We start from the raw sequence: 68,130 nt of genomic DNA on the forward strand, positions 1-68,130 counted from the left end.
TGTGCTCCTGGGAAGGATCCAGAGGAGGGGATGAATGAGGCCCTGGGGCGCGAGAAGCAGCTGCAGGTGAGACCAGCACTTCCCCTAAGGGAGGGGAGGGATGAGGCACCACATCCTGCGGCTGGTGCGTTTGGCCCTGGAGCTGCGAGGATTCTATTCTGATTGCTCCTCCTCTCTTTGCAGCAGAGTTATCAGAGCAGAGAGATAGGGCTGTGGCTGCAGAGGTCCAGGGAGAAGGCTGGAAATAGCCATTGCTGAGAATAAGTGAGAGGACTGACGATGGAGCAGCAACAAGGAAGGCCCGCCTGAAGATGGTACTTGCAGGTGAAGAATGCCAGTGTTGAAATGCAATCACAGAAATACACAAATAACAAAGTCGAAATGAAAAATGCCTACTTTGGAGACTTCATTAGTTCCCTAGGGCTGCGTAACAAATTGCCAGTAACTGGGTGGCTTGAAGAACAGATACTTTTTCTATCACCATTCTGGAGACTGGAGTTGGAACTCAAGGTGGCAGCAGGGCTGGTTCCTTTCATGCGTTCTGGGGGAGGCTGTGTCCCAGACCTCTCTCCAGCCTCTGGTGGCTGCCAGCAGAGCTTAGCATCCCTTGACCGGAGACACATCAATCTCTGCCTCCCTCTTCACATAGGGTTCTCCTCTCTGGGTCTCTGAGTCACTCTCCCCTCACTTGCCTTTTCAAAAGGATGCCAATCACTGGATTAGGGCCCACCCTCATCTTAACTTGGTGGCATCTGCAAAGACCCTATTTCTAAAGTCACATTTACAGGCTCCAGGGCTAAGACATCAAAGTATCATTTAGAAGGACACAATTCCACACATGAGAGGGATACAGATGATATATCATGAGAGTGCAGAGGAGAAAAACATGATTATTCCCAACGAGGCCATCAGAGAAATCTCAGAAGAGTTCTGAACAGAAGGTGGGATTGGTGGCTGGGCGTGGTGGCTCATGCCTGTAATCCCAACACTTTGGGAGGCTGAGGCAGGCAGATCGCCTGAGGTTGGGAGTTCGAGAAGGTGAGATTGGGACATCTGAGGCCGTCTACAATCCTAGCACATTTTTGACACACAGGTGAGCATCATTCTTTAATGCCTATTAAGTGGGCACACAAATAAATAGGAATCTGGGCAGGACAAACTACCCTGCCTGCCTCAAATCCTCATTCGTCTCTTACTCTGTGACTTTGGCAAGTTGCTGAATTTCCTGGTGCCTCAGTGCTTCTATTCATGAAATAGGTATTCATGAATAGGTCCTCATGAAAAGAACATTCTCTCGGGGGGAACTTCATAATGAATCTGCTATCAGTTGTGTGTCTTGGTAACTTAGATACAAGGAGTATGTCAAACACACCAAGAAAAGGGGGTGTCTCCACTTCTTTCTGTCACAGTGGAGAGCTGGCATTCACAACAGTGAAAGGGTGTGTTGAATTTCCAGGTCATTGTGCAGCTCCTAACCATGAAGACGCCTACATTTCTCACATTATAAACAATCTTCCCTACCAGGACAGTGAGTTGGTAAGAAACCAGGTGCCAAGCTGTCCACCAATCAAAGTGGGCATCTTCATGAGTGTGATGCACTTCTTCGTATCTAAGCCAGGAAGCCCTAAAAGTGAGGATGGAAGGCACACATAGAAGCAAACCCTCAGGGAAGGCTACTTGGAAGCCCTGAAAAGTGAGGATGGAAGGCACACATAGAAGCAAACCCTCAGGGAAGGTTACCGGCTATCAAGGAAATCCTCTTCCTTATGCCTCATTGTAATGACTCATTGCTGAAGATGACATCTGTGCATTACACAAAATGCGCAATTAAATTACTGAGGCACACACTGTTCACTGCCTGCCCCAAAAACATTCTTAGGCTGTCTGTGCTACTATAACCAAATACATGATAGCTATAATTTATAAACAGAAATAGAAATGTATTGCTCACAGTTCTGGAGGCTGGGAAGTCCAAGGTCAAGGTACTAGCAGGCTCAGTGTCTGGTGATGAGAGGAGGGGTGAGCTGGGCTTCCTGGGTCGAGCAGGGGCTCAGAAAGCTGTGAAACTCACTCATTTCCTGCATCAGGACTTCGTTCATTCCTGGATGAATAATATTGAAGATATATGCTTAAAATATTCCTAACACCCGGATTTGTGCATGTGTTTTCTTCCCCAAGAAAGCTATAAACAGCGAAAATTTTGCTGTAAGTTTCCCTGTGTCCTTTCTCCCTCTCTCCCTTCCTCTTCCCCCCGGAAACTAAAGTAAAAGGAATGTTAATTGCCCTTTTTTCTGTGACCAGTGGACCTTATCTATACTCCTAATTCCAGTTCCTTGTAAACATACTTTGTAAAGTCCTGTGAGATCCCGTCTCCTTTGCCATGCCACTGCAAGGTCATAAAATAGATAAAACCTAAGTTGCAATTCCGGTTTTCCTCAAGATCTGAAACATGTCATAAATGGTTAATTGTCTTTGTTTCTCACTCTGGTAACATCTTCTTTAAGGCGTATTTCCTGCCTTAAAGAGTTTAAAAGGCATTCATATGATCTAACTCTGGCTACCCGTTCAGGACCCCTTCCACACCATGGAAGCTTTGTACTTTCACTCTGCTCATAAAGCCTACAGCTTTTTCTCTCTATCGGTCTGTGTCTCTATCACTTGCCGTGGTCAGCCGCCACTCCAATTCTTTGGTGTGGCTAGGCAAGAACCTTAGACGTTACAGTGAGGGCTGCACCATCCATCGCATCTCCCCATGGCGGCATCCTCATGTGGTGGAAGAGAGAAAATCCACTTTCTCAATCCTTGTCCTCATCCCATCCATCAGGGATCTGCCTCATGACTTCATCACCTCCTAAAGGCCCCACCTCTTAATACTATTATGTTGGCAATTAAGTTCTAACATATGAATTTCAGAGGGGACACATTCAAACCATAGCTCATTTCCACCTCCTCCTTTAGCAATTGAACCCCAATGTGGTTCATCCACCAGACAGGGGTCTCTTAATGGGAGAAAAGGTGGGATCATCCCCAGACGAAGCAGAAACAGGTAAGCAGTTCTAGCCAAGGAGACATTCTAGGAGGAAAGTCTCTGAAATCATATTTTCCTCTCCATAAAAGAGCTTGTCAAGAGAGACCCTTCTCCGACCAGCTAATTGTCATTTGCTTCTTTTCCTGTGGTCTGATTTCAGGAAGATCATTGATTTGATTGTCAAGTCACTTCAAGAATAGCAATTTCAACCTGAAATGTAGAAGTAGCGGAGACACAGCAGAAAGGCATCTGCTAATCTGCAGAAAGACATCTGCAGAAAGACACAGCAGAAAGGCATCCTCAGAGGACCAAGGCTAGGTGGTTCTCCCCATCCTGACCCAGCAAACTCCACCGTGTGTGCATCCATTAGAAAAGCCAGGGCCTATTGGCTGCAGGGTGAATGTCAGAAATAGGCTCTTGCTGTTAAAGTAAAGGCATTTACCTCTTCAGAGGTCTTCTTCAAAACCTCCTGCTATCTTCTTTCCCCAACCACACTGTTTCCCTCTCTCCCATCCCCCCACAATGGCCTTTCCTTCAGCCGAGGCCTTTGACTCCCCTCCCCCTCATTCCTCCTCTCAACAAGAGATACCCCTGAGGCCACTGTCCTTGGTTGGGAGTGATAAAAAAGAAAAAAAGAAACCTACTATTCCTGTAAAACTTGAGCTAAGAAAAATGACTGAACTGTTAACAATCACATAACTACCTGATAAGGTGGTCCTAAATTACAAAACATCCAAAACATTGGCATCTGTTCTAATTTACTGGAAACTGGGAGATTATTCATTAAACTTTAAACTAAGCTATTTCTATGCCTTTTGGAAAGCAAGCATTTACTGCCTGAAATTTAAGATGCTCAACACGTGCATCTCTAGGCCAACCTACATGTGAAATTACAAATTTATGCAAACTTGGGTTGCAATTATTGACTTTGTAGACTGATTCATATTCTAATTTATTTCCCGAGGGTTTGTGATTCCTATAGCAATTAAAAATACAGATTTTATTTACCTGCACAATGAGGCAACATAGCCTATATATAAGCTGATGAACAAGACCATATTAAAATTTCTTATGTAGATGAAGCAACATCTTTATTCAAAAAAACTATAAATCGCTGATAAGATTATATTTAGGTCTATGTTTAAATGATGGAAATAAAAACTTTCCAGTAACCAATGCTACCAAATCAAATACTTTTGTAATTATAAAAGGGAATTTGGCACAATAGTTGAGCTCTTTTCAAGGTGGATTTTTATGCATATGAGTACAAAATTGTTAGCCCTTCTTTTAATCCCATGAAACACCCATTACCTTCCAGAACATACTGGCTCCCCTGTATTCCCTCCCCACCCCACTCTGGTGAGTGTTTCTGTTTCTGTTGTGTGTGAGCGCAGGAGTCATAACTACCTGCCAATTTTCAAATCCAGGGGCCCTTTCACACCCACTAGCTCAGTTCTCCTCTCTGAAGCCTTTGTCACTGCTGGGCACCATCCTCCACAAGGGATTCAAGGCTCCTTGCCTTCTCCCTCTTCTCCCTCTCTCATCCTCCCTTTCCTGCATAAGAACAGCTCACCACACCATATTCCCCATAGCCAACTTTGATCTTTTTCTTTCTCCCTGAACATTTGTCCTCCTGTGTGTCCACAGCTTCCACCATTACCAAGCAAGGCTGTAGCTCTGGACCTCTGCCCCAGCTCAGACCATGCTCCTTCTTCCCCTGGGAACACCCGCCCAGCTCTCCCACACTCAGCATAGCCAAAACCATTCATTATGTCCCCAGAAAACTTGAAACTTGTTCTTCCTAGAGATTCCTCACTATGATTACCGAACCTATCAACTGAATGGGTCTATCATATGTGCAACACACACACACACACACACACACACACACAAAATAAAGACTTCCCTCCCTAAAAAGAGATTGGCAAATGTTTTTCTATAAAAGGCCAGATAGTCCATATGTTAAGCTTTGCAACCACACAGTCTCTCGACATTATATCTTGAAAACAGTATACAAAAGGTAATGAACATAGCTGAGTTCCAGTAACACTTTATAAAAACAGGCAACAGGTCAGATTTGGCCAACGGGCCATAGTTTACTAAGTCATGCCCTAAAATATACCAGTGCTTAACAGTGGTTTATCTGTCAATGTCAGGATTCCAGGTAGTTTTGATCCTCTTCTTTATAATTGTTCTGTATGTTCCAAGTGTGCTATAATGAACATGTACATAATATTTATAATCAGAAACAGGATTCAAGCTAATGTTGGAAATTAATGGCTGATATCGTGATCAGCTGTACTGATTCAAGTTACTCCTCCATACAGAGAGCCATCCTTGAAAAACCCAAAAACTGTTGCTAAATAGCCAGTAAGTAAACAGTTAATATTTGGCTTGTTTGAAGCTCCAATGGAAAGATTTTTTTCTTTCACACCTTTTCTGTAATCAGTGCAGGCACTTGCGTGCACGCGTGCGCGCGCGCGCACACACACACACACACACAGTGATTTTCTTGGGGAAGTGGATGAAATTCCTTTTTCCATTACATTTTCCTCAAATGACTTCCTTGTCTCACTGGCAGTATATAAGTCAAAGAAAAATTTTCTATTACTTCTTACAGTACAAACTTAGTGAGAATGGAAAAATGGGCTGAACTGAAATGTTTCTTCTCCTCCCACTTCGGTTTCTTGCACAAAGTGTGATGAAATCCTGCAGACAGGCAGAACTGGGCACGCAGTAATACATGAGTTCCGGAGAGTCAGATCCCCCCTCCAGCATTCTGCTCACATGTAGATAAAAGGCAATTTACTCTTTGTGTTGGATTTCTTGCTTTCACTTTCAACAAACTGATCCCTGCAATATCATTGTTTTCACATAAGAAGTTTAAGCAAATCCTTTCCAAAATAATGGGCATTTTCATTCAGAGAATTAAAATTCCAAAGGGGCTCAGGAGCCAGTTCCTAAGGGTCCCTTGAGGGGCGCCACTCCCTCCTCCTTGCTGCCAACTGTGCATCTGTGTCAGTGCAGAATCGCTCTGGGCCAGGTTTCTCTGCTCTACCAACCTTTCCTGATGGGCTCTGAGCACATCACCTGCAGCAGGTTAGGAAATCCTGAATTTGGCTGAATATCTAGAGCCCACCAACCACGTTCAGTGTCACTGAACACTGGCCTGTGCTTTTTTGGACCACTTCATCTTTAACCACAATTGTCTGGTTCATTGCTCTAGATCAAGGTCTCTCAACTTGGGCACCACTGAGTTTCGGGGCCAGAGAAAAACTGTCTTTTATTGGGGGTGGGGGTTGTGCTGTACATTGCAGGGTGTTTAGCAGCATCCCCCGGTTCCACCCTGGCTGCCAGCAGCAGGCCCCCAGTTGTGACAATCAAAAATGTCTTCAGTATTACCAAGTGTTCCCCCACTGAGATCACTAAGTGTGTTGGTCATGCCTACAAACCTGAGGGTATGACAGCTCTTGTATTTAGGAAGTGTATTTCGTAAGGTCTTAGGGAATCAACTGTTTCCCTGGGAGGGGTCAGTACAGCCTGAGCCATCGGCTTCCTTGGGAGTTCACCCAGTGGTAGGTGAGCGCGTGCAGAAACGCTGGGTCATGGTGCACCTGTGAAGATGACCATTCGTCCACCAGAGACTGAACTGGAGTGGCGATGAGGATCTTCACCATCCCTGTCCTCTCACAGTCAACCCCTTGACTCTGATGGTTCAAATTCGTAAGATCCCTGAGGCCAAACCAAGAGTAAACTGTGGTAAATGGGAAACCTGGGGCCGAGGCTGAACGGCTCAGGGTCTGTGAATTGTTTAAGTCGTTGCTAACATTTAAATATTAGAAAAGGTCACTTGAAAATCCAGTCTGGCCACTCTTGCCATGCATTCATACATAGGAACAATGAACTGGAGCTGGGTGGCTGCTGCCCTTCACCTCGGGCATGCCCTTTGCCACAGCCCCCACCCTGCCTGCAGCCCCCCAAGGCAGGCTCCTCTCCTGCTTCGCTCATTTCCATCGGCTGCCCGGGGACACTGAGGTTGCAGTCCTGGTCTATGGCCTCATTTCACCATTTCTAATGCTGTAATACACATTCTCTTTTGCTCAAATAAGAAAATAAGCAGATTGCCCAGTGGAATTCAAGCTGCAAAAGAAATTTAGAAGAAATATTTGTGTTGAGGACATAAAACTACCTTACCCAACTGCCCAACTCCCAAACATGCTCAAAATATAAAATCCAGTTTAATGGTCCAGTGGCCAGTGAGTGTCCTGCTGAGGCCAGAACGGCAGGGAGGCCAGGAGACCCTGGTCATAGATTTACTTGGTGCTGACTGGCATGTGACCCAGGGCATGTCCTCTGTCTGCCCTGAGCTTAGCTTCCTCCTCTATCAAATAAAAGGGCTAGAATATAGGGACCCCAAGGTTTTTTTTTAGATCGAAAAAAAATCCAGTGATTCTCTAAATCATGGATCAACAAGCTTTTCCTATAAAGGGCCAAAAGGGAAACATTTGAGGCTTTGCCAGCATCACAACTACTCAGCTCGACTACCGGAGTGAAAAGCAGCTGCGAACAATATGCAAATGAACGAGCACGGCCCTGTTCCGAGACTTTATTCGCAAAAGCCAGGGGCCAGCTGGATTTGGCGCTCAGGCCACAGTCTGTGGACCCCCGCTCTGAGTTAAAATGTTCACAAATTTACACGTGATGAAATGACATGTCATTTCTTTGTATATCCATAATAATTAAAAAGAAAAAAGAATTTTAAGGGAAAAAATGGCATAAAACCATACACACACTGTATCAATGTTAGTTTCCTGGTTTTGACATTGCAGTGTAGTTATGTAAAATGTAATCATCAGGGAAACTGAGTAAATGGCACAGGTGCTTTTCCGCAACTTCCTGTGAATTTATATTCACGTACCTCACACACACTCACACATCAACCCAACACACCCACACACACACACACACCATGCTCCCCCCTCATTCAGCCCTCCCCAGGGAGCCCATCCTCTCCCCCGGTTGAGGGTTGGAGGAGTAGCGGGTTGGGGGTTGCAAAGGGAAAAGGAAGTATAGGTCATGGGGGACCCCTGGCCTCCCTTAACCCGCTCGCCCCCACCGATCTGGTTTTCTAAGCTGCCCTATCACAAGCCAACTCACTTTCATGCAGCTGCTATGTAGGCAAATTGTACATAGAATTCATTCTTTCTAACTTCATTCATGCTAAACACCGCACACACCGGGTGCTTTATTTCATCTTCCTGCCTTTACCACCACAGGTGAGATGCGCCAAGCAGTCATTCTTTGCAACAGAAGGGTTTCCTTGAATAATGCGTCACACCTGTTTCATCTTTCAATTTAATATGTTAACTTAAGAACCCACTTGCAAATTGTCAAAGATAATGCAAATTAAACCAGTATTTGTTAATTTCAAGTTACCTGGGAAGCTTGTTAAAAAGAAAGCTCGGAGCTTTGCCCCTAGACTCTCAGCATCATAATCTTTAGGATCAAAAGAGTGAAACCACGTTTTTAGAAAACATTCCAGGGAATTCTTAGCACTCAGCAGAGGTTGAGCAGCCCAGCCTTCAACCCCAATTCCGATGATTGCACGTCACATCCATTGCGATGCCCGGAAGCTCGTCCCTCCCTAGCTTCCAGCTGTCCTGGGTCAGCAGATTTGCCCTTTCTCAGCCTGGCTCCCTCCTTCTCTAAAGGGACTGGCAACCCTGGTCAGTTCTGCTTCTTAGCTCCTCTGGAACCTTAGCCAGACACAGCCACCAACTTGAGGGCTTCCAGATTCCAGAACAGTTGGAAGGAACAGCCCCAATGTCATCTCCATTCTGTCTCCACATTCCTCTTTTGGAGGAAACCTGGACCTCCCTGCTCACACGCCCCTGGTTCCCCCCACTGCTGCCTCCTCCCCTGAGGCCCAGGTAGCCACGGCACAGTTGGCCAGCCTTGGGGAGCATTTCATTCCAGCTCTTTCCCAGGGATAAGCAATTTCTGGCTGCTTCTGCCATTCACTCTGCAACTTTGTGCAACACTCCTCACTGCATGGACACGCATGATGTTCTGAGTTCAGACTGTGTATTAATCAGGGTTCTCCACAGAAACAGAATCAGTAAGATATATAACATATGTGGGAGAGAGAGAGTTTGAGAGAGAGATTTTTTACGGGAATTGGCTCACGTGATTATGGGGGTCCAGAAGTCAGACTGTCTGCAATCTACAAGCCAGAAAACCAGGAAAGCTGGTGATGTGATTCAGTCTCTGAGTCCAAAGGCCTGAGAAGTGAGGTAGGGAAAAGGGAGGGAGCCAGGAGGTCTGATACCAGAGGGCAGGAGAAGATGGATGTTCTAGCTCAAGCAGAGAATGAATTCCCCCTTTCTCAGCCTTTTCGTTCCACTTGGGCCCTCTGTGAATTGCACAATGCCTGCCCACATGGGGGAGGGGAGTCTTCATTTGGCTACAGATTCCAACGCTAATCGCTTCCAGAAATACCCCTGCAGACACATCCAGAATACTGTCTTACCAGCTATCTGGGCATTCTTTGTCCCAGTTAGGTTAACATATAAAATGAACCACTGCGACTGCCTCTTAAAAATCTACACAACTGTCTTTAGAAAATAGCACTTAAACAAACTGTCATATTTTAAACACCAGCTATGAACAGCGTGCTAGACAAGATATATACATATTTCTTAGTTTTGTTTTGTTTTGTTTTTGAGACAGTCTCACTCTGTCACCCAGGCTGGAGTACAATGGCGTGATCTCGGCTCACTGCAAACTCTGCCTCCTGGGTTCAAGTGATTCTCCTGCCTCAGCATCCCAAGTAGCTGGGATTACAGGCACCTGACACCATGCCTGGCTAATTTTGTATTTTTAGTAGAGACAGGGTTTCACCATGTTGGTCAGGCTGGTCTCGAACTCCTGACCTCAGGCGATCTACCCACCTCAACCTCCCAAAGTGCTGAGATTACAGGCATGAGCCACGGTGCCCAGCCAAGATCAATATCTTTAAAACCATTAACTTTCCTATACATCTGAAAGAACCAATTAGAAATGCATAGAAAAATCTCATGTGTAATAAAAAAACTATAATAAACCGAGAAAGAAGCTTCACAATAAATGTTCAAGATTACAGAGAAAACTATAAAACCTTACTGACAAACACGTTTACAAGACCAGACTATGTTGTGGGAGTTATTGTATTCACAAATGAAAAGATTCAGCAGTGCAAAGATTTTAATGGAACTAGACAAGGTGAGTCTCAGAGTAATATGGAAGAGGAACTGTGTAACAACAGTCAGAACCTGTAAAGGAAAAGAATAAAGAGGGATGGTTGTGCACCCTACCAGACTTCCTAAAAGGTACAGAGACGTGCTGATTCAGGAAGGGGTGACACCATCCGTGGAGGAGATAAAGCCTAGAAACTCATTTATTTGTTCATTCAAGAATAAATAACAATTGTTGCCAGGCACGGTGGCTCACGCCTGTAATCCCAGTACTTTGGGAGGCCGAGGCGGGTGGATCACAAGGTCAGGAGATCGAGACCATCTAAATATACAAAAAAATTAGCTGGGCATGGTGGCAGGTGCCTATAGTCCCAGCTATTCAGCAAGCTGAGGCAGGAGAATGGTGTAAACACAGGAGGCGGAGCTTGCAGTGAGCTGAGATCACGCCACTGCACTCCAGCCCGGGGGACAGAGCGAGACTCCATCTCAAAAAAAAAAATTGTTAAACCGACCAGCTATGTTTTTGGCATTGGAAGTTTGGCATTGGCAAGTTAAATCCCTACTAGTACAGCATTCACCACAAAATATGTTTCACCTCAATTAAAGTCCTAAATACAAAAATAAAAAGAAAAAAAAAAGAAAAAAAAAAGCCAATAAGGGAAAAAACATAAAAGAGAATGTTGGGGTAGAAAAGACATTCTAAATATGGTACAGGCTGGGTGTGGTGGCTCACGCCTGTAATCCCAGTACTTTGGAGGCCAAGGTGGGTGGATCACTTGAGGTCAGGAGTTCGAGACCAGCCTGACCAACATGGTGAAACCCTGTCTCTATGAAAAATAGAAAAAAAATTAGCCGGGCATGGTGGTAAATGCCTGTAATCCCAGCTACTTGGGAGGCTGAGGCAGGAGAATTGGTTGAACTCGGGAGGTGGAGGTTGCAGTGAGCCTAGATCTCGCCATGGCACTCCAGCCTGGGGAACAAGAGCGAACCTCCATCTGAAAATAAAATAAAATAAAATAAAAATAAGTAAAATAATATATAAAGGAGGAGAAGGCATCTCAATTTGTCTACTTGGAAATTTAAATAACAAACAAAGCTTTAAGACATGGGACTAATCCGAGATAGTATGTGTGATTCCTATCACAGGCAAGAGGCTAATTTCCATAGTAAATAAAGAACAGCAACAAATCCACACGGCAGATGTTCTTTCACCGCACCCAGGACTCCTGTGTTGGTGTAAACAGCTTGTGTCCATCCTATGGGGGCAGGTGTTTGGGCATTCGAAGATCCAATGCCCTCGTGGTTGCCAAATATTTTGGACATTTTCTCTCAACATCAATAAGAAGAATAGACAAACAGACAAAGACACTGAATAGGTAACTCATACCAAATGAAATTCAAATGACTAATAAACATGGAAGACATTTAGGTAATAATTAAGAAAATCAAACCTAAAACTAAATGAGATGCCCTGTCTCAGCTATCAGCATGGCTGGTAAGTATGGTGATGGTGTGGGAAATGTCTATTTGACGTTGCCTCCTGGAGTGTGGAATGTGCCCAGCCCCTGAATGACTGTTCAGCGTGTGTATTACACTCAACATGCATTCCCTTTGTCTTTGTCCCTTTTCTGTAATTTATAACAGAATACCTGAAACTGGGATATTCATAAGAAAATACATTTATTTCTTGCAGTTCTGAAGGCTGAAGCGTTCAAGGTCAAGGAGCCACATCTGGTGAGGAGCCTTCTTGCTGACGGAGAACTCTCTGCAGAGTCCTGAGCTGGCCCAGGAGACCACATGGCGAGGGGCTGGGTGTACAAGCTCAAGTTCTCTTCTTCTTATAACTCCATGATAATCTATTAGTTCATTAACCCATTAATCCATGAATGAATTATTCCAATCACCTCTTAAAGGCCCCACCTCTCAATACTGACACTGTGGAAACTAAATTTCGACAGGAGTTTGGGAGAGGATGAATATTCAAACCATAGCACCTTTTGACTCATAAATCTCACTCTTGGCCAGGCATAGTGGCTCATGCCTGTAATCACAGCACTTTGGGAGGCTGAGGCAGGAGGACTGTTTGAGGCCAGGAGTTTGAGACCAGCCTGGGCAACATAGCAAGATGCCATCTCTATAAAAAATAAAAAAAGAATAGCTGGGCATGGTGGTGTATGCCTGTGGTCCCAGCTACTGGGAAGGCTGAGGTGGGCGGATCACTTGAGCCCAGGAGGTTGAAGCTGCAGTGAGCTGTGATCATGCCACTGCAATCCAGTCTAGATGATGACAAATTGAGACCCTGTCTTAAAAAACAAACAAACAGACCAAAAAAACAAACAAACAAACAAAAAAAAAAACGCCTCACTTCTTTCATCTATCCCAGTGGTTCGGAACAGTCGGGAAGGCCAGTTTTTCCCCCAGGGGATATTTGACACCATGTGGGGACATTTTTGGTCGTGACAAGTAGTGCACACTACTGACACGTAGTGGGTGGAGGCCAGGCATGCTGCTAAATGCTGCTAAGCATTCTACAGCACACAGGACAGCACCCCCCAACACTAAAGAATTATCTGGCCCAATGTGTGGACAGTGTTCAAGGTGGAGACCTGATTCTGAAAAAATCCTCACACGTACACAAGAAGCCACAGCTAAGGATGGTCACTGAAGCATTGTTTGTGGTGGTAGAAAACTGGAAACAATCTAAACGTCCACCAGTGATGGAAGGAGGTACAGAAATGGATGCGGGCACACTGTAGAACTCCGTAGCGTTCGGGAGAGAAGGCACACTACCCAGGCTTGGAAAGGTTCAGTAACTACAAACCCAGCCTTCCATGTAATCAAGCATCAGAATGCTTACAATAGAGAAATTATGCCAGTGACTGCCCTCCAGTAGCCCAAAGGGGTGAGCTTCCACCCTAAGGAGGACTCATCACCACTCCTACCACCCTCTGAAATGTTGATGCCCCCTTAAAGGGTCAGAATGGGCATCTTGCCCCCACACACCATGAATTGAGATTTCTAGACACTCTGTTGAATGTAGAGTGACCTTTCTGCAGTTGTAGGCATTGACCACTAGGTCAGCTACGTCCATAGCGGCTCTGCCACAAGCCACAGGTACCTCAGAGCTGAGAAGAGGACCGCGAGACCAGTTCTGAGGCCCCCTTCAGCTTCCTCAGGCACAGATTCTTAAATTGTAGTCTGGAAAAGACTGTTGATTTAGAGAACAGATGTGACTGTGCTATTACGCTCTTACCCATTTTCATTAGCCCTAGCACCTGCAACCACAGTCCCCAGCCAGAATCCTGGGCAACACAGCAAGACGCCATCTGTACAAAAAATTTTTAAAAATAGCCAGGCATGGTGGCACGCATCTGTGGTCCCAGCTACTAAACCAGAGTTCCACAAAACAACCTTCTCTCAGGCCTTGGAGGGGGTGCCTCCAATCTAGCTATTAATGTCTTCATTAAGATCCAAGGGCTTCTGTAACAAAATACCACACTCTGAGTGGCTCGAAACCACAGAAATTTATTCTCTCACAGTTCTGAAGGCCACACGTCCAAAGTCAAAGTGTCAGCAGGGTTGGATCCTCTTGGGGGCTCTAGTGGGAATCTGTTCCAGGCCCCTCCTCCAGCTCTGGTGATTGCTGGCAATGCTTGGTGGTCCTTGGCTTGCAGACATACACATTGCCCCAAATCGCTCCAATCTTTGCCTCCATCTTCACATAGCATTTCCCTCTGTGTTTCTCAGTACAAATTTCCCTTTTCATTAAAGAGGTCAGTTATTGAATTACAGACCACTTTAATCCAATATGACCTCATCTTAACTTGATTATATCTGCAAAGACCCATTTTCAAATAAGGTCACAGTCACAGATTCTGGGGGTTAGGACTTCAATATCTTTTGAAGGGAATAAATTCAATCCTTAAGAGTCCTTGACCTGCACACCAGCTAAACTGAACTAGGAACCTGGCTAACAGGATGCAACGTTACCAACCTGGTTCCTACCTCACAGACAAGAGGAGCTGCCCCAGCCATACCCAATGGGTTGATGTCAGGTTGACCAATGTCATTCATATAGGGAGCCCATCAGTCTTAAGAGACAGGGGAAGACCAGCCCTAATGGTAGAATCTCCCTCTTAGCTCCATTCTCTGGGCCCAGAAGGATCCTGAAGAAACCAGAAGAGACACAATCTATGTTCTGTGTCTTAGTCCATTTGGGCTGGTATAACAAAATGCCACAGACTGAATGACTTATCACATAACAGAAATTTATTACTCAGAGTTCTGGAGGCTGGGAAGTTCAAGGTCAAGCTGCAGGCCGATTCAGTGTCTGGTGAGTGCCCAATTCCTGGTTCAGGGATGGGACCTTCCCACTGTGTCCTCATATGGCAAAAGTGGCCAGGAGTCTCTCTCAGGCCTCTTTAAAACACTCATCCCATTCAAGGTCAGGTGCGGTGGCTCACGCCTGTAATCTCAGTACTCTGGGAGGCCAAGACAGGCAGATCACGAGGTCAAGAGATCGAGACCATCCTGGCCAACAGGGTGAAACCCCGTCTCTACTAAAAATACAAAAATTAGCTGGGTATGATGGCATGTGCCTGTAGTCCCAGCTACTCAGGAGACTGAGGCAGGAGACTCGCTTGAACCTGGGAGGCAGAGATTGCAGTGAGCTGAGATCACATCACTGCACTCCAGCCTGGCAACAGAGCAAGACTCTGTTTCACAACAAACAAACAAAAACAAAACACTAATCCCATTCATGAGGACTCCACCCTCATGAGTTAATCACCTCCCAAAGGCTGCACTTCCAAACATGCTCATATTGGCGATTAGGTTTCAACATACTAGTTTGGAGAAGACACAAACATTCAGTCTGATCATTCTGTCCCAGCTTGAGACTGCAACCAACAGGACAGTGTGAGGGCACACTGAGTGGCAGACCTCCATCTAAAAAGATGTCTAGGGAGCTCTAGCAGACACCAGCAGCAGCAGGGAGCTCTAGCAGACACCAGGAACTCTGGGCCCCCAGGTTCCTGATTATCAGCCTGGGGTACTGCTCTGGTTCTTACATCTGAGTAGCCAATCAGAGGATTGGGGCAGGCTTTTAGAACTGCCAACCAGCCCCATCCTCTGAACTCTGTCAGTGAGGCCAGCAACTGCCATTCCAGGCAGGCAGCTGAGCTGAGGAGTGTGAAGCCACTTCAGGGGTAGGGATCTATATAAGTATGGGAAGCTAATTGTCTTGGATGAGGACAAAGTCTTGACAACTTCCAATGGACAGATCCTTGACAGACTTTCCTAGGTTGCCATGAGGACAGGATTGGCCCCAAAGTTGGGAATCTGACTTAACTCAATCCTGTGGACTGAGTTGTCATCTAAGAAACTAGTTACAAATAAAGGCAATCATCCAGATTTTTCTAATGGAGCCCATTCGATGAGCTGTTGGTACTCCCCTCAGCCTACACATGCATGGTAAGACTTCAAATAGTAGCTACTGTGACGACCTTAGGGGTTTGAAGCAGGGATTTAAGACAGGTTCACTGTGTTGGGGCCACCATCATCAGTTCAAAGGCATTTTCCTGCTAGTTACAACATGTGGTCTAAAATAGTATTAAGTTGCTTACCTTCTTCCAAATGGCAGAGTGGAGAAAGGAAGTGAATAAAAATCAACTGCAGACTCTTTCCCTCCAGCATCTTTTAACCCTGTCATGTTCTGAAGGGTCAGTGTCTTCTGACTTTCACGGTTATGGTCCATCTCAGGTGAATGGGCACAGGTGAGGAGAAGGCGCACCTGAGCTGCATCTGCACCAGAAAAAGCAGAAGGAGGAAGGGCTCAGGATGGATTTCATCCTTCACACCCCAGTTGGGCCAAATCAGGAGTCTGTGACATGTTTCAGAGCAATTTTCCCAGCTTGTCCATGTACGAATCGTTTTGGCAAACAGCGAGATTTTTACCTCCTCATTTAAAAAAATACTTCCTAATTTAAAAAAATACCTAAAGAATGGTTTGATGCATTACTTCCCATGATCACCTGAGCAACCCTTGCAGCAATTCTCTCAGCAGAATCCTTGTCCTTCACACTGTGCATTTCATCTCCTCTGTTTCCTGTGGAAGATAAGAATTTTTAATCCAAAGCAGCAGAAAGAGCTTTGTCCAAGTCACAGCCTCAGGAGTAAAACGAAGGGTACCGGGCGATGCCATGGGATGACAGAATACAACTGCCTTTGATCCCAGCACTCTTGCTGTGTGCCCAATTCGTACAATGAGCCAGAGTCTCTCAATAGTAAAGATTAGTGGAAGCGGAGAGCTCTGCCAGCTTCCTGGATGCTCTCCTATTGCCTTTTCCTCCAGGGAGGATGTTTCCTCACCTGCCTGCCGGCACCTCCCCACCATCCCACCGTCTCTGAAACACGCGAGAGCATCGACGGCTCACTGTGGTGCCAACAAGCGCTATCACCACAGAGCAGCATGACTCTTAACTGCCTGAACACGGTGCACCACCGAGGCCACCAACGCTGCTGCCCAGAATTCAAAAATAATGGACTCAGGGCCTCCAGCCTCCCTGGTTTGTTTTCACATACAAGAAGCTGGGACAGAGGGAGAAGGATGGAGCTGCATCCTCTGAACTCGGTCAAGGAGGCCAGCAACAGCAGGGGAGCTGAACTGAGGAGTGAGGTGTTCCAAGTTGAGGGAGCCCCACCTTAAAGGGGCCGGGGTTCCCTCTCAGTATGAGTATGGGAAACTAATTGTCTTGAATGAAGACAACTCCCAGTGGAAAGAGTCCTGGATTGGGTTTCTTGGGTTGCCATGGGGGATAGATTGGTCCCAAAGCTGGAAATTTGACTTAACACCATCATGCAGATTAACTAACCATCTAAGACACCACATGGCTGCAAATCCAGGCGACCATCTGGATCCTTCTGAACAAGTGTTGTCATAACCCGACACTGGAGAAAATAATCTTGTCCTGTGTAGCTGCACTGGGACAGGCTCTTGGGAGCTTGCGCCCAGATCCCCGGACTCCGCCCCACGTGCTTTTCCCCCGCTGGCTTGCTCTGTATCCTTTCATAGTAATGAACCATGCTGTGAGGATAGCACCACATGATGAGGGCTGTGAGTTCTCCTGGGAAAATCACCAACACTGGGGGTGGTCTTCAGGACCCTTGACACAAGCCCCAGGGCCAACAACTTCAAAAACATCCACAAACTGAAAGCCACTGTAAAGGAGAAAGTGCCAGGCTCCAGGAGCCTTCCCTACACAGACTCTGGGGTAATTCAAGCTCACTCCCCATGGGGCTTTGGGGCAGACAGACCCCATTCTGCCCTCTGGTGTCCACGGAGTCCCCGATGAGCTGAACACCAAATGCTCAGAGGTCCCGGCCACAGGGATCAGTGTCCATCAGCACCCTGGTCCATTCAGGGTGGACGCTCTGACCAACGGGTGGGGTGAGAAGCCTTAAAAGCAGCACACCTCAGGCCAGGGCAGGCCACACCCCCACACCCTGACACAGCCTCAGGACTTGGAACCTCCACTTTTCCAATACCCAACATGAAGGAAAAGCCCGCCTCTGTCTGCCCGTTCTGTGTTTTCTTCGATTCTGCATGTCTGTTTGACATCCACAAGGCCAACTGTTGGCCAAAGAGATTCCCTCCTGCTACGAGGCAGCTTGGTGGACCCCACTGTATTAGTCCTTCATGTTGCTGCAAAGAAATACCTGAGACTGGGTAATCCGTAAAGAAAAGAGGTTTCTTTGGCTCGCAGTTCTGCAGGCTGCACAGGAAGCATGGCACCAACATCTGCATCTGGTGAGGCCTTGGGAAGCTTCACTCATGGCAGGAGGCAAAGGGGGAACAGGCACCTCACCTGGCGAAAGAAGGAGCCCGAGAGAGGGAGGAGGTGCCAGGCTCTTTAAACAACCAGAACTTGTGTGAACTCATAGTGGGAGCTCATTACCATGAGGACAGCAGCAACCACTACAGAGGCATCAGCCCTCATGACCCAAACACCTCCCAGCAGGCCCACCTCCAGCACTGGCGGCCACATTTCAACATATTTGGAGGGGACAAAACATCCCAACCCTATGACCCCCCCACCTCCATATCTGACACATCCAGCAACACTCCCCGTACCCAAGTCACCCCAGGGCCAGGAAGCAGGCAACTAGAGCCCCGCTGCAGCCCGAAGCCCACCAAATGATTGGTGCTGGCGGATGCTAAGCTGCTCGCCTCCCTGCAGAGGACACCCCCCATGCGGGCTGAGGCCTAACCCCTCCCTGGCCCCCGCCTCCTGTCTCCTGGCCACCCTGACATGCTGGCTAGAGAAGAGGGCTACTGTGTAATGACGAATCAGAGCAACTTGGGGACCAAGTTGCTGCCTCGTCCCCCAGCACCAATGCGGAGGCCTCGTGGGAAGGGTAGCCATGGAGCCAGCCCAGCCTGGAAGACACAAGGTGAGTCCCACCTGTCCAGCCCGCTGGTACCTCCGCCTGCAGATTGTGAAATCACAGCAAAAAGGAGACAAAGATTACTCTAAAGAGTGGAGAGAGAGAGGGCCCGGCGTGGTGGCTCACGCCTGTAATTCCAGCACTTTGGGAGGCCAAGGTGGGCAGATCATGAGGTCAGGAGTTCGAGAACAGTCTGGCTGACATGGTGAAACCCTGTCTAAAGATACAAAAAATCAGTCAGGCGTGGTGGTGCACGTCTGTCAGCCCAGCCACTCGGGAGGCTGAGGCAGGAGAATCGATTGAACCCGGGAGGCGGGGATGCAGTGAGTCGAGATGGTGTCATTGCAATCCAGCCTGGGTGACAGGGCAAGACTTCTCTCAAAAAAATAAAAAGAAGAGTGGAGAGAGAGAAAAGACAGTTTTGTGTTCTTCTGCGCTGATAAAATAAGAAATATTTATTCTCCGCCAATGTAGGTTTTGAGTGTCTACTTATAGGTCATTCACCAAAATTGCTGTTCTCTTAATATAGCCATAAACCTAACAACCAAAATAAGCCAGCTCCTAGGACCCATGGCTGGCTAGTTGGCCACCCACTCCCAGCCTCTCCCATGTCTGGGAGGGATCCTCCGTGTCACCAGGCATGGCCCTGGCTTCCCGGCCTCACTCGCTCCACCCCACACAGCGCACTGGTTCCCTGAGGGAGAAGTGGTCTCGGGGTGGGGCTCCTGTAGAGTTCAGTGGCTGTTTTGCCCCCAGGGCTTCCGAAGCAGGTGCCTGGGACATTTCCCTGAGGCCTGCATGGCACCCAGCTGCTCCTCTGCATCTGCCCTGGACTCTAGCCTCCAGGGCCAGTCAGAGCCTCGGTCACCTCCTCAGCCCTTGGCAGTGACAGGAAAATGTCTGCTGGCAGTGAGCCAGGGGACCTCCAGCAAGTCAGTGCCCAGGCAGCCAGACAGAGTGTGCCAGCGAGGGGAGAGGGAGGGAAGGAGCAGCAGAGGAGCAGGAGGTCCTAAAGGCTGCGGGCTTGGAGGGTAAGGAGAGGCATCGGCGAAGCACCAGGCAGTTTGCAAAGTGCCCTGCACCAAGGCCTGCATCTGGGCCCCACCGCTCCAGGCAGTAAGTCTCATTCTCCACCCAGGCAGAGGTCACAGAATGCCACTGCCTCAGCTCACAAGCTCATTGGGGAGTGAGACGGAAACTGGACCCAGGACCCTGCATAGGCGACTCTCTGCTCCTGTTTCCATTCCTGAGGTTTTGAGGCTGAGCCACAGGCAGATTCCAGGGAAGAACAGACCAGCATCCTCAGGGGGCCCAGCCCCTCCACTCATCAAGCTCATGTCCCCCTCCCAGCACATTGTGGACCCTAATGGCAAAGCGGGCACCAATCCCCTGCCCACACCAGAATGTGGCCCCAGAACTTGGTGCAAGTTCTGTTGGGTGAGTACAAGTCTGATTTCAGCAACTCTAGCAGCCCCTCTGTGGGAACCGGTAGACTCCCCTGGGGAGCAGGAGGGACCCCAAGATCCCCAAGGTGCAGCATCTGTAGCTTCAACCTCATTGTCACTGTTAAAATTCTACAGGTTTTTCTTTTTTTCAATGGAGTGAAAAATTGCAGCCTCATGTCCCTAGCCCTTTTTTAAACCTGAATACCTGGGGCTTTAAAAAATATTAATTCACAGTCTACCTTAGCAGGAGCTCGCCTGCTTCATGGAGTGACGTGCTGCCGGCTGCAGCAGGGAGGCTGGCAGGGTGGTTTGACCACAGAGAAACTCTGCAAGGCTGAGGCAACAGCGCCCCCTTCTTCTCGAGGGTGAGACTGCGCAGCACAGCCAGAATTCCAAGGGCCTGCACCCAAGCACCAGGCCTGGCAGGCGGGAGGGAGCCCTCAGCCAGACTCCACGTGGAGGGGGTGAGGGGCACAACATGCCCACCCCGGACCCTGGGTCACCGTGCAGTGTTCCCTGCTGTGCAGGAGTGGATGGAGGCCTGGCTCACCTGAAAGGCAAGACAGACTCATCAGTAAGTGTCCTATCCAGGAACTTAAGAACTGAAATGAAACAGAACATTGGCAATCACCTGTCTCATTGTGGCTCCAAGTTGCCTTTCTCCTGTGCTGATGAGCTAGGAGGCACTTTTAAAAAATCAAAGAGGGGCCGGGAATGGTGGCTCACGGCACTTTGGGAGGCTGAGGAAGGAGGGTCACTTGAGCCCAAGAGTTTGAGACTACCCTGGGCAACATGGCAAAACCCCATCTCTACAAAAAATAATAATAATAATTAATTGGGCATGGTGGAACATGCCAGTAGTCCCAGCTACTCTGGAGGCTGAGATGAGAAGATTGCTTGAGCCTATGAGTACGAGGTTGCCATGAGCTGTGATCATACCACTGCACTCCAGACAAAGCAAGCCTGTCTTTAAAAAAAAAAAAAATCAAAGAAAATCATCCAGGATGGCAACACTTGAGTGACTTATGTTACAATTAAATGAAGGACCTTAGCATTGTATTAAATTATATTACAGACAGTGCTTGACTTAATGATTTTTCAACTTTATGATGGTGTAGAAACTGTACGTGTTTTGGAGAAACCATACTTAAGAGTACCCATACGACCATTCTGTTTTTATTTCAGTAAACCACACACTATGTGAGATTGTGTACCCACTGATCAACCTCTCTTCATCACCCTACTCCCAATCCCTCCCAACCCGTAGTAACACCAGTCTACTCTCTATCTTCAGAAGATCCACTTTAGCTCCCACATACAAGAACAGGCAGTATTTACCTTTCTGCTTGGCTTGTTTCACTTAACATAATGGCCTCCAGTTCTATCTGTGTTGCAAATGGCTGAAGAGTATTCCACTGTGTATTCATACCACATTTTCTGTATCCATTAATCCACTGATGGTCGCTTAGGCTGATTCCACATCTTGGCTATTGTCAATAGTGCTGCAATAAACATGGAGTGCAGATGTCTCTTCAATAATTTTTTCTTTCGGATATATGCCCAATAGTGAGATTTCTGGATCACCTGGTAGTTCCAGATCAGTAGGGACACTAAAGTTTACAACAGTCTATTGTATATTTCAAAATAGATAGCATAATTCCAATGTTTTTAGCATAAAGAAATATTTAAGGCGATGGATCTCCCAATTACTCTGATTTGACCTGTATACAGTATATGAACATATTAAACTATCACATGTACTAAAATATGTACATATATTACATCAATTTTAATATTAATAGAATCGGCTTGTGTTAGATGATTTTGCCCAACTGTATGCTAATATAAGTGCTCTAAGCACATGTAAGATAGACATTCGGTAGGTTAGGTGTATTAAACGCATTTTTGACTTACAATGGGTTTACTGAGACCTAACCATAAGTCAAAGAGCATCTGTAGGTACCTAGATTTCAATTTTCCTTAATAAAGGAAACTTGAGTCTTAACTCTCCTTCCTGCTGCCTTTTTCAAGGTAAAATATTGTTCTTATTCACTAAAGCTCTGCTATTTGCTTGCTACTGACTTTCTTTGGCATGGAATCACAGAAGCACAGAGAAGCATGACTGCCTCTCCACAAGCCAGTGAATCATCATCAAGCCATTTCTACATGCCTGGCAGTGGTGGTCCCATAAGGAACAGACATCCACGCTCACAATATATTGAGTAAAGAAGATAAATTTGAAAAGTTAAATAATGACCCAAGAGAAACATGTTCATATAATGAATAGGTAATTAACTGACAGATATGGGAGCCAACACTAGAGAAGAGAAAAGGAGTTGTCGAGGCTCTCCGGGATGCAGAGCCGCACTGCACGTGGAAGGGGTGGCTACCAGAGCGGGTGGACAGAGGTGAAGGAGGAGGGAGTTACCCAGAGGACAGATGGTCCCCATTCACAGAGGACACTTGGAGCAACAGGCAGGGGGCTGTCCTGTCCCTGGGGACATACAATGGGAGACAGAAGCCTCAGCGCCTCCCTACATGTAGGCACGACCCCTTCTGTGCCAGACCAGCCTTGGGTCTTTGACCACTTTGAACAAGCTAGAAATTCAGGACACGTAGAGTGGGAGACCAGACAAGAAATGTCCCAGCCGCCCTTTGTTCTGCACCCAAAACAGTGTTAAGCAGCACGTGGACCTTATCCCTGTCGCGTCACCTTTGGCCAGAGGATGTCTCCTTATCAAAGGGTCAAGCACTGTGGATCCCGTCCTGCCATTGCCTTTGAAAAAGAGTTCTGGGGCCCCCACCAGAAGGAGCCATGCTCTGCCCAGTTCTGAAGTCCCGTTCCAGGCAGGATCGTGGCCATCCCTATCTGTGCTTTGGTGCATGTCTCACGTGACAGGTCCTGTCCATGAGTGGTGGTGAAAAAAATTTCGTGAGTGAGGCCACCAGCATTTTAAAAAATTAAATAGAACACGAAAGACAAGAGTGACTGTAGCAAGGGAGGTCATGACTTGATAAACACGAACAGTTACACAGTGGCAAAGTAAGATGAGCTCCTCTGGCAAGGCAGCCCTGGCCACGTGAACAGCGATGGCTCCCAACCTGGCCACACAGGAGACTCGCCCAGTGCTCAGAGCTCTCCGGTGTGCAGGCTCCCTCCTGACCGTTTAATTCAGTCTCTGGAGGTGAGCCCCGGCATCCATGGCTCCTGGAAGAGGTGGCACCCAGGTCTCAGCACTTCCTTCTTAAAAGCAGGGCCCTGATGTGTGCCTCCACGCATTGCCCACAAGAAACAGCCATTGTGTACTAGGGGCTGTCCTGGGCCATTGGGGATACACTGGCCGAAGAGGACTAAAGGATCAATGATCCCCTGGGTGGGCCGTGGGAGAAACGGGTGCGGGTGGTGAGGTGAGTGGGAGCAGGCCTGGGTGCGGCTCAGGGAGGGAGCTTTTGGGTCCTGGAAGCACAGCCCCGGGTGCAGTTGGTGAGTGTGGCCTACGGGTGAGTATCGAGGAGCTCCTGCAAGGATAGTTTCAGGTCTGTTGAATCCAATAGCAAAACAGTGTGGGCTTTTATTTTGTATATTTTCAGATTTTTTCTTTTTCCATTTCATTTTTCTTCAGTCATTCATTTTTGCCACATTTTACATAACTACTGATACATGACTGACTATTAAAAAGTAGTAACAAGCCACTCAGGACAGATCAACAGGGAGGCAAGCATTCCGAGGGCAGAATGTCTCCAAAGACCTCGAATACCGGGTCCAGGGGCCAAGACTTCCACCCGCAGGGGGGCCACAGCCCGCAGCAGGCATCTGTGCACAGCCACTCCAGCCATGATGCCCTGGGGCTATGTCTGCAGGCTGAGCTGTAAGCTCACCCGATACCTGTCTGTGACAAAGACTTTGGTAACAAAGTGGTGAAACCAGCACCCAGGTGGGGCCAGCGTTCCTAAGGGTGCAGGGAAGGGACTCCCCTGAGATCTCCAGCCTGTGCCTTAGCTGGATTAGGACAAATGACCTGAGTGGAGCAGGCTCCCTTCCTGTTTCCTGACGGGCCCATTCCGCCGTGCACAGCAACCAGGGTGGGAGTTGCAGGGCTCTGGGGGAAGCTCCCGACTCCAGGTATGGGATCCAGGGCTCTGATCAGTCCAGCAGGCATCTATGCAAACCACAGGACACCCTCCTCAACCCCTGCCCAAAAGAGTTGAGAAAATAAAAATAAGAGTGGGAAAGAATGGGTGGTTTCCTGGCTTAAAGATGTGTTCCATGGAAAGTGAGGGGTTCCACAGGGCATCCCCCAAAATCCGGGAGAAGGGAAAGGGAGTGGAGCAGAAATTCAAGCAATGAAGCGATGTCCCCTTTTTCCTCCCTACCAGACTGCTTTAACCAGAACAACCCATATGGAGTTTCACATGAGATTTTGTTTGAAATATGTGTTTCCTGTATATATCAGTTAAAATTGTATTCAGCTGAGAGCCCTGAATATCAGTGGCATAAACAGATGCGGGTGTCTTCTTCATGCAAATGTTATATATGAACATATAAAGAAGGCCCAAAGCCTCACGACTCTGGGTCCTTTCCAGCTTCCTGCTCTGTCAGCCTTACTACACAGCTAGCCGCTTCATGATTACAACATGGCTGCTGTGTCACCAGGCATTGCACTTGAATTCCAGCCAGAATCCAAGGAGGGAAGCAAAGTACTTTATCCCAGAAAAGTTTCATTCCAAAGGAAAGCACTCTGTTGCAACCACCCCTAGCTGCAAGGATGTTATACAAGTTATCTTTTCAGCTGTGCACCCTGCTGTCTAAACAAAGTTGAGCCAGATAAAATACAGGACACCCAGTTAAATTGCCCATGCAATACTGGAACATCCACCAAAAAAGTATTCATTGTCTACTTAAATTCAAATTTAACTTGGAGTTTTGCGTTTTCATTTTCTAAACCTGGCAATCCTGCAAGGAAAATGGATATTGGGTAAGTAACTAGCAGTATCTACCTACCATGCTGCCCTAAAATAGTAACCAGAACGCCAAATGACAGCATTTATTAAATGACACTACTTTTTCTTTCAAAATGTTTGAAGCTCCAGAGCAAGAATCTTAAATACCAAATAAGCAACATTATAAATTCAAAGGCAAGAAAAAGGGAAAAGGAAAATAGGAAGCCATGTATTACAGTATTTTCCCTTTTTGCCTGTCATTAAAAATGAGTTCTTCCTGCCACTCCCCTTTAAATTGACAGGCTTGGTTCCCTGCGCCGGGCCTACCAGGTCTAACCACATGAGTCGATGCGGCCCAAATGCTCACATCAGGCCTGGCACGGCTCCAGGTGCTTTATGTGCGTTTAGTCTGTACAATGGCCCATTGCGAGGCTGAGGAAACTGGAGCACAGGAGTTGAGTGACAAGCCCAGGGACACACAGCCAGGAAGCAGCAGAAGCGAGACTTGAAGCCAGTGACGGTCCATGGAGATCCACCCTCCCTTCTGCTCTGTGAACTGCCTGCTCACTGGTCCCCTTCCAGAGAAGGCTGCCTCTCTTATACCCCACTATTGATGACGACGATTTTTCTTTCACATTTGGAGACACTGAGAGGGAAATACCTATTTTCTAGCAGAAATAACTGCCGAGCGGCAAGATTGGAAAGGAAGGCAAAGGCAAGATCCTGGAAAGCTTTTTAAATCAATTTAAAGATTTGGGGTTTGATTTCCCAAAACAGAGAAGCTGTACTGATTATGTTAGTTGCTTTCAGTGGACACTTGAACCAGCAAGAAAAAGCCTGAAGCACAGAGTGAGGCTGTTACTCCCTTCTCCCCTGCCCTGCCAAACCCTTCCAGGGCTCTGCGCACCCCAACTCCTAACTCCAGCTGTTTGGCCCTAGGCCCGGGCTCTCCGCTGGCAGGATCCTATCAATATTGGCCACAAAAAGTCCAACTGGAAGCCTCCCACGTTTCATGAGCCCACGTAGTTCCACCATAACCATTTCAACACACAGGGCCAGGCTGGTGATGCCGCTGTCCCTGAAAGGCTCCCACAGACGTGAGCCACGGGCACAAGACGCATCTTCAGAACCTGGTGAGACTCAATTATAGTGTAAGCACCAGTGTTCTGCGTAAACTCACAGCAATTTCTCTACATGTCGTCAGATAACAAAAAGGGGCCACAGGCCTTTGCAAAGAGCAGCGGCGTGGGAGCCAGGCCCAGCATGCTCTCGGGGGCCTGGCGGATGTGCCACGTGACCTTTAGAAGCCCTTCCCATCACAGGACTTCAGTTTCTCATTTTTGGGGCTGAGCTGCTCTAGCTGATTCTTAAGATTCCTCCCAACTTGAAAATTCCAACAGTGACATGGCAGGATGTGCGGAGGTCTCCTGTCTGTTGAGGAGACCTGGATTCGGTCACAGCCACCTGCACTCATTACCACAAACCTCGCTCAGGACTTGATGAAATACAAGCAGGAATGACAGGAATCTGCCTCGAGTCACATACCTCTCAACCAAGTGTGAGTGACTCCACAGCACCTATGACGACCTGAGCATTGGCCGAGCTCCAAGCGTTCCATCTCAAGAGGCCTGGGCAGAGGATGCCATATCCACACTGGCAGGAAGGAACCCTGGGCAAGCTCACCCCACAGCCACGTGGCTTCCTAGGAGACAGGACTCGACCTCCGAGTGCGACTGGTCCACACCCCCTTCCTTTACCTAAGAACTCATGAAAAGCCTTGGTTTCTTGCCCTTGCCTGGAACTCACTCCAAGACCTCTGAAGTCCTTAGCTGGCCTTCTCTAGGATCAAGTCATGGGGTAAGTAAATCTCACCATGAATGACACCAGGCAGTTTACCCTTGCAACCCAGGGCTAGCGGGACCCGGCCCTCCCAAGCTACCCCTCCCACACAGGCCCTGGAGACACAGTACAGGCAACATATTTTGGGGCCATTCTTAAACAACAGGCATAGCCCCCCGGCGTGGTGTCTGGGATGTGTGTGTGTTTAACAGGAGCCACCGTCCATTCTAGGCAATTACCTTGGACCAAAGGTAGTCAAAGTCACCTAAGGCTTGGCAAGAATCTCACAAGTTAGACAGCAAGAGGATAATGACACACACATGACAAGTTCTCAAGGCTTAGGGCATCACAGGTGACCCAGTCACAACGAAACCATATCTGGATTACAAATGTCGCCACGTCCCCTGCGTACGGCTCATGCCCGGGCCGAGGCACGCTGGGCACAGCATTTACAGAGATCTCTGGGTATCTCACAGGGTAAAGAGGTGGCACTCGAGACCCCGGAAAAATCAAAAGGAATGTACAAAAGCTGGTTATGAGGGGGTTACCTGTTACCATGAAATCCAGCGCACGGGGTCCCGAGGTGACATGGTGGGCTTACTGATGTTCACGCAGTGACCTGGACGGGTTCACTCTGCCCCCAGAAAGCCCTTACCTTCCAGTACTCCCAGCTTCCGAGGAGAGCGGGACCCAAATCTGACACCTCAGATGCCTCTGTGGGGCCTCAGGCTCCCTGGTAACGTGGCTGCTCCTGGAAGCCTCCTAAAGACAGCTCTCCTACAGGCACCAGTGACTCAGTAGGCAGCATCATCACCCACGGGGAAACCCGGGGCAGGCCGAGAGTGCCCCCCTACAACACCCACCAGTCCCGCCTCCAACACAGAGGCTAACTCAGCCACATCTCCCCACTCCAGTGCCCTGTACCTCAGCACTGTCGTGGGCTCCTCCTCCGGATGCCCCTGGCTACAAGCCCTCCAGTTCCCTCGGAGGCCCAGCTCAGCTCCTGCCAGCCCCACCCTGGCCATGGCAGCTCATGCAGACCCTGCACAGGGCTCGGCCCCCTGGAGAGGCTTTCGAGTCCCACCCAGCTGCCTGCCATCTTCCCCACAGCACCACTAGGCAGTGCTGTCAGCAGCTTCTGCACCCTCTCAGGAACCAGGTGCCACGAGGACAGGGCTACTCTGTTCTTCAGGTGGAAGGAATGTGTTTTACCCACAACACCCACCTTGACAACTGGAAGAACTCTAGAGTTGATAGTTCTACAACATGCACTCAAGGGGCTGCACAGGCTGGGACATGCAGTTCTGTCACTTACTGGCCTAGAAGAATTCTTATACCTTTCCTTATAAATTCCAAATGTCGGCAGGGCATGGTGGCTCACACCTGTAATCCCAGCATTTTGGGAGGCCGAGGTGGGCAGATCACCTGAGGTCAGGAGTTCAAGACCAGCCTGGCTGACATGGTGAAACCCCATCTCTACTAAAAATACAAAAATCAGCCGGGCATGGTGGTGGGTGCCTCTAATCCCAGCTACTCAGCAGGCTGAGGCAGAAGCATCATTTGAACCTGGAAGGCAGAGCCTGCAGTGAGCCGAGATTGCACCACTGTACTCCGGCCTGGGCAACAGAGCAAGACTCCGAGACTCCGTCTCAAATAAATCCCAAACGTCAGTTCTCAAATAAATCCCAAATGTCTGTTACATTTTAAGCTACATTATGATTGTTTGGTTTGTAATGTCTTGTTTGCAAATGATGCAATGTTGACCTAAAAGAAATGAAGAAAGTAAAATGTTGCCCCTGGGCAGTCTAAGTACACAATATCACATAGCAGCTTGCCAGAAACTGCATGTAAGAACCATTTAAACAGTTTTACTGAATTTCTGTTAGCATCAGAATATGAGGACAGAGAGCACATTTCTGTTACTGTTACACAGGCCTTGTGCAAAGCCTAGAACCTCCACCCACTTTTTGTTTTTTGTTTTGGAGAAAGGGTCTCACTGTGTCGCCCAGGCTGGAGTGCAGTAGCACGGTCTCGACTGACTGCAATCTCTGCCTCCCGGGTTCAAGCAATTCTCATGCCTCACTCTCCCGAGTAGCTGGGATTACAGCTACTCGGTGAGTCACCATGCCCGGCTAATTTTTGTATTTTTACCTCCCCCTACTTTAATGGACCAGTGACAACATAATCTCCCTGCCACAACTTGCTTTATAGGACTGGGATCATCTGCCTTCTTTAGAATCTTATTTAGAATAACTGGTTAAAGTATTGCCCTAATTTAGAAATTCAAAACTGAAAATGTGGAAGCCGCTCTTACCCTTGAAAGCATACACTTGAACACAAACACAAAACTGGTTTCCAAAGTTTATTAAAAATCAAAGAATAGAAAAACTTTACATAAAAATATGTCAATTTTAGCTTCCATATTGTTGTCCACACACAAAAAAATCGAAACATGATATCTTTTGTCAAACCTGTAGCACACAACCACAGTGGTAGCCAGGCCAATTCATCTGCTTCACCATGACGGAAATGGAACATGGTACCTGTGTCTATGAATCGAGCTTTAAAATGCACACCCCACGGGACACTCACTGCCGGCCCCGTAGTGGTTTCCTTAATGTGGGTTTACAGTCAATATTGCTAATGCGTAGAGATTAGTACAGGCCTACAGATCAGTTTTTATAAATATTCTTTATCAATAGGTTCACAATTTAAATATTTTAAATATTTTTGATAACTTTCGGTCATCGAGAACTGCAGACACAGTGTGCTACTCTATTCTGGAATGCCTCCTAGAGAACCTGCAGTCGCAGCCGACAGCTCCCAATGACAGAGTGAGCCAGTCCTGCTTCAAAAGGGCAGACCGCAGACATTTTAAAGCTTGTCCTTGCTGGGCGTCCATCACATTCAGAGATCAATCTAGAACTCCCCACTGCTGCACATCCATCAGATGTCATGGTAATAAGTATCTTGTCTCGACATTCTCCACTAGTGGACTTCAAAGACCAACCTACCTGTAGTGTTTAGAAAGACCAGACCCCCGTTTTAACAACAGGAAGTCAGACGGCCTACAAGATGCAACCAACTCCCAGGACAACTGTGGTGCTCCAAAAACTCAGGGTTAGGCAGGATGGATATATTCTTGTTCAAAAAAAGGTAACAAAGACAGTGGTTGTTGTGGCAGAATACACTTGCATAGTATACCTGTATGCTTCCGACGTCGGGCGCCAGCGGTCCCGGCCCCAACGCTGGGCTGTGCTCTCCTGCGACATGATCCATTAAAACACTCCCCACGGCGCACTGGGCAGCTGAAGCACTTCTCCTAGATTTGCTCTTAACAGAACGAATGCATACGCTACAGATTCCTCAATGGAATCAACAGAATTCCTTTCTCCACATTCCTAAAACTGGGTACCACGGTCCGCAATAATAGTCACCAGACCCATCATCACAGGCTATGTCACTAAAACTGACTGAAGCATTTTCCAGTTCACATTTTCCTAAAGATTTTATAACGTGACAACCCTTCTCTCCTTAGAAAGTTATACTTCTGGCACTTGAAATGCTGGATTTGTTGTCCAGTTTAAAAGAACTGAAAACCAAAACGTTAAAACTCTGTGGTCAGAGCAAGACAACGGCCTGGGGCCCGACAGCAGGGCCACGGGCAGTCCATCAGGTGGCTCTGGAGCCGAGCCCTCTGGAAAACCGTCAGGGCGACCTGACTCCTTCACTCACTCCGACCAAAAGAAAAGACATCAAAATAAAACCCCAAACCCCTCATCATGGTGTTTGTAACGATGCTCGTCAGACAACCAGCCGACACGATGACCCAACTTAGAAAATGCAGCTCGGGAAAGGACCTAAGCTTGTTTAAAAAAAATTCCCTCCTCCCTTAAATATAACTTATGTGAAAATAGGAAATTAAATAAAAAATATCTGAGTTATTGCACAAATCATAAGTTTTCAATATTTACATAGAAAAACAGTTCTGAAATTTCAAACAAAATGTGAGGGCAGTAAAACAATGACCTCCCAAGCCTATCCATGGAGGAAAGACACACGAACGGGGTTTGATCTCCTCTGCTGCTTTGACAAACAGGAAATGAAAATAGCAAACCGCGAAGGAACAGACACGGCTACCGCAAACCGCAAGCGCATGTTCACGTCCCTGCAGTTCCTGAGCCTGACCTGCCTCAGCACTGAAGGAAGAATCCTGGGAAGGCAGAAAACAACGTCCACGTTTAATAAGGCTTCACAGATGAGCACAACGAGCTGTTCTTGAAGATGGACGCGACCACCACACAAAGAAACATGCAGAGTGATCAGCGGCGGGCGTGCCGTGAGCCCGGCTGACGTGCGGGGTGCTGGTCTCGGTTCCCCTGCCGGTGGCCGAGGCCGCGGGGCAGTCTGTGGAGGGGTGGGGGAGGCCGACGCAGCCAGGAGCCATTATCTGCTGAGGCTCACGGGCAGACTGTCCCGCGTGTGTGTGTGTTTTTTCCTCCTCCATCCGGTGCGGTTATACTGGTGGTGTCCCCTGTTGCCCACAGGGGGCCGCACACCTCCGCTACCCACAGAGCTGTAGCCGCCGCCTTGGGTGTGGCCATGAGAGCCCTTCATGGACAGTTTCATGCCGTTGTGCTGCTGGAGAAAGAGAGAGACAGCAATGTTGGAGCCAGACAACAGGCACAACGCCCACGTCCTCCGGCAGTGACCACACTAAGCGCCGACGTGATGTTACGTAGGGAGGAGGGAGGGACACCTGCCCTCTGGAACTTTCCAACTCTTCCATTTGAGAGAAAAGTATTCTTCCCATTCCGTGACTGACTGAAGGCAACAACCATATACCAGGACCAAACCACACAAATTCAGCAGAACCTCACTTCTAACTTGTTCTACTTATCCATAGAAATAAGAAGGTCCCTGGCCAGGTGCCAGTGCCTTGTGCCTGTAATTCCAGCACTTTGGGAGGCTGAAGCAGGCAGGTCACTTGAGGTCAGGAGCTCGAGACCAGCCTGACCAACATGGTGAAATCCCGTCTCTACTAAAAATACAAAAATTGGCTGGTTGTGGCGGCACACACCTATAATTCCAGCTACTCGAGAGGCTGAGGCACAAGAATTGCTTGAACCCGGGAGGCGGAGGTTGCAGTGAGCTGAGATCACACCACTGCACTCCAGCCTGGGGGATGGAGTGAGATTCTGTCCCAAAAAAAAAAAGAAATAAGAAGGTCCCGGTCATGTTCTTCCCCCAACTGTGACCTTCTAGAAACAAGCGAGTCACACGTGCCAGGGCCTGGTACTCTCGCCCTCAGCAGCCTGTCGATCCCGGCATGCAGCAGCCTGTGCTTGGGCTGCACCCAAAGCACATTCTCTGCACTGCAAAGTCCCGGCCAAGCAGACTGAGAGGAAACACACGCCGGCTTTAGGGAAGTCTCAGAGCAGGACAAACAGCAGGAGGAGGCTGGGAAAGCAAAGCCAAAATGCAACGAAGGAGCTGCTGTGCGAAGTTGTTCTTTCACCCTGAATGTGTCTATCGGGGATGCATAAATCCAAGAGGAAATGTTCTATGACTTAACTCCTAAAAACAACCATCATACAACACAGGGCCAAAGGCGCAAGCCTCAAGAATAAAACTTCCTGGCAAAGCAGGATTAGACAAGCAAAGGAGGAGTGGAGTAGAGTAAGAGGTGTGGACACCGATGAAAGTACCGAGCATCTGCACAGCCCAAGGGAACATCACGCATGACAGAGGCTGACCTGGAAGATCCTCGTCATGGCTCTCCCAATCATTCAGGTACTTCAAGAATATAGGAACCTAACGTGACCTGTTTTTTCCATGCACACAGCTGGACTTGTGAGGAGCCACATGGGCAGGCATGCCAGGACCCTGCTGAGGCCCAGCACACAGCTCTGCCCACCCTGACGCTTGCTCCTACCCCAGGTGGGGATCAGGCAACGTGGGAATGACATGGGACATCATGGCAAGATCTGCTCTTGGTTTTATCATTTGCTTCTTAGAAACCAAGGTATTTAGCATATAAATGAATTATATAAATGGGAAAAGAAAAGTCTTCATTTCGAGCCTTATTTCAACTTTTAGTTTTATGCTAATCAGTTCAACAGAGGAATTAAGAGATGTTTGTGGCAACCAATTAAACTATATCTTACATCTTAAAATAGTTTAACTTTTTAAAGTTTTGTTTGGAAAGACAAGCAAACATGAGGCTGAATGACAAGAAAGCAAATTCTGTTTCAAATGATCTCTCTGGAATTCTCTTTGGAGGAGAAAACATTCAGCACCACCTCTCACACGGCAGCTTGAACAGGTGAACGCACCGGGAAAGAGCTATACCTTATGATACAGATGAGGGCTCGAGAGCGGGTTGGGGGACGCTGAGGGAATGGCCGGGGAAGACATGTGGTGGACGGCCTTCAAAGACGCAGTTCCTTCTACACCAGCTTGTCTGCAAGGAACAGGAGCAACCCCTAGGGTCGGTGGAGGTATAGTAAACCTGGTCTAGGAAGAAAACGACAGAGACGGCCATGGGTACCAAATCAATCACAGGAAAACCATCCGGCTTCTAAAGCTCAGCACAGCCAAAGGGCAACTCATAAATGGCACAGTTGCATGTGGGCTCCATAAAGCAGTTTGTTTTACTATAACCTAACAATATTGTGCTTTGAATTAGAAATACCTCATATTCTGAAACAGCAATTAGAATATAAAGTATGCCCAGTAATCCAAGTCATAAAGTTTAAAACTCATTGAAGATCAAACGATTCAAAACATCAGCATCATCAGAATAACAACTGTCACCCCCGTGATGAATCCACGACTCACACACTGAACTCGGGGTCAGAGACCGAGACTGGCCCGACTGGTGCCCCAAGGGGCCGTGGGACGGCCGGCAGTTCCATCCTTGCCTGCTGTCCAGGTCCCCGGCTGCTTCTACGTCAGCATCACCCATTACTGTCAGCAGCAGAAGCACACTAACAAGAACCCCTTTTCTCAGACTTGCAACACTGACCTCTTTGCATCCTGGCATCCCATGCATTTACCCCAACCACCTCTGGAGATTGACTGTGGACAAGAGTCTTCTTAGATAAGAACCTAGAAACCCTCAGCGTCCCTAGACTTCACGCTCGAACCACACAAGCAGCCGCAGAGCGTGGCTCTGGAGCTCAGCAGCCGCACTGGGCTCTCAAGGGCCCCAAGGCTTGTGGGTGGTTAACAACAAACACCTTTGTGACACACGGCCCAGGACGTCAGGGCCAGTGTGATGACCATAAAAAGGCAACCAAGTTTATCTGTGGTATAATTCATTTTAAGAGTGTAAATAATTGCCTCAGAATTTTACATTTATGCAGTAATTAGACACGTTATGGTGTCTGGCTGGGCCATGGCTCTGCTCATCAACTCTGTGGGTCATTACAGAGCCAGCATTCCAGAAGCTCTGCCAGAATCAGGGTGGATCCTGTGAGCATGTCTTCCCCAGAGCAGAGTGCAAAACTCCAAGAAATGAGTCAAGATACTTTTGCATATACCTACATAGTTTTATGCTCAAATTACACCCCACATTTCAGAAAATGGTTTTAAGTCAATTAACATGTTGGGTTTTATACCCACGCATATTCCAGTGATGTATAATCGGAAGTAGATACAAAATTTAGTATTTATAAAATTCTCCTTTAGATTTCTAATTTTATCTAAATTTTAGAAACAGACAGTATATTCTAACAGAAAAAGCCTTAGAAAGTATGCCTAATTTGAAACATGAAAAAAGTCCAATAAGTTCACATTAAAACTTTTACAAAGTCTCAACACTGAGATTCTGAGAGGAAGTAGGGACAAGTGTCTGGCGCTGCCTGGTGCCCGGCTAAGTGGGTCGCGACTGAGTCGCTCTCTCAAGATGACCCTCGACAGCAGTCTCATGCTGGGGCAGTGAGGAAACTTACAGGAAGGCAGTCGACCTGGCCCCCGTGAAAAGCCACGGCAGCACTCGAGAACCACAGTCTCCTCGCTCCTGAAACTATACGTGGTGGGCCTCAACACCACAAAAAAGAGAGGATTTCCTAGAACAAGACAGCAATGGCCAAAGACTCAAAAAGTTACTCTTCGAATTCAAAGGACCATGAATCTCTAGCGCACATCACAGCTCGGATGCCCTTCCCGGGGCCACGGCCGGGAAGGGCACCAGAGGGCCACGTACCTGGTTGTTGGTTGTCATGATCAGTGTTCTGGAAGTGGTGGGCTGAGGTTTGCCACTGGGCATTGGCAAGGCGGTGGGTAAGCCGGCCATGAGAGGAGCTGGCGCTTGCAGACTGAACTGGTAAACACTAGGCGTTGTGCAGGGCGGTGTGTCTGAATCCTTGAACCCGGTACAAAAAACAACAAGGACAGCTGTACCACAAAGGTGCACTACTACTTCCTTCAAGCTATGAAAAGAAACGCCTGCCTCCAGGCTGGCTATGAAAGGTTATTTGAATTAAGTCTAACTTCTGAACGGGCAGCCCAAATCTACCCAGGCTTCCTTCAAGTAATTTCATCAAAACTGAAAAAGAATGTTAAAGGAAATACAGAAGAGATACTTGGATTTAATTTTTTTTTTTTAAATCTGTGAAGAGGATTACTGCCCTCGACAGCCGCATGAGCCAGACAGGTTCAGAACGTTCACAGTGGGGGAAAGGAAGCCTGGTGCCAACATCATGGGGCTGCCCCCCACCCACTACACACACATAAAAGGAAACAAAACCTGAGCAAAACTAAGGGGGAGATTTTAAGCTCACAGCTATGGACATTTACCAGAGACACAAACTATCCAACAGACACACGGAGGAGGGGAGGGCACTCACAACGTCACTCCCAGAAAGTGAAGACACAGATGAGGCTGAGGAGCCTGAAGACAGGAGCTGGGGGCTGGACAGCGACAAAGTCAAGCGCTGGCCGTAGGGAGACTCGGGCTCTCGGTTCTGCGTCTGCTCCCCATTGCACGTGGCTATTCGCTCTTTAATCTTGATCCTGTTGTCTGTGGAGGGAAAAAGCCTTGGTTAATAACTCCTGAGAACTGTGGCGTGGAGCCGCCCCGGCAGCATCAGTCATGGGTTCTGCTGAGCCGGGAATGCTGCTAATGTGACTGACAAACCCAACATTAGGTTTTGCTTAATTTTAAAAATTACAGTCAATTAGTTATTGGAAAACATTAAACATGCTTGTAACAACTTGGGTATGCAAATCATCTTCAAATGTGAACTTTCTAAAATCTAAATATAGATCAAGTATTTTTTATGAAAATCTGGCACCCATATAAGGATGTACTGTAAGCACAAATAAATACACACTGGATTTCAAAGACTTAGTACAAAAAATGGCTATAAAATATCTCATTTTTATGTTGATTACATGTTGAAATGTTAATATTTTGACTTCAGTTGAATAAAATCTACCAAAATTATTTCACCTGTTTCTTTTCACATTTGACACGGCCCTAGAAACTTTGAAATTCTATGTGTGGCATGCATTTGAAATTCTATGTGTGGCATTGTTTCTACTGGACAGTGCTGCTCTAGATCTTATTGTGTTTTTAATTAATGCTCATCAGAAAAACTAGCTATTTTCTTAATTTGACCAATTTACCACAAAGGAATAGAGACACTTCTGCATGAACACGCCAGCCAGTGGTTAGGATGAACACAAATGAATTAATCTCTCACCCATCCCCGGCGACGGGTGGGCTTTGCTGCCCCACTTCTCTTTGATCCACCTCCGGTAGTCAATTACCTCCTGAGTTACTTTGATGATTCTTCCTAAAGTACTGCAAAGGGACATTGTTGGAGATCAACAGAGTACAACAGGTATCAGGGAGTTAGAACCCCTCTTGAGCAGTTACCTTATACCCCTAACAGATCATCTCACTAGGTGAAGGACAGTAGGAAGGGAGCTAAAATACATTTACAAATATATATGACTTCTAATGATTCAGCTCCAGCACACCCTGGATCGTAGTACATCTACCTACAGAAGACCACTGTGAAATGCAGCTCCAAGTAGGGGAGCGTGGCCTTCCCACCCTCGATGGTCACACAGTGCTGACATTTCACTTCCCACTGCACAGGCAAGAATGGAGATGGTACCGAGATGAGTGCCCCACACGGGGCCCAGAGCTCCGCCTGAAAACACCGAGCAGACAGCGGCTCAGGAACACACAGAGCTCCAGCACCACCAGCGTCTGCAGCAGCTGCTGAGCCAGGCCTCGAAACCTGTTTATTCCATCATCCACCATGGAACAGATTTATCAAACTGTTTCAAATTCCACTCTTGACGACCACGTTACTCTTCCTTCCCATTCCTATCTCATCTCCCACCCCCTCCAATCCCACCACTACCACCACCACAGCATCATCTGGGTCAGAAGTAAATACCTCTGACTACATTTTGGGACTGTAAAAATGGCCCAAAATGTAGAACAAGGGACGAGTGTACATAAGAGAAGATGGTAGGGACTGGGTGATCAGATACATTCACTTAGAAAGTGAATGTTTATGCTTTCAAAGCTGGAGAAAAAGCATCATGTTCCAAAGTTTTGAAAGCTAGAAATCACCTCTCCAAAACAAAAGACCCTGAAGAAAATGTCAAATCTCCAAGAAAGAAATTTTCAACTCTCAACCATGGATGAATCCCATACAGCCATCCCACATTCCTAGAAGGCCTTCCTTCATCAACATATCCAAATTCTACTGAAATACGACAGAACATCCCTTCATAAATTTCATGGAGGTAAATGACACAGGAAAGGGGTAACTACCATCCCACAGGCATGCTGAGCCCAGACACAGACACGCAACCCATTACCTTTCGGCGTCTCTGTTTGGATAGGACCTGGCCAGCGGTGACACGGCATGGCTGAGCACTATGTAGGCATAGTCGAAGACCTGCTTCACCTGCATGGCGCCATAGGAGCTCCGGCCAACATCATTCCCTGCAGCAAAAAGGCTATGTCAGACTCTCCCCACACGCAAACCATCGTCCACATTTCAGATCTTGTCATACAACTGACTCTGAAGCAGGCCCTCACCAGCAAAGCCCAGACAGGCGAACACAATGGGCACGCATGGCAGTCAGCACTAGCAAAGGCCCTGTCAATCACCATACACAGGGCACGGTCTGTGAGTGCCGAGGGGCCTGGTCTGCATAATCATTGCCCACGTGCTCACGGCCCACCTCATGAAGGCAGCTGCCATTCACAGACGGAGCGACAGCTCACAAAAAGCCCACGCTCCAGGTGGCAGACACACAAGGAAGCCAAAAGCTACCATTGTGCAGACCGGAGCACCGACCCAGTGTGATCACCGATCTGACAATCAGGAGGCCTCACAAGGCAGTCAGAAGGGCAGCTAGCCCCAAGTGCACCCCAACTCAGTCAACACTAACGGAACCTGCAGGAAGTGAATCCTTTAGAATGGAATGTGAATTCTCATGTGTGGAAAACTGGGACAGCAAATCAAAGAAATCTGTCACAGAAGTCACCAAGGAAGTCAGTCAAGAGGAGCTTACTTTTCATCAGAAAAGCACTGTTTCGAATTTTAATCTACATACAACTCATTCTTCACAATCAGGTTAAGTGTAGATTTTTTTTAAAGGACATATATTCTAAGTACTGGAATTTTATCTTTTCTAGGTTTATATTATATATCTCAATGATTATGTGGGTCTTTGTTTTTTTGAGTACATTTCAGTAGACACTTGAAGACAATGGCAATGTCTCCAATGTGACTGATCCAACAGACAAAAAGATGGATGATACACTGCCACACCGTGCTACCAAAAAAACCACTCAAGAGCCTGCATAAATCACACCATCTACAAGCAACAACAAAACACATCAGCCAATGTGTTTTCCCTGAGATGATCTTCAGGAAATAAAGTCAAAAGCCAAGTGACTAACAGGTTTGCGTTGTGGGATGTGTTCAACATGATAACAATAATAAACATTAATATCCATATACGAAAAAAGTGGAGAAATACATGTCCAAATAAAAGGATTATGGCATTTACTGTTTTTCTATATTACATACTTCTGGGAAACAAATGATTTAGGATGAATACGTAATACTTCTGTAATCAGAAAAAAAAGATTTTCCTTAATTCTGCTTTATTACAGAATGTAAACAGTTGGAAAGACAAAAGTTAATTAGAAGCATTAAATAAGGATTTCTCAAAATGTCATTATTAACTGGTTAGTATAAGAGAAACCTGTGGCTGGGCATGGTGGCTCACGCCTGTAATCCCAGCACTCTGGGAGGCTGAGGCAGGTAGATCACAAGGTCAGGAGATCGAGACCATCCTGGCTAACATGGTGAAACCCCATCTCTACTAAAAATACAAAAAATTAGCTGAGAGTGGTGGTGGGTGCCTGTAGTCCCAGCTACTCAGGAGGCTGAGGCAAGAGAATGCCGTGAACCCGGGAGGCGGAGCTTGCAGTGAGCCGAGATCACGCCACTGCACTTCAACCTGGGCGACAGAACGAGACTCTGTCTCAAAAAAAAAAAAAAAAAAAAGAGAAACCTGCATCAAGAGCAAATGAATTGCCCGAGGCTCTCAGAGCCCCAACATAGCCCCCACACCTCCCCCCCACCCCCCGAGGCTGGCCTAGCTCCCAGCAGTGGAGGCCGGGGAGCCCTTACCTGGCAGCAGGGGGTCCTCAATGCACAGCATCGACGGTCTGTACCCGCTGGTCATGGCTTTCATGATCTCCTCTTTGGCAATATAGGCACCTCCTTCTTTGATTCTAATACCGGTTTTCAAGTAATTAAAATTTCTCCCATAGAGTTCAAAAAATTCTACAAGAAGCATTCCAAGGTTTTCATCAGCTCTCCGGGCATCAATTCTTGGATGCAACTGTAAAAGCAATGCACCCACAATTTGTATGGATTCAGGGCATGTTCTAAAGAAAATAGGATGAAACGAAGTCTGCCGTCCAGCAGCCTCTTCAACGCAATACCAGTGAGAGGCACTCGCTCACTCACCAGCACCACGAGGAAGCCTGAACAGCAGCCTCTTCAATGAGGAGTGTTCAAAAGGAATACAATGTACTAATCTCAATTTTATTGTCATTTAATTTTTGGAATTGTTAATCCATACAGCAAACTTCCTGCAAACACAGATACCTGATTAACCAAATATTGGCAAATAAGTTGACTATATTCTGCATAACTTAGTTGTCTGGATGGTAGATGTAATTTCAGATTCTCACCGTCCTAATTTCGTTATGCTGAAGTACAACCAACAGGGGTCAGTGTTACACTGAACAGTATGGCGGTATCACGTAAAACCAGAAAGTGAAATGACTGATTTCAGCTGAGTATAGGTCATCAGTATTACATCATAATATTTATAGCAAGCTTCCATCCTGCTTGCACACAGATGAGCACCACTCTCAGTTCAGTGCCATATCGTCTTCAAAAAAGGCATTGGGCTTGTTCTGAACTAAACCACTGTCCACCACACCTCCTGAGGGTCGTAATTCTCAGCTGTCCAGACCTGCATTGCCCACATGTCTATTTAAATGAACTAAAACAAATTAATTAAAAATCCAGCTTGTTGCTCTCACCAGCCACACTGCAATACTCAGTAGCCACATGTGGCACCAAGACCCTTGCCGGACCATGCAGAACTGGCCGTCACCATCACAGAGAATTCTATCGGACAGTGCCAACTAGAAAGGGATGGACAAGGGCACATGACAGAAATCCCTCAGAGAAGCACGGTGCTTGAAACTATTTATAACACAGAGTGCCAGGAGGAGCTGCAGCTCGAAAGCATACAAATGTTTTTAAGTTTCAGAAGAATCCCGGAGTTCTCTGCATATTTCCACCACACAAGAGGAGGATTCCAATTCTGGCATCACCTTTATTCCCTTCCTTATTCCTTGTCTTTTAGCCAAAATCACATATCCAAGAACCTGGCCAGTGGCAGGGTGGGCCTCCTCCCCTCACTCAGTCAAGAAACTCAAATGTTGCCACAGTCACACCGCTGAGGCAGGACAAGCTCTGGGCACTGGACAAGCCACAGGGATGTGGCAGTGAACACAGGAATCCGACTCATGCTATGGTGGCCTCCTGTGGGGTCACAGGATCACTGAAAGGACCCCCTGAGGGGGTGGCAGGAGGCCCTGGGCCCAGGCACACATGGCACATGCATGATCAAAGTACTAAGTAGCTGTTGTTACTACAAGGCCATGAAAATAGTGCAAGTCAGGAGTATATTAGTAAAGAACAGAGGCCCATGTTTAGTTCAAAATAATGTCCAAAAACTATGGAAGAAAGGCTATACAGTAACGGCCACATCTCAGAGGGGAAAGTGAAAACAGGACAGTGTGACTTGAACTGTAAGAAAACAGACATGGAATTCCATTTTCACCACTCTTAAAGCATCTCTGCAGAGACAGACCAAGGAAGCTGCGATCATCACAGGTGGTTACCCAGTGGTTCTACTATCATGGCATTCATGACAGTGAGGACATTACCAAATCATGAACAGAAACGGCTCGCTCAGCACAATCACAAGTACCACATTAATGGTAAACATGGACAAATCCAGTTGTGCAGCTAAATTATATAGGCAAGATTTTGTAAAGAACAGAATTCTTCACTCAAGAAAATATAAACACAATACTGTTTCAATTAGAGATGATTTTAAATGTTTAAAAAGTGTTAAGTACAGTTTATCAATACATCACAGCATTTAACAATATTTTTTAAAACACATCTGTTTTCTACTGATAGATTTTCCATGTTACTCAACAAAATAAGGACCACATATAATTTCAGACAAAATAATGAGGTTTCATCAATTGAGAAAGCAATCTTGTAAATCCTTTTCTCATATGTGGTACCAAACTTTATTCTGAGACAATTTTTTTTCAATATAAAATCACAGGCAAGCACCAAGAAATGTTTATTGTTTACCATGAAATGGACATTTCTGAATATAGAGAACTCCTTGCGTTTGCACTGATGTGCACTGGACCGCACTGGACCCACAGAACCAGATGGGCACCCCCGCACTAACAGTTACACCCAGTACAAAATGAGCTACAAAGGAGCCTCCAGAAAGGTGCATTGATCAAGAGGGTTTTAATATAAGAATCAGAAATCAGCCTCTAACAAATTGAAACAATATAGTAAAAGGAGAGCAAAGGCTGCTGGAACCCACAGGACAACTGGCTGGAAGAGTCTACTCTTACACATGTCTCAACAGAAACGGTCTCAAGAAAGCATACGTACCTGTAGAAAGCTAATGGCCATTAAAATTAGGCTGTATGAGCTAATTCCACCTGTAAAAACTTCATTCAGGTCCCTCTGCAGAAGGAACTGTTTCAATACTAAAATCAAGTAAGGCAGCAATGAATATTTCTGTAAATTCCAAAAGAAAAAGATTTATTGAGTAATTACCATACTTTCAAAGAGATTTCACATAGCAAATTACACAAGACAGAAAGGAACGTTTCCTCCATCCTCTTGCCCATCTGAAGACTCTCAGTAAGTCTCAAACTTTGGTTGGGAGACGCTAAGAATTAATTTCCTGAGGGGCTTGTGAAAACGAGACTGTGGAGCTCTCCCTCGGTTATGACTCAGCAGGGGTGCACCCCCACCATGAAGAGTCCACAGGCACAAAGGAACTCAAGGAGAGACCAGCGCGTTCGCTGGAGTATTTATGTGCTTGCTACGCAGGCCGTGAGGACAGCGGGGGCCTCCGGAGCAGGAGAGCAGAGTGAGGGTGGCAAGGAAGGCAGAGCGGCAGGAGATGACAGGAGGGAGGGAAAGCCTGGCTGCTGCTGTCTGTGTTGTGCTGGGGGCAGACGTGCTCCTTCAGACCAGATGACAAGGGGGAAGGGGGAACCTGAAGGGCAAGGCCCTTGAAAATGGAACAAGACGGGACCAGATTGCAGGGGTGGATTTGCCCCTGCTAAGGACTACAATGGCCTCTACTGTAACAGGATTTGCCCCTGCTAAGGACTGCACAGTCTCTACAGTAACAGGAAGGAAGTCACGACCACCCAGGGGTGGGTCTGCCCCTGCTAAGGACTGCATGTCCTCTACTGTAACAGAAGGTCACGACCACCCGTTTAAGACCATGAACATGGTCAGAGTCCCAAATACATCAGCTCAACCAAATCTCTCTGCCCATCCTCAGGCACTGAGACCACCCAAAGTGAGTATATCTAAGACACTTCATGATTTATCAACTTCCACTGGACCCCTGCGCAAAACCTGCGAATGAGGCACGCTGAGCTAGAAGCAGTCTCTTTGTAATAACTAGAAACATTTTAACAAAGCCCTCTAAAATAATTGTCAACTTCATAAAATGGTTACTCAAGAAAAGCAAATTTTAAAAACAGCTATGTAATTTCAAAGTATCTCTAGAAATAGTATTGTAGGAGAAATAATGTAAGTGTAGTCTGTATTACGAAAGACCCCTGTGTGCAGCTGACAGCTGTAAACATCTGTAGGAGAAATGCCGCCGAGCATAAGCACTCCAGTCCTGCACTTTCGTTGCGCGAGGTCACCAAGCACAGTACCTTCATGTAATTCTTGATGAACTCCGCTGCCCGGACGCCCGTCTCCATGTTAAAGCTGATGTCAACTTTCACTTCAGTCTCCTGATCTGTGAGCTTTATTATTGGTACCTGTAAAGATTTCATTTTAAGAACTGCTTTAATATGCAGGACTCTCCACAGCCAGGCATCAAAATGCTGCCAAAGCTGTACAGAGGTTTGGTGTTTGTACTTAGTAATGAAAGGGGGTCAGAGAACATTGTCAGCATCAGTAGTCCCTGAATCCAGGACAACTCCCAGGCCCCAGCCCCTCACAGCAAGGCCCACGTTCTGTCCCGCCCCTGCAGCCCTGGATCAGCACCGGAGGTGACCAAGCATCAAAGAGAAGTGAGGGGAGGGAGCCAACAGGGAACATGATGAGTTAGTCTCTGCCACGCCCACCCTACGTGCTCGGATGGGGAGAGGTGCCTGGCCCCCAACTTCTATTTGGTCGAATTTTTGAAATAACTTAATGTAACTTCAAAGCCATTTTTTAAATTGTACGTTATACTGATATTGTTTCTCCAAACAATACTGATATTGTTTATCTACTTTGGGTTTTCACTCTTTAAGATAGTTTTACCAAAAAAAACTTTCCCCTAAAAGATTCAGCAAATAAAGGGCTATTTTAGAAATACTCTCCCCAACAAGAACTGTCACCAAATGGCACTCAAAACCTGCCTGAGCAACTGTCCAGGCCACACTCACGCCCCACCACCCACCCCACCAGTGAAACTGTTCTTCCAGGAAAAAAGGCAATGTTTGGTTTCCTTCAGCCGTGGAGCATGAAAAACGGAGTTCCTTTAACCAAAACAATCAGGGTCTGATGAAAGGTTTAAACACCAGTGAAAGGCAACACGGACGGGGCATTCAGTGCACACCTACTCTGGGCTTTAGTGTCTACACTTGAGGGCAAACCACCAAGGACTCAGCGTGTGAGGACAGGCCAGTGGGGCCAGAGTCGCCTGGACGCCACTGCAACCACCAGACAGGGTAAGCTCTGGGGGCCAGCACATTCTAAGAAGGCAGAGAAACAAAACACTTTCCCAAAGAACTCATCAGAAACTGCTTTGGAAGAAGTCAACACTCGATGGCTATGCCTTCCCCGACACCCAGAGCTCAGGAAGCAGCTTCCTTTCCATCTCAGGGACTCCTCCCCACAGTCACTTCTGACACTCTCCTGCCCTACTCTTGCACACACTCACTCACCGCAGCAACCCCAAATCCTGAGGTGAGGAGTAACACTGGAACATTCAGTTTTGGGTTGTCCTTCCAAACAGACAAGCTTTCACCTTAAACTCAGCCCTCGCCCCGGGGCTCTTGTGCCCATGACAGACCGGCTGCATGGTGAGGACGGTCCCTGGAAAGGAGCAGTGGCAGGCTCCAGGCTCTCCCTGCAGTCTACACTGGCCTTCAGGCAACAGAAGAAGAGGTACTTAGTAGCCAATATGCGACAGTAATGAGGTCACTGGGACGAAGCAGTTACTGCAACAACTGCTCAACCTACTGTGTGTCCTCAGGACAACCGCACCTTAGTTCTCTACTCCAAAGGTGGTCGCCTGGTCAGGATTCCCATCCACCTCCCCGCTGCCCCTTGGCACACACAGAGGAGCAGCAGACAACAGCGGCCTGGGCTAAACGCAGGTGCTGCCTCGCACTGCCGCCAACCCACCTTGGGCTAACTACCTCACCTCTCTGCACCTGTTTCCTCACCTGTAAAATGAGAAGAGCAACAGTGTCTGCTGATGAGAGCAGCTGGGAGAGCTAAGTGCAATAAGGCCCATAAGCATTTGAGAAAGTGGCCAGCCAGGGCTTGTCTCATGCTCATGAGAAGAGCCAACAGCCCCTTTTGGAACCTGGGCCTGGAGGGAGCCTCTGGTGCTGCCTGCTCTCTCTGGTCCACATGACAATGACGTGAGCACGTGTACTTCGTTAACTTTCACCAAGAGGTGCACCTGGTACATGTGCACTTTTCAGTGCATATATCACGTTTTAAAATTTGCCCCCAGTCCCAATCAAAAGCACCTGACAAGGAATCACCTGAGAAGCATGTGAATGCCCCCTCCCCTACCACCACACAGGCAGGAGGAAGCTCCCGCCTGAACTGACGCTCTGCTAAACACTAGGAGGATGTGAATCACACACTACATAAGTTGACACACAAATTTAAAAATGAAATGCTAGCCAGTCGCACAGGTGAGCTAAGAACTGTCATACGACAGGCAAGTACCTCCCAGTCACTGGGGGCTTAGAATCTTGAACTGACATAAACTTTAACAAGTACACACCAGAAACAGTCTCATCTCCACATTTCCCCCAAGGAGAAGAGGCTTTTTATATATGTATATATTTTGGAACAACGAAGGAACAGCTAAGTTGTTCCTCTTGAATTTAACGTAGCAAATGGTAATCATAAAAACCATGGTTTAATCATTGAGCCAAACACTCCAAAATGGGTAGCACCTGAATGTCAGTGTCCGCTTTCAGATATGACTCTCCTTTCCTATTCATCCTAACATGAGTAGACACAATCATATATTTTCATTCCAAGAACAGTTTAATGGGCTCACAAATCCCAAAAGTTCAGACTCACTAAACATGTTCTCAGTTGGTGATCATGACTATAAAACAAAAACATAAAACACTTGTCTATACCAGAAGCAGATTAATCATCGAAACTGCAGCCAATAACTGTGTAAAATACCACAAACTCGGCCAGGCGCGGTGGCTCAAGCCTGTAATCCCAGCACTTTGGGAGGCCGAGACGGGCGGATCACGAGGTCAGGAGATCGAGACCATCCTGGCTAACACGGTGAAACCCCGTCTCTACTAAAAATACAAGAAAAATTAGCCGGGCAAGGTGGTGGGCGCCTGTAGTCCCAGCTACTCGGGAGGCTGAGGCAGGAGAATGGCGTGAACCCGGGGGGGCGGAGCTTGCAGTGAGCCGAGATCGCGCCACTGCACTCCAGCCTGGGGCACAGAGCAAGACTCCGTCTCAAAAAAAAAAAAAAAAATACCACAAACTCGTGACACAGGCGTATCCTGTAACCACCTGGGATGTGACGAGGCTCCTGCCCAGTCAGAGGGGCCAAAGCCAGGCACTCACCGTAGCCTTGTCAAGGACTTTGATGGAACACGGCTCAGCCACATTGTGCTTCCGCAGGGCTTGCTCCAGCAGCTGTAAAGGAGGACGCTCCCATTTCCCGAAGACCACCAGGTCTATGTCGCTGACAGAAGAAAATGCACGTCAGCCACTGCTCCCCTTACCACAGCCTACACACTCATGTGGGCAGGATAAGCACCACCGCACATGTGCCTGCGTCTCCCCCAAAGGTCAAGACACAATCCCACTAGGCTATGGCCCCTAAGGAAGTGAAATGCAGTTAATAAACTACAGCAAATCCTCGCTGAACTGAAGGGAAGACTTCCATAAGATGGAAAGCAAAGGTTAAATGATTCTCCCAACAGCACTAGGTATGTGAGGGGATTCAGATGAAAACGCCTGCCCCCAAAGCAGGCTGAGGCCCCGCTCTCCCAGCACCTACTCCAGCACTACCTACACTGGATCACTCCTGCAGACTCAGGGATTCCTGGATACCCGAACCTGTTCAATTACCCATTGGCCCTGCTAACATCAACCCCCAAATCCTGAGATTAGAGCCTCTTCAGCCTCCAAATGCTAACTAGCAGTGGGTTAATAGAAGGTAAACTTTTAATGAGACAGTGCACGGAAATTTATTTGGATATCAAGAATCCTTAATGAGAAAATACCAGTTTACATTTTAGAATGCAAACTTGTTTGACATTTTCTTATCAGGTAAAAACCCTTAGAAAATACTATTTAAAGAGAATTTTGCTTGAATCTTCATTAAAACATAAGATCAATTTTTCAAACACATGTTCTAAAGTATCAGCAGAATGTTTTCTATTGCGTTTACTTCCCACAGTCCTCCCACCTGTCTTCTTCACGTTTCCAGCACCCAGCATTTTTGCACCCCAACAAATTAAGTGTGAGGCAAAATGCAAAGCAATGAATTCATCATGACACTAAATTAAATCTTTCTGCCAATTTCCTTCTGTAACCACAGTCTTTTCCTTCAGCTGGCCTTTTTCGCCTTAGACTCAATTACAAAGAATCTCTCTGTAGCCCTTCATATCGCCCAGACTCCATCCCGGCCTCTAAATAAGCACAGACACTAGCCCATGCCATGCAGTCTGGTACTCACCTAGTTGGAAGATAGAGACCTGTACTAAAGCTGCCAAATATCTGTACCTGAAAGAAAGAGGCTGCTTTAAAATGGATACCACAAACCAAGCAGTCACACTACCATTACTTCCTACTGCAAGAAAGCCCTCACTACACCCTTGGGTAAAAAACAAAACTACCTGGAAACTGAGGGAGGGGACTGCGTAACAAGGAACCAGAAAATTCCCTTAAGTTAAAGACGTGCCCCAAAAAGGAACGCTTAAAAACTCTAAGTTAAGAGGTGAAACACGTTTTGTCTTCACCCTACAACCCTTCAAAGCTGAGGACTTTCCAGAGCTAGCTTTGAACCCTTCAACCTCTTCCTAAACCCACAGCTAAGGCACTGGGGCAGGGCTTTGTCCTAGGGCTCTGAAGTTGAAAGCCAAAAATATGTATCATTTTTAAAGAGGAGCAGAAAACTGGGTCGTCCTTGCCCACCGCCCACCAAGAGCACACATGCCCCTCACAGCTAGAGCACGGCCAGCCCGGCCGGTCCCCTGAGCCCAGCCAGCAGCAGGGAAGGCTGCTGAGCAGAGCCAGCCAGGGGCAGGCTTCACACCGCCTGCACCAAGCATTCCAGAAGGCCCCTCTCCACATGTCAAAAACACTTGTTCCTTCACCGCAAGAGTGGTGTGTGATGAGGGAACACTTCCAAGTTTTACAAAAATGAACACATTATATGCTACCATGTGTGGTGGTGGGGAAGCAGGGGTGGGTGACAGGGCGAAATTTCTAAATTTAAGGTGAACTTAAGAGAAACAACCACATCATTCTCCCCGCTCCAAAAAAAAAAAAATCCCTCAGCCAATGGTCCTCGCACTTGAGTGTGCGCCAGTGTCACACAGACCCGCGGCCACCGCAGGTGTCGAAGGCATCAGGTGCAGGTGGGCCGGGGGCCGTGCATTCCTAGCATTGCAGGCGACCTGGCCTTCTCAAAGCACACTTGGAGAACTGCTTCCTCAGGCCAACGGGAAAAGGTCTGTGTGGATCCAGCCGACCCATCACCACAGGGCGTTTAAATTTACTCGCACATGACTTGTGGCACAGAACCCCAAAGAACATACTCACATCAGCCGTCGGCCAAAGGTCTTTAACAACAGTTTCGATCCGTTTCACCACCTCTCTTCTCATAGCTGCTTCTTCAGGACAAGGGGACATGAAGTTATAAAAGTCAATTATTTCCTCATGTAGTCTAATGGACAAAAGAGAAAACATACTAGAGTTACAATGAAACGTCACCACGCTTTCTGTTCTGTTCTTACATTAGGATGACACTCAAACATATTTCTGGCCACGAAATTCAGTTTCATTTCTCCTCTGAAAGCATAAAATGAAAACTCTGTTCAACAAACTTACACAGTATGACTTAGCAACACTAAACAAGTGAATTTTGTCAATTCCAATTATCAATAAATTTACAACTGGCCTTTAAAGATTTATCAAAAAAAAATCATCTCAGTGATTCTGCACTGAAAAAAATGAGAGAATTCCATCCAGGAAGTGTGAAAGCAGCTTTCCAATGAATGTGGCACAGTCGGGCACAGGTCTGAGGGTGGGACCCAGCTCCAGTGCATGTCCCAAGGCCCCATCAGCACCTCCCTGAGTAATTCAGCTAAGGAGGATGGGAGGGACTGAGAATGGGCCAAGGTGTGGAGAAGGAACACGTGAACAGGAAAAAAGATATGTAAGTCCTCAGGGGCCCGGCAGCCCAGGTCGCCCAAGCTACCTGGTGACCATCCACTAAATCCAGGTTCCATCTGCCAGTCTCAGCAGAGAGAAACAGGGTCCCTGGAGGCAGAAAAGTTGATCTAATTCAATACTCAAGTATTCTCTCCTTAAGAGGCCAACAAGGAGGTCAACAGCCAGATGCCTGTGGGATAGGAGTAAGTAGGGCCTCTGTCTCTCTTAACAAAAAACTAAAGCAGTGTTTTCAAGCACTAGGAGCAAGGCCTGGAAGACGCCTCATGCCGCCACCTCAAAGGTGCTGATGTCCTGTCACCCCCATGGGCTCCAAGAGCTGAGGTCAGTCCTGTGGTCAGTGGCACCAGCCTATGTCATGAGTTAAGGCTGAAGCCTACACTGATGACTGCAGGAAAAGTGCTGTCGTCCTCCTTTCCTTTAATAGATTAATTAAAGATGGAGAGAGGAGAAAGCAAATTATCCAGTCCCAGGAATTATAACAAATCAAACTCATCTGCTTCCTTAATGCTAGGACTCCTAGGAATTATAACAAATCAAACTTGCCTGTTTCCATTCTAAGTTTCACTAATCAAGCAAACAGCAGAAGACAAAACAGGGCCAACGAACAGCTGGCAAAGTGGAAGCATATAGCACCTCTTACAGGACCCGCCCGGGGTGAGTCCAAAGGTGAGTGGCCCCGCGTCAGCCTACAGTTTGGCTCCTGTGTAAAGTTAATTTCAACTGTCTCTCACCTGAAGTATCGCCACTCCCCACCCTGCCAAAAAGTCATTTGGAGGAAGCATTCCAAACTGCCCACAGAGGGTTTAAGGCTAGGCTGCAAGCACACACGAGACTCCAGTGGCAGCAAATAAATGCTGGGCACCCTTGCTCATGAAGCACCTGCAAATCAGGCCATCCCTGCAGCCTAGTTTTATCTATCACATTTAATTAAAAAAAACATGTGTCTGGATGCGGTGGCTCACGCCTGTAATCCCAGCACTTTGGGTGGCTGAGGTGGGTGGATCACGAGTTCAGGAAATCAAGCCCATCCTGGCTAAAATGGTGAAACCCCATCTCTAGTAAAAATAGAAAAAAAATTAGCTAGGCATGGTGGCACGAGCTTGTAAGTCCCAGCTACCCAGGAGACTGAGGCAGGAGAATCACTTGAACCCGGGAGGCAGAAGCTGCAGTGGGCCGACATTCTGCCACTGCACTCCAGCCTGGGCAACAGAGCAAGACTGTCTCACCCAAAAAAACAAAAAAAGTAAGAAAACACGTCACCCTAACCATGGTCCCAATTCAGACAGCCACCAGTCCAGCTGTTAATAGATCCCAACATTAAAATATTTTTTCCAAACTGAACAAACTACAAGAGCTTTGAAGTAAAGCTTCTATCTTTTCAACAATTACTGAGCACCAACTACATACTAGGCGTTTAACTATCTTTTCTACCCGCTCAGTAGGCCACTTTAAAGTCTGAGATGTTACCTAAAATTTCCTACCACTTAGTAATGTAAGCAGGACTAGATATGGCACGTTAGCAGGTTAATATCCACCCCAGGGAAGAGCCACAGGCCAGCCTCTCTCCATCAGCAAGGGCGTCTGGGTGGACCCCTTTACCTTCACCAGTCACTATCACTGTCACTGCAGAGAGCTAGGCACAGGCCTGGGCTCTCCATGAGAACAGCACTGGGAAGTCTGTCCACCTAAACCGCTACACCACGTGGCCTCCTGTACCTCACAGTCCCGTTCTGAGGATAACAACAGGAGAAACTTAGAGAGATTCTAACAAAGATGCAGGCTTGGAATTATTAAATAATTGGCCCAAAGTCATGGAAGAATACCAAGGCTAGGATGCTAAAATTCTATCCACATCCCCCAGATTTAACTCATTAAAGCATACTATAAACAGGGCATTCCAATTTGTCAAAATGCCACTCCAGGTTTCTGCCTGCAGAGTAGAATGTACTGTCAACTTTAAGTTCTACCTGAAGTAACAGCAACATCAAATAGCTTTCAGGACCTGTGCAGCCACATTCACCACCCTCCGGGGCATCCCCTACTATCAGGACATGCTCAACACTCCAGGAAAGGAAGAGTATGGAGATAACACCTGCTGCAATCTGCCTCAGACACACAAAATCAGCGTAACACCGCATCTGTTTTTGTCAAATGTCTGTTCCCTTGCACAGAGAGAAGAGGGGGTGGCCTGGTAATCCTCCCCTAAAACAGGAGAGATTAATGGCGAGGCGTGGCCTGCCCGTGCTCCTAGCAGAAAGGGGGCTCAGGGGAACACGGGGCCTCCTGACCTTGGCATTGTGTCCAAACAATGAGGGGGCACTAATAACCACACCTGTCTGAAATCTGTAATAAAATCGACCTAAAAGTGAGCAACTGTTGTAACAAATATTAGATAATAAGAGCCAAGAACAATTTTGTTTTGCCTTTTCAGAACAGAAAGGACACAGCCGGCGGCCCGGCCATCCATGCCTTGTGGATAAGGGAGTCAGACAAGAAGGCTCTGGCGAAGCGCCCCACTGGCCCTTCTTCCAGGAGAGCAGGGACCAGCGAGGTGCCGCACGACGCCGGGACTGCGCACAAGGCAGAGCGTGAGACTGATGGTGGCCGCAGGACAGTACCAACCATCACATCATAAAGCCTCTGGGCTGACCTGCCAAGTCCCCAGCCTGCCTTCTGCTTGGCTCTTTGTGAGGCCCTCAGAGGGTGAGGGGTGGGGGCCAGGCAGCGAGGGGGAACACCGACCAAACTGAGAAACAGTGCGCAGTAAGAGCAGCCCAACAAAACCCACATGAGGGCACTGCCCAGCCGTGCCCACCCAGCGGCCTCCCTGCAACCGCACGATCCTGGAGGCCATCTGTGGATGGACGCAATGGCTCACTGCTCCATCTCCGGTGCCCAGAACAGCGCTTGCCTGTGCATGGAATGAATCAATCAAGTTTTGCTAAGATATTTTGCTGACCTTGTCATTGCTCATACACATTCTCTATAAAATGACATCTAAAATTAACATTCTGAAAATATTTTACCTCTGCACTGAATAATTTGATCTGTTAGCAGAAACCATTTAAATGGCCAACTACCCCTTTAAAAATGTAAACAGTCACTAAGTGTTTTGGATTATCTCATTCAATACTAACATTGCCAGGACTTTTCACTGCCTTAGAAAGCTGTGCACATACCTTCACAGAAAAGCCTTGCTGACCACAGGCCATGCCACCAGTGCCAACTACGACATACCTCCTTTACTCATCTATGACTTCAAATACTGAATATACCCACTGCTTCAATTCTCCAAAAGTCTGTTACAGAAGTACATCAATGAAAAGTTTTAATCATTTCTTCTCAACAAAACAGAAATAAGTTTAGTCTTATGTTCGCACATACCAAACCTCCAGGGAATTTACAACTGGCAGGATGTCCGCATAAAAACCACACTAAAGTCTGCTATCCACAGACCAGTCATCAAAATCTTTTAAGAGCTCAATTTCAGTTCTGCTCACTAGTGTTCAGTCTCTAAATCGAAGAAATTTCTATGCATCGACCATAATAGAATATATCCTTCTACAGTGGATAACAGAGGTGGCATCTCAGAACCAGTAGGACACACTGACAGCCCGAGGCAGCCCCAAGGCCCTGCTGCCCCCCGAGCATGCCATCATCCCCGTCCCCATGAGAAAGGCTGGCGGCACGTCGGGAAGCAGTGCCAGCCGAAAGGCGGCCTGAGCACCCTCCCCTGCAGCCTCAGGCAGCCAGTGAGACCTGGGAAGTGCCTGGGAGGGCTTTCCCAGGAGGCTTCTTAGGGAAGGAGCTGGCACATAGCCCTCTGGCCTCGCCCCCTACTCCTGACACATTAGGCTGGCACTCTCCAGCTGGGGGCAGCGAGTGGCCCAGGAAACTCCTTTATGATACAAATCTCATTCTCAGCGGAGGAGCCGAAGGACACAACTCCAGGAACACTGCCCCCAGAACCGGGGGCAGAGCTTCCAACTGCTCTGCGGTGACTTCCAGCCTCGTCTTAGATTTTGTCACCATTTTGAGTTGGCTGTGGTGTAGAAAAGAAGTAGGATCTATAAATGAAGCAAGCCTCTGATGCTTGTCTCCGCGAAGTGAAATCCTGGGACATTAGCAAGCCTCCTGCTCCACACAGAGCAGGGGCAGCTTCCTGACCCATCACTATGGAGCAAACCCTGAATGATTCATTTCCTGGTTATCTTAAGAAAAAAGGAAACGGTGACAGCAGAGGTTTTTTTTTAGTGAATTTTCATTTTAATCAAGAAACTACTAGAAAACAGAATTCTGAAGCATTATTTCCTAGTGTGCTTTACTAAAAATTAGAGAATAAAGTTCCTTGAAAAACAACAAAAGATCACTCTTGTTTACAATCACTATCTTGCAAGAGTCCAAACCCATCAAAAGGTAACGGCTGACTTCTCCATTTAGTAAATTCCCAATTTTCTGCTTTTAGTACTAAAAAGCAAGATCAGCAATGTTTTCGTATTTATCTGGTATATGCTTGCTGCATGTATTTATGAGACCCAACTTACTGAGCTATTTTAAGAGCAAAAGAAGGATCCTACAGTTAGAGAACAAAACTATATTATTCCATAGCTAATAAAGCTATTGATGAAAACAGATGACCCATTTCAGGGCATGATTTTCGGCTTTAGAAGCTGAGCTAATGGGATTAACTGGTTTTCCAGTTTGTCCAAACTTGAATTAAAGCCAAAGCCAGGGAGGACTGGCTGGTTTTGAAGCTGGGGCCAAAGAGGTGAAGCAACTCCACCCGTCCCCTGCCTCACGCAGATAGGGCGCTTCGTATCCCTCCCAGGGCAGAGCTGGCTTCTCCTCCATCTCAGCCCCAAGGCTCTGCCCTGCCTTCCCCACAAGGCACAATTTCTAAGTTGTTCAAAAGTGACTTCTTTGTAGTCTACCGAAGGACAGGCAGCTGCACTGCAGTAGGTAAAGGACAAAGGTACTAAGGGGCACAAAGGCAAAGGTGACAGCCCTGAAGCCAGGACAGCCTATGTAAAATAAAACACTTTAGAAAGAACAGTGGGGCCAGAAGCAGCACACCAAACACTTTATAACCCAGGTCTCTGGGTGGGGAACATACAGGAACATACTATGGGTTTGCTTGTCCAGGACGTTCTCCTAGACTTTAAATCCAGTAGCTTCTTTTAAGCAAAGTGATGGTCAAAGGTCAGATATCGTTCAATGTTTAAGGGAAAGGAAAGGTCACAAAAACGAACACGCCCTCCTCCGATCTGGATACAAGTTGTTTCAAGCCAGGAGTGTTGGCCCAGGTCTGCAGTCCCAGCTAGTCAGGAGGCTGATGTGGGAGGGTAGGCTGAGCCCAGGATTCAAAGCTACAGTGAGTGGTGATTGCATCACTGCACTCCAGTCTGGGCACCAGTGCAAGACCCCATTTCAAAAAAAAAAAAAAAAGGCTTCAGCACCTTAAACCCACTGAGCATGAGGAGCTGCACTCTGAAGAATGGGCGCTTCCAGTCTCCCAACTCACTGAAATCTCACAGCTCTCGACACTCAGGTATACAGTTCTGTCCATGTTAATTATGTGCTTCAGTTTACCTTTAACACCCCGTTAAATCTCATCAATCCTGAATGCTAGGGAAAAAGTGATTTTACAAACTGCATGTGAGTTCAGTTCCCAGTTTTTTCCAATAAAACGTAAAATGCGACAGAAAATACTGGAAACTCACTGTTAATTTATTCTCTCCCTCTTCTCCTCCAACTCTTCCTTCAAAACCCTTAAAACGGGTGGTTTCTCAGAAATCGAAGTTCCTCACCTCAGCTCCACAATGTTCACTATGCATTTTTGCCCAAAAACACAATGTCTCAGTGAAATATTTGGAGTTAACCACTACAATTTTGTAGATTTTATAACATGCTTTGATGCTGTTACACCAAAACCACAACTGATTCAGACACTACTACGTTGCACTGATAGGGTCTGGATTAATATTTAACTTTAGGAAGAGTGGGTTGCTAGAGCAAATCTCAAGTACAGCATAATGAGGGAATGACTGCATTGCTTCTGTTTTGAGGGATCAATGATCCTCTTTAAAGCATCCATTTACTGATACAGTTAATGAGCTAATTATAAATCATTTTTATTTATTTTTAATTACATTACAAGGCAACTAATACCTGCACAAATTAGAAAATTCAGAAGCAGGACTTCAAGGTTTTTTTTTTTTTCTTTCTTTTTTAAATCAAGGCTCGAAAGAAGGAAAAGGACTGAAACTATAAATGAAACCCTTCGTGTTTCTAGGGCTGCCAGTCAGGGCTGCCAGTCAGCTGCTTTTAGTGTCTGCCTCAGTTCCACCCACTCTGGGCAGGGAGGGACCTATCGATGTGCCTGTCTTTCTACACAGCGGCTGTGAATGAAGCTGCAGGCTCACGTGTAAGGAGAAGGCCAGGAAAGGACCCAGGAGAATCTGCTGCAGAGGGAAGGGGCGCCTGACAGCTACCGACAGAGGAGGAGGGCGCACTCCCCTGGAGGAGGAGCAGGAGCTGTGAGCCTCCTGAGACAGCCAATGTTAACTTGGTTAAAAAGGTTAAGACTGACTACCATTCACAAAACAGCCAGGGCAGAAGGGTTCTGCAGCTTAGGCATCAATGTGGAACTCAGATCTACAGGAATTCCACTCGAGAAGTGTAAGCCTTTTTTCCCCTTCCTTCTCCCACATCTCTCCTGGGATGAGCCACAGAGGATCCTGGAGCAGGTGATGTCCTAGGGCCAGTCAGAACCTCACCGGAGGGTGAGCAGAGGTGCCTCTGGGAGTGCTGGGGGGCATGATACTCTTTCACCCCAGTAGAGCAAACCCAAGCACACGGCAAATGCCATGCAAAGGTCCTGGGGCCACTCGGAGCGGGGAGAAACACCATAATCTCCTCTTCCCCTCAGAACAGAAAGTAAGAAAGGGCTTAGGTACCAGAAACCTGTAATAATTAAGCCACAGGAAAAATACTTAACTTGGGAATCTGCATTGGTTCTAAGCCCACTGCTAAAGAAGAAAATGAGGCACCAGACCAGGATGAAGCTCCACATCTCACAAACTGAGTCGGCAGATACCCCAGCAGTGGGGCCAGAACTACTCAGAACCACCCCACACTACAGGAACCACCAGGAGCAAACCCAGGGGAGGCACCCCACCTGCTTAACATGTCCTCAACCCAGTTCAGCACAAAAAAAAAAAAAAAACCCCAAGGGGTTCAGTCTCCTAATACTGGAGTCTGAAGCAACCCACAGCGCAATCAAGAACCCACAGACTCTGAAAGAGATTAAGGAGAGGCCAAGAAGACGGCACTTCCTGAGCCACATCTGCTCTGGTCCACCTGCCACCCCGTCTGGCAGTGCAGCCACAGCATCACTGCTGACAACCACAGAGCACCCCTGGGTGCTCCGAGGGAACCGCGCCTGCTGTGAAACTGCATAACTGCGCCTGGAAGCTAGCTTGCTTGCTAGCTCAAGCAGCTGATCACTTTTGAAATGAAAGCAGCTATACTTGGTCTTTCCAGATATCCTTACACTGGATGAAAGATAAGAAGCGAACATCATCTTTTGGGGCAACAATACAGAATAAGAGCCAAGAGACTAAAAACATTAATATTCCGGGACACTACACAATATCCGCATTACCAACATTCACACTAGATCCTCCCAAATAGTCTTTGAGGCAAGTACTACTATTTTCATGTTACAGATGACAAAACTAAGTATTCATCAGACATATGGTAACTGGCCCAAGACTATACAGAACCAGGACTCAAGTCTCCATCTTGAAGTCTGAGCCACTGAGCTGGAAAGCACACTCAGGAAGGAACCCAACACAGAAGTAGGCCAGTCCTTTCCTAAAGAGTGACAAGATGTAAATATAACTCCAATTATTCAGAAAATTGTGTACATCTAGCTATACAATATTTTAAAGTTGTTTAAAACAGCTTTTTAAAGACAGGAGGAAATGCTAACAGCATTTTTTTTAATGCAAAATGATACATTTGCTACATATTTAAAGTAGCATTAAAAGTGACAAGAAATATGCTCAAATGTTAATAGAAAAATTATAGGTAGTTTCTGTATTTTCCACATTTTCTTCAATAAGTACATTATTGTTTTCATAATCCTAATAAATGAAGCATAATCATTTCAGTTTTACTAATTCATACTACAAAGGTCAAAGAGCAGACATCACTGTGCCCGTCTTAAGTCTTCTGTAAGAATTTGGGATCCCGCAGCCTTTACACTAAAGTCACACCAGCAGGGGCTCCCTCCGGGCTCTGCCACCCAGCACCACAGGACCTCATGCTGCTGACCCTGTGTCAGCTCCTAGCCCCGCATGGCTAAAAGGCCCCTTCGGCCGTCAAGTTCTGGGTCTGGTTTAGAAAGTTATCCCATACCCCAGACTGCAGCAGTACACGTCCCTGCCAAAGGCAAGGCCCCTGAAAAAGCTATCCCACAATCGCGAAAAACCTCCAGATGCAAAGACTAAACACCGGAAGAGCTATGTGAGGAAGGAGTCCTCTCAAGTACCCCAACCACACTAGTAAGGCCAACCAGGGTCTCTCGACCATGCCAGCTCTCAAAGGCACTGCTGCCAGGGGGCTGTGCTGAGTGGGATTCCGAGGCTACATTACATAGCCTTGGTAGAAAAAATTGTTACTATTCATTGGTGATGAATACTCATTAGCTGACATTCATCATCTGCCTGCTGTGACCAGGCACTCACTGTATGACACGCTTCACTAAGTCTGATGAAACCACCGTCACCCCATTCTACAGATGGCTCAGAGGCAAAGCACCTGCCTATACTTCGCAGGCGCCATGAGAGCCCAGGCAGCAGCAGCAGCTCTGCAGCCCCTGCCCTCCACACAGTCAACCCCCTGAGGCCCCGCCAAGATGACAGAAAACAACTATTCAAGAAAGGACTATACAAAAGGCTGGAAATCACCAATTACACAAAGTAAGTATGACTGAGGGAGAGAGAGAGAGAGAGAAAAGAACTCACTGGATCCAAAGATGTAAGCCAATATTAAAGCACAGCAAGTAGATGGGATTCGTGGTCTGCAGTTATTTACCATGAGCCTCTGCGTAGCGCACCCGGTTGATACAGACAGTAGAGCTGTGGGCAGGATGATGATGCGGTCCCTACTCTCACTGAGTTTATATGGGAGGGACAGGGGGTATGATGGGGGAGGTAAGTAGCCAAAATAAACCAAAAAGGTGCTAGGCAGAAATTTAAACTGGTAACCACAGCTGTGAACTTTAGGGTAGGTGGTCAAGGAGAGCCTCCCTGATACCAAGGGGCTGGAACTGAGGCTGAGACGGGAAAGGCAATGAGCAGCCAGCTGTGGAAAGACAAGAGGACAGCACTCTGGCACAAGGGACAGCAGGATGGGGCCCCCAGGTGGGACGGACTAAGAGGACACCAAGGGCATCGGCACAGCCCAAGTACTGGAGTCTAAGACCAGGCCTGAGTGTACCTGTTCCCATGGGCCAGCTACAGAGCAGAGTACGAAGCCTGGAGGAGATTCAAGATGGACCAAAAGGTCTAAGCCCTCAGAAAGTCAGGATGTAGAGCCCAGCTGCCAGCAAAGGCCCCACTGCCTCCCGCTGAGCCTCGGCACTCCTGAGATGCCAGGCCCTCAGCCTGCCTGCAGCCGGGAAGGGGAGAAGGTCCCGGGGGGAAGGTGGGAGGTGTTCGGTGAGCAACACTAGGAAGGGCTTGGGTGAGCGACATCCGTGGCATGCCAGCTGTGTGAGGGCAACACAGCAGAAAACGGAAAGGAAGAGGGAGCCCAGCACGGAAGAGCACAGGAGCCAGGGATCAGAGAGGAAGCCCAGGATGCCCTCCTCCACAGAAAACACGGAGTAAGGACACATCAATAAAGCACAGGGTGGACAGAGACAAGGAGTGGAACAAGAGCGAAGCAGCAACTGCACTAGGGTGCCAAGCTGGGGACCAAGGCAGGCAGAGCCCATATACTAAGAGAGCTAAGGTCACCCCTGGGAGGCTGGGCCAGGCGGGACGCTCCCACTCACAGGAAGAGGGGACCAGTAGCAAAGTACCCAAGGCTCAAGAGAAACCCCCTGCCACGTTAAGGCCGACCTCAGTCTACATCCGGATCCTCAAGCAAGCAACTGAGGCAGCAGCTGGGCGCGGAAGCGAGGGCGCTCAGGACAGCTGGGCCATCAAAGGCAACCGCCCATCCCTGGGGACTGGGTCTCACCTTTGATTCCACACAACCCTCCAAGCCAGAGAGGACAGGCAACATGCGTGGGTTCTGAAGCAAACAGTGGCCCAGGCACATGGCAGATTCAAGGAGAATGACCCCAATCAGCTCTTATTTGGGACCCTGACCATTCAACACACATGACAAAAGGCACCAACAGTGGCTCCCACCTGCAAACGCAGTGGAGGACAGTGGATGCCAGGTCAAGGTGGCGCGGCACGAGTCACAGCCAGAGGACACTGCAGGATGCCACGCGGGACCACAGGGCTGAGCTGACCAGAGGCAATGCTGGGTATGTCGCCTCAAAGAAACTCACCAGAAGCATGAACCACGTTAGGAACTTAGAAACCTCAGACAGTAGTCCCAGGAAGCCTCCTGGTGATGAGCATGAGGTCTGTGGAATATGCTGCAAATCGTGGTTTCCCAGGCAGAGGCGAGACTGCAGACCCTTCAGGAGCCCGAAGTGACTGGGGTCAGATCGCGTCCCAAGTACGACATAGGGACGCAGCTGCCCCCACACGGTGCTGTTATGAGGACTTAATGAATCCACACTGGGAAGTGCTTAGCACAGGCCCTGGCCCTCAGTAAGGACTAGGTGCAGTAGTGGTCATAACTACAAACTACAGATGCTGAAAATTCATGGACACAGAAACACCACCACTGGGCACCACAGGAGGGAGAAACAAAGGCTGAGCCTCCAACCTACACAGCCCAAGCAAACCAAGACTTCATCAAAGATTTTACTCTGATGTTTCTGCACTTAGCCACTTACGGTTTTCATGTTTTATGTTCTTAGCCTCAGCACTATCTCTTAGAAACCAGTATTTCCAACTGAAATTAGACATATTTCCCATTCAAGCAAAATTAATAATTTGGCAAATTTATGTAAAGATAAGACTTTTAATGTAAGTATTTCTACTGACCAATCCATGTGTCCATCTACACGAGCCTACAGAGGTCCTATAGTGGCAGTCACCTAATTGTCCTTCTGGGTGGTGGGACTGAGTGACTTCAGAGCTTTCTGCTTCAAAAAACAAACCATAAATCAGTTTTATAAAAACAACGTCATTATTTTTTAGTTAGCACGAAGTACTCTTAGAAACAACCTCTAGCTCTAAAGCGATCAGCAAATGGCAGTGTAAGACGGCACACACAGCAGGTGGTCCCCAGCCTCACAAAACAGCCTCTCTCCAACTGGTGATCACAGCACCAGGTCCTCCTGTTGGGTTGAGAGAAGTCACCCTCAGAATCCTCTTGGGAAAATTAGGGCACTAACTGTCCATCCCTGGAGTCTCTGAATCATTCGGAGACTGGGCAGGCCCTCAGACAGCATCAGCATCTCTCCTGAGAAGCCAGATATCACTTCTCTGGACCCAGAGACTACTGGAACTCAGCATAATTGTTTTCCTTTTTTTTTTTTTTTTTTTTGAGACGGAGTCTCACTCTGTCACCCAGGCTGGAGTGCAGTTGCGTGATCCCGGCTCACTGCAACCTCCGCCTCCTGAGTTCAAGGGATTCTCCTGCCTCAGCCTCCCAAGTAACTGGGACTACAAGTGCGTGACATCACGCCCAGAGAATTGGCCAGAATGGTCTCGATCTCCTGAACTCGTGATCCACCCCCTCTCGGCATCCCAAAGTGCTGGTGATTACAGGCATGAGCCACTGCACTCAGCCTGTTTTCCTCTTTATTAGCTTACCCCTTTGGACAATTCTTGCTTTGCTCTACATCTGCGGTGGCTAAAGAGGCAGGCTATGGAGTGAGACTACCTGGACTCCGACGCCAGCTTTACACCTACCAGCTGTGTGACCCCAGGCCAGCTATGCTGAGAGCAGCCTCTCCCAGGAGGGTGGCAGGAGACACTGCATAAAGGGTGAGGGCTCAGTCAGGCCAGTAGAGATTACTACTGTGGCTAGGACTGTACACCACTCACTTGATGGCAGCAAACGAAAAGCTGAGGTCCCCACCTGTTAAGGTAGGCTCTGTGAACGGCAAGTCATCTTCCCTAACCACAGGCCTTATTAATTTATTCTGAAACCAATCCTAAAAGGCTCTTTCTACTCAACAAGTCCGCAAGCTTCAGTTCATTCCATGCTTTCATCTCCCTGGACAGTTCCCATAGGTTCCCATCTTTAGAGTGTGGTCTTGGCGCTCTATCCTTCCACCCATCACACTTGTCCTTCAGCATGAACATCAGTCTCTTGTGAGTCAGAACCACAAACTCTAGATAGATTCACCTTTGCTTTCTTCCATGAGGTAACTCATAATGACACTTTAGAATTTCTTTGCATTTCACAGGACATGCAAGGTATCCTTTTCTATGTTTTTGGCCATCATTTCATCGTTGTCCTTCCATTTTTTATAATGTTTTACATAAGTTTAGAGACAATGCCCATAACCAAAATACATTTTACTGTGTTGCGCCACGGGCCCATCTCTGCCCATTCACAGAGGTCTTGCGTGGCTCTTCACTCCAACATACCAGTGCCCTCTCTGAGGGGGTGTGGGAAGGAGCCCAGGTTTGCACACCATGCAGACCTGCATCTGGGCACCAGCGCCTTTATTTTCTAGTAGCGGCTTGGGCAAGACGCTTCAATCACTTAATGCTTAATTTTTCTTTCCTGAAAATGAGTTATTGCCCAGGATTGCGAGACTGCAGGTCAAGCCCCCAACGCAGCAGTGCTGACTGAGGCGGCTGCGCTGCCAGTCCTGCTTTGTCTTTCAACTGCCGTCAGATAAAACAGCAAGTAAACAGCTCATCAGATGCTCCACTTTTGATAGAACGCAACTTCTAAGAATACTCCAGGTGACAGAAATCCCGCTGCTGCACTGCAGCCTCCCTCCAGGCCAGTTCTGGAACACCTCGAGAAAGCACGAACCCAGAGCGTACTACTGCACAGGACTGGCTTCCCTCCGAAATCCTCAACACTCCCCAACCCCAGAGCTGTCAACTTTGTCCTGCGGTGGCTGTCAAAGCACTCCGCCACATCTGAATCTAATCTCTTTAGGAAAACAAAGCAAAAGGCCCTGTACCAACATATTTGAACCATACTTGTAGAATGAGTTGCTAGGTTCCATCCCCCGCATGTTAGCGACGTCTTGTTCACTGAACAGTTAGGAGTAAAGTGTCCAGATGTCAGCCGTGAATTGACATTTCCAAGTGCAGCACCTTTTGCCAGGTCATGTCAGCCTGTCAAGGCTTCAGTTTTCTATCTACAAAACAGGAGTAATATCACTCATTTCATGGGTCAGCTCTGGGAACTCAAGGAGCAAACTCACGTAGAGAGCTAAGCCAAAAGAGCCCCACACACATGAGTCACAGTGGTGCTGGTGACCAGGAAGGCTGTTCAGAGAAGGAAGTGACCGTCTGCACCATCATTAACCTGCGTGCAAAAACGCTGAGAGACCTATCACCTGCATGCTGGACTGGAGACACTCCAGGTCACAATAGTTTCTCCGTGTTGCTCTGTGTTGCGCTGCTATGCACCTATTTTATGCTTCATGTGCTATTAAAACAGCGGCTGTTTGAAAAGGATTTGCATTGGAAACTCAAACAATTTCTAGAGCTTTCACAGTGGTAACTTGCTGAGTAACACAGTTTTTACTGTTGTATGAGTTTCAATTTATTTCAGCAACAGTTACTGAATCAAACACTGTTTCAAATAGAGTCTAAAGTTACTGCAGTTCAGAGCTGTCTAAATATATGGCCATTTAAATTTTAATTAAAAGTAAATAAAATTAAAATTCAGCTCCTCAGTTGCATTTGTCACATTTCAAGTGCTCAAAAGTCACATATGGCCAGTGGCTACTGTATTAGTGCAAAACTAGAATTATTCCATCTCCACAGGAAGCTCTACTGGACAGTGCTGTTCTAGTTGCCTTCTTAATGTTCCCTGGCCCTTAATTTTGTTTTCCTTCGCTATACACAGAATACTATGTTAAAAGCTGGAAGAGTTCAGAAAACACTTCATTCACTCCTTCTACTAAGTGCACAAAATAAAAAAAAAACCTTAACCAACTTTAAACGAGTTACACAGAGCAGCACATTCACCCCTGACCAAATACATCGACAGTACCCTTGCCTCTAGGGAGATGAGATTCTTATTTAAAGCTGTAGAACAGTGCTGATGTACCTTCAGAACAGTTAAAAAACAAACAAACCAACAAACAAAAAACTAAAACACAAAACTAGAACAGACATTATTAAGGCATTGTTAAAATGTTTTAAAAATAGAAAGGTATCTTTCAATTCATAACACCCCTCCAGCCCCCTACTCCCACAACTCAGAACATTCAGTCTTTAGCAGTTTTCACTTTGATCTGAAAGTGAAAGCTGTATTTTCAAAAAACCAAGAAAAAGGCTTTTCCTGTCCAGCTGGCAAGAAGAAGGACTTAATTTTTGGTTTCAATTTCCTTAAAGAGAGGAGAAAAGGGCAGCAGTGGCCTTTTTAATCTCTTGCATGACAACTCACAGAGTGCTTCCAAGTCTTTTTTTTTTTTTTTTTTTTTTGAGACGGAGTCTTGCTCTGTCACCCAGGCTGAAGTGCAGTGGCGCGATCTCCACTCACTGCAAGCTCCGCCTCCCAGGTTCAAGCCATTCTCCTGCCTCAGCCTCCTGTGTAGCTGGGACTACTGGCACCCGCCACTGTGCCCGGCTAATTTTTGTATTTTTTTAGTAGAGACAGGGTTTCACCATGTTAGCCAGGATGGTCTCAATCTCCTGACCTCCAAATGCTGGGATTACAGGCGTAAGCTACTGCGCCCGGCCTCTTCCAAGTCTTTCATGTGCTCTAAGGTGGGTGCCACAGGCTCCGCTTCACAGGTGGGGAAACTGAGGCTCAAGTTAGAAACCGTGGCGAAATCAGGCAAAGCCAGACCTGTGAGTGTGTGACATGGGCTGATCGAGCTAGGCTCTCAAGAGCCAAGCACGTGGCTCCCAGTGCTCAGAAATGGATTCCACCCAGCAGGTTTAAAGCAGAAACATCAAAATAATTCAACTTTTCATTTCCCTTAAACTACTACATTCTACCATTCCTTCAGATCAACAGGATTCTAGAAATGTTACACTGATCTGAAATCTCTTTCAAACGGAAAGATAGAAACCACCTAACACCCACATCCTAGCATTGGGAAACCAATTCCAATCTTAAGCCACGGGAGAGCCTAACTGGTTATGCACAGCAGCTGATTTAGGAAAGAAAAAGATCACAAGCCCACAACAAAAAGGCATGTCGTTGATAATCAAAGACATTCTCTGCCAACAGGGACCGTCAGAGCTGCTCCTATCTAGCCCACCCTGCCAGCTGAGAGATGGATAAACTTCTGCAGAGATCCACCCGGCCCAGGCCCGGATGTGGTCCACTCCCTGGCTCACTGCCAGCAAATGCAGTGCACATCACCAGAGTACAGGACACCAGGGACAGGCTCACAGTGCACTCTCTAGGTGGCCCAATGGTGGATAACTCATCTCTAAACTTCTCCAGGCTTTCTAACTTTTCATAGTTAGGTATTAATTTTTATAATAAGAGCGAGCAGTTAAAACTAAATGGTGATGTTTTTCAAATACAGTATAGAATTTTCCTGAATGTTTTCTGCTCTTGCATTCTATATTGTAAAAGAAAACATTAGTTTAGCCACTCTCCAGGAAGGAAAGCAGATAAACTGCAATAGACTTTATTTTTTAAAATTCTAAGACAAACAACAAAAGTTTCCCTTAGCATTTGGTTTATGAATACTCCGCAGACTTGCCATCCCCCACCTGCTCTCCTGAGTTGGCAGATCCTCTCTCTGCTCTTCTTTCTTGGGAGATACATACTTAGTGGCTACCGTGTGCTTGGCACTAAGAATGCAGGCTACAATGCAGCTCCTTCTTCCCTGAGGAGACTCAGGAGGGCAGTGGGGTCAGCTTTGTTATAGCAGCAGTAACTCCACAAGAGCCAAACACTCAGAGGGGCTCAGGAAGGGACAGAGGGAAGAACCATATGGGAGTTTCCTTGTCCCTCCTAAAGGAGGCACGGTGCTCTGCAGCCAAGGGTCTGGGGAAGCCAACATTCCTACGAACCTGGGCTTGCAGGACAAGTGTCCCCCACACCTTCTGCAAAGATGGACTGCTATGAATGTAAGAGAATGTTCCAGAGGTGACTCTTGGGTAAGTCATCGACCCCCACCTGCATAGGAATGACCCCTTTCCTAATCTAGCCAATGCAGGACACCTCACAAACAGGACTTTTCAATCACCGTAGTTTCATATATTCACACGGCTTTCCTGCAAACTTTTCTTAAACGACATATTTTAAAGAATGTCCATCTGAGCGCAGCACAGAAAGGTTCTCCTGGTTATGGTGGCTGCCTGAGTTCAGCAGTAACCACCAAGCCAGAGGACGGAACCGGCAATCTGTGAGAGTCATTGCGATGGGCTGGAGTCCAGTCAGGGGAAAAGTGTTGGACAAGAAGAACCACAACCCCCTCATCAACCGATTCCATGCCAGGGGAAGTCTACCCACAGAAGAACCTCCTCCCCTCAAGGTCCTACACCCTACTCCTTGGAACCTGTGGCTCTGATGAAGTTATCACACCATGATCATGTTGTATTACTACATGACCTTCAGGTAGGGAGGTTATTTGCAGGAGCCTGACTCAATCACACTAGCTGCTTAGAAGCCCCCTGCTTCTATGGGCTTCTAAGCAGCTGGCGGGAAACGTCAGAGAAATTCAAAGTACCTTGCTTTGCAGATGGAATGCAGGTGGCCTTAAGAAGCTGAGAGAGCCCTACCCAATTCCCCTGCTGGCAGCTAGCAAGCAATCAAGGACTTCGATCCTGCAAGGAGCTGAATTCTAACAATAACAGGAATGCGCTGGTAAGAGGACCCTGAGTGCCAGCTGACAACACAGCTGGCCAACACCCTTCAGCCTTGCAAAAGCCTGAGCAGAGAACCCAGCCCAGCCATCCCTGATTTGACACACAGAATCCACAAGACCATAAATGAATGTTCTTCTACGCCTCTGAGTTTATGCTAATTTGCTACACAGCAACAGAGAACTACCACAACATAGAAATCTCAAAAATAGGATGTTGCATGAGTGTACATCCCCAGTGTTGGGAGAAAAGGCATCCTGGCCACCTCACTCAGGCACATGTTCACAACAGGTCAGGTAATTTGGGCACCTGTCAGCGCTGACCGAGGCCACCTCTCTGCCCTCCCTGAGATGCCTCTCAAGGCAGGCTCAGAATGGCAGCTTTCAAAGAGGGCGAGGCTTGCCATCCAATTCACTGCAGAGAAGAGAAAGCACTGACAAGCCAGCCACACCTCCTAGAAGGGGCCTCTCCACAGTAGCACTGCAGCTTCTTCAATCTTCTGCGAGTCTGGGTGGTCTGACTCTGCCAGCCCTCTCCACCGTTAGTCCAAATTCTGGTTGCATCCTCAAAAATCAAGTTTCTGAATTTGAATGTTTTTTGTTTTTTTTTTTCTTAAACAACCTTTTTTACTCCACAACTACAAAATCAGATCCTAAACCATATGACCTAACTGAGGCATAAAAAGTTATTTTCCAAGGATAACCATTAACTCTTCTCCCACAGGACACTTACATGAATCCATTTAAAATGAAGACAAAATCTCATATTAAATAGTGACCAAAGACAGTTTGAGACTTTACCTGGAGACACAAAAATCTTAGAACTTTTTACTTTAAAATATTTACTTGAAATTACTTAAAAAAATTATGTCACAAACATGCATTAAATATTTCTGAGAAAAAGCAAATGACACTGTTGTTCCATCACACGCTCGTAGCAGCAAGACAGACAGAACCCACTTTGCTTCACTCTGACTTCCACCGCATGAGCATTAAGCCTTTTTTTTTTTTTTTTTTTCTTTTTGGAGAAAAGATTAGAGGCCTCTCATTCCCAGCCAGTTTAATACTCCAACCCTCCTTTTCCAGAGTCTGTCATGCCCCCCCGGGCAGCCCCTTCTCCAAGTGTCAGCTGTCCTGACCTGGCCAGTACTCATCTATCAGTGACCAGACACGTGGTGCAAGCAGTTCTCCAGCAAAACTTTCCTCAACTCCAGCACAGACTGTGTCTTGCACTCGATTTTCAATTTCACCTTGTGGAGCTCGGCAATGGAACAAAAGACAGGAACAAGTGATGCTATTACTAAATGGGAGGAGTGTTGGAAGAGTTAATTGATGGAATTATGAAATTAATCCCTCCTCCTCCTCCAACAGTGCAGAAGCAAGTATCTGCTTAGTGTGATCATGTACACTTCTCTCCACAAGCTTGTACCTCTGGGATTCAGACAGTGAAACTCAGAAAGCAAGGTCCACACGTGCCACCGCCATCCTTTACGGCAGGTCTCACGACAACCTTTCTTATGTATCCTGGACACTCACAGGAAGGTATGGGAGGGAA

General features: G+C 47.2%; 1 protein-coding gene across 2 annotated transcripts; it reads right to left on the reverse strand.

Annotated features, from left to right (window-relative positions):
* Positions 1 to 29,277: 29,277 nt before the first annotated feature.
* On the reverse strand, positions 29,278 to 48,960 carry PAPD7 (PAP associated domain containing 7). 2 transcript variants are annotated; one of them, XM_011969398.1, is made up of 12 exons: positions 48,836 to 48,960; positions 47,748 to 47,794; positions 46,628 to 46,748; positions 43,507 to 43,614; positions 42,212 to 42,340; positions 39,611 to 39,824; positions 37,779 to 37,905; positions 36,641 to 36,741; positions 35,783 to 35,955; positions 35,140 to 35,298; positions 33,282 to 33,446; positions 29,278 to 31,568 (listed from the first exon to the last, which is right to left on the reverse strand). In XM_011969398.1, the coding sequence occupies exons 1-12, from the start codon at positions 48,923 to 48,925 to the stop codon at positions 31,377 to 31,379; spliced, it is 1,626 nt and encodes a 541-aa protein (XP_011824788.1). In that variant the 5' UTR covers positions 48,926 to 48,960; the 3' UTR covers positions 29,278 to 31,376. The 2 variants fall into 2 exon arrangements, with proteins under 2 accessions (XP_011824788.1, XP_011824787.1); XM_011969397.1 differs by having other exon boundaries at positions 29,279 to 31,571.
* Between the last annotated feature and the right edge of the window lie 19,170 nt (positions 48,961 to 68,130).

The sequence above is a fragment of the Mandrillus leucophaeus genome, unplaced genomic scaffold, assembly GCF_000951045.1.
Source record: "Mandrillus leucophaeus isolate KB7577 unplaced genomic scaffold, Mleu.le_1.0 Scaffold89, whole genome shotgun sequence".
NCBI classification, from domain to species: Eukaryota; Metazoa; Chordata; class Mammalia; order Primates; family Cercopithecidae; genus Mandrillus; species Mandrillus leucophaeus.

What these genes read in the sequence shown, in the direction of transcription:
- PAPD7 (XM_011969397.1), bottom strand. Translation starts at nt 48,925, where the DNA reads ATGTCCCCTTGTCCTGAAGAAGCAGCTATGAGAAGAGAGGTGGTGAAA. An exon ending in ACCTTTGGCCGACGGCTGAT is followed by an intron (nt 47,795 to 48,835) that starts GTGAGTATGTTC and finishes TCTTTCTTTCAG; the next exon opens with GTACAGATATTTGGCAGCTT. An exon ending in GCCCTCATCTGTATCATAAG is followed by an intron (nt 31,572 to 33,281) that starts GTATAGCTCTTT and finishes CTCTTTCTCCAG; the next exon opens with CAGCACAACGGCATGAAACT.